The 60,948-nt window shown below is 40.2% G+C and overlaps 3 protein-coding genes across 4 annotated transcripts; 1 reads left to right on the top strand and 2 right to left on the bottom strand.

Annotated features, from left to right (window-relative positions):
• Positions 1-269: 269 nt before the first annotated feature.
• On the top strand, positions 270-8,394 carry LOC121198820 (centriolar coiled-coil protein of 110 kDa-like). Its single transcript, XM_041063154.1, is given in 14 exon segments — positions 270-308; positions 311-463; positions 1,230-1,358; positions 2,172-3,384; positions 3,585-3,706; positions 3,986-4,163; positions 4,869-4,978; positions 5,507-5,623; positions 5,762-5,863; positions 5,951-6,067; positions 6,433-6,506; positions 6,626-6,691; positions 6,806-6,865; positions 7,259-8,394. Coding segments are annotated over 14 exon segments (2,556 nt in total). The 3' UTR covers positions 7,335-8,394.
• Positions 8,395-11,619: 3,225 nt separating this feature from the next.
• LOC121198822 (nuclear GTPase SLIP-GC-like) lies at positions 11,620-19,644 on the bottom strand. Its single transcript, XM_041063157.1, has 22 exons — positions 19,568-19,644; positions 18,650-18,731; positions 18,269-18,381; positions 18,003-18,053; positions 17,861-17,890; positions 17,321-17,354; positions 17,074-17,166; positions 16,685-16,778; positions 16,091-16,307; positions 15,763-15,981; positions 14,755-14,949; positions 14,448-14,623; positions 14,076-14,169; positions 13,906-13,993; positions 13,639-13,760; positions 13,213-13,386; positions 12,949-13,106; positions 12,674-12,791; positions 12,406-12,514; positions 12,154-12,287; positions 11,900-11,981; positions 11,620-11,693 (listed from the first exon to the last, which is right to left on the bottom strand). The coding sequence occupies exons 2-22, from the start codon at positions 18,714-18,716 to the stop codon at positions 11,620-11,622; spliced, it is 2,442 nt and encodes an 813-aa protein (XP_040919091.1). The 5' UTR covers positions 18,717-18,731; positions 19,568-19,644.
• Positions 19,645-20,826: 1,182 nt separating this feature from the next.
• On the bottom strand, positions 20,827-28,803 carry LOC121198821 (nuclear GTPase SLIP-GC-like). 2 transcript variants are annotated; one of them, XM_041063155.1, is made up of 24 exons: positions 28,637-28,803; positions 27,319-27,400; positions 27,034-27,146; positions 26,789-26,839; positions 26,633-26,662; positions 26,382-26,411; positions 26,132-26,165; positions 25,914-26,006; positions 25,596-25,689; positions 25,013-25,229; positions 24,686-24,904; positions 24,248-24,442; positions 23,941-24,116; positions 23,575-23,668; positions 23,401-23,488; positions 23,134-23,255; positions 22,708-22,881; positions 22,454-22,611; positions 22,181-22,298; positions 21,881-21,989; positions 21,629-21,762; positions 21,376-21,457; positions 21,171-21,252; positions 20,827-21,082 (listed from the first exon to the last, which is right to left on the bottom strand). In XM_041063155.1, the coding sequence occupies exons 2-24, from the start codon at positions 27,383-27,385 to the stop codon at positions 21,049-21,051; spliced, it is 2,514 nt and encodes an 837-aa protein (XP_040919089.1). In that variant the 5' UTR covers positions 27,386-27,400; positions 28,637-28,803; the 3' UTR covers positions 20,827-21,048. The 2 variants fall into 2 exon arrangements, with proteins under 2 accessions (XP_040919089.1, XP_040919090.1); XM_041063156.1 differs by lacking the exon at positions 26,382-26,411.
• Positions 28,804-60,948: the final 32,145 nt, after the last annotated feature.

The following is a 60,948-nucleotide window of genomic DNA, read 5'->3' as shown; positions in this document are numbered from 1 at the left end:
TTCCATGAGACACGGAAATGGAAGTCAGTCACCGGCAAGGTCTGATAGAGAGGAATGGCAGGAATGTGATGAGTGTGATAAAAACACTAAAGGCAGACAGAGCCTCTTTTGTCAGAGGCGATTTGTCCTGCTCTTCCACTTATGATCCTAGATGGTTTCCTCTAGTGATCCACACCCAGTGCAGTCTAAGCTCTCATGTCCACTGACTTGTGGATGTCGCTCTAATTCCATACTCTCCATTTAATTTAACAGCTGGGTGACGAGGCTACATGGTGTGTGTTTCCTACTCAGAGTGTGGATGTGTGGGTGTCAAGAGATGGAAAGCTATGAGGACTTCTGCCTGCGGAGTTTGGCCATACTGCAGGAGGAGGGGAAATTCAAGAAGACGACATGTGAGCCATTGTGTTCCCTGAAGGCTCGGTCTGTCATCCGCTTTCATGGAAGAGCTGTTCTTTCGCCACTGGTAAGGAAGAAATAAACAGGCATGGAAACTTATGCTACAAAGATGGCTCTCATTTTAATGACAGAATGTTTGCTTGGTTTCCCTAGAGAGTCTGTATATCTGGCATTGTCCTGCTGTGGCTGTGTTTTTGTATCCCTAAGCTGCACAGCAACAGAAAACATTCTTTACACTTTTTAGGAATGGTATCAATAAAAAGGATGTTATCATACATATTTCAGGCATGAAACATGTTTTGCACAGATATACTGTGCATACTTGCACAATTTAAATGAAAATAAAGGTAGCATTTAGGGGAAAACTTTTTTCTTTGTGAGATCTACAAAATATATCTTAAGCATGTGGGCTGACTAGTTCCAATTAGATCAGCAGTTGGCACTGGAAAGAGAGAGGACATAATTGATGACGAGGAACATCAAGGCTGTTTGATGTTAGTCAGGAGAATCCTTCTGCTGGTGACTGCTGACAAAATTAGTTTTCAGGAATAGCCAGGTGGCAGAGAGGCCAGAGTGAGGCCAGTGGAAGATTTCTGTCACTCTCAAACAAAGGAGACATAAACATATACTGGAATAAAGTTGACTGTGTCTTTAGTAACTGAAAATAAATCACAAAAAGCCTCATTAAATACAGTTGTTGTATTGGAAACCACATCATAAAGAGTTCTTGACTAACCTTTTCTCACCTATGAGTCTGTGAAGAGGAAAATTGTGTCAATTGTAGCTCAAGAGGGATACGTTTTTGAATCAGTGTGTGTATTTTCTTTTTCCAGTTGAGTGCAGAGCAGCGTAAGGAGATGTGCGGCCACAGGCAGAGGGCCGTCCAGCAGGAGTTGGACAGGCAGAACCAGCAGAGGAACAAGCTTTTGGCCCGAGTGCAGGACATCCTGGATCAAGCTCAGGTCAGTAGCACAGCAAGGTCCCGGTCACAGGCCTGGTTGCGGTCTGATAGGGGGATCTAGTGGATCAAGTAATATTACTTGTGAATATTTGTGAAATTAATGTGACTTGTGGAGACTCACAGTTTGCATTCAGTACACTTTATAACTGTCTGTTCAGAAAAGAAAATCCTATGCCACTTTATTTGTGAGTTTTCATACACAGGCTTCATCTCAGATTTTCAAATATGAAATAGGTCTGTGTGTCAGTTTCACAATATAACACAAAAACTGAATTACAGTCTATCCCAGAATCTCTGGTGACATTTGCAGACTTGAACACAGTTTGTCTGACTCAACACTTTCTCCGGTAGGCTGTGCTATTTTTACATGACGATGGCCCTGTTTTAGCAGTGTTGTCCACTTGCAAATCTGCTCCAGCCTTTGAATAAACATGATTGGTCATTGGTCAGGTTACTATAGCCTCTGTGATGTGTATCACAGCCAAAACCCAAGCATGTGCATGTATTTTTTACTGAAAAACCAACATTAGCACTCCAGACTCTTTATTTATTAAAACAGCACAATAAGTATTAAGTATCTCAGGTGATGATAGATGTGGAAACAGCAGGCAAACATAGGCAAACATTCAGTGTCCTGACAAGTGGCTTTTTCAGTTTAGGCACCTGACATTTAGCTGAGAATCAACACTGGACTATCTGATATTTTTCTTCTTTTAATTTTTTGTTTCAGCTGGTGGTTCTTCATTGTTTATTTTGATTTTAGCAATTATTTGATGATTCATCACCACTACTTTTTTTTTTAATCTCTGCACAGACACTTAAAGTACCAAGTGGAGAAGTTGACAAGCTGTCAGTTTCTAAATCTGCAACAGTCAGTGGTTACACTCTGGTCACTGACTCACCTGGACTTCCCAGAGACCCTGGATTTGGGCTTCAGATAAATGATCAGCCTGCCACTCCATGCTCTGAGACTCCCACCCTCAATGGCTACAAGGCAGTGGAGGAAGTGAAGGTGGAGGGGGAAGAGAAGAGTGAGGAGGAGGAGGAGGAGGAAGAGGATATTAGTTTGGACAGCCTTCTTAAAAAATCAAGAGAGTATGTGAAAAGAGAGCAAAGTCAGAAGGGGTCAAAAGTTGTCCACACAGTTACGCGGACTGCTTCAGTGGAGTCTGTCTCCGACAAGGAGAATAAGAGCTGTAGTCCCGTGGGTGTTGAGTTTGGATTCAGTCTGCATCATAGCCCTGTTGGCACACCTCAGACTCAGATCCAGCATCAGACTCTATATGACCCCAGTCTGCAACAGTCTAGCTGCCTCTCACCTAGTCTGCCTGACCAGTATGCTCGTCTTCCCAGTCCAGAGTCCAACATTAGTCCCCGTGCACGGAGACGCAGACCACGTCCAGTTTCCACGGGAAACATCCATATTTCGTTTCCCATTGGCCCAGCAGACCTTATCCCCCGAAGCCCTGGAAGGACAGGGGAAGGTGCTAGCATGATGGCAGATTGGGGAGAAGCTCTAGCAGGGGCCGCAAAGTCCTCTGATCACTGGGGCTCAGTGGAGAGTGAAAGTGGAGGTGGTGTATGCAGGAGTGGCAATCGTCGATCCAGTCACTGTGGTACCAGTCCAGTGTCTGGTGCCTCTAGCCCCATTAGTGCCTCAGTGCCCAGCCCAATGGGACACCATGATCATCTGGCTGCAGGATTTCGCCGGCGCTGCCACACCTTGGACAGCCAGTTGCATACCTACCCCTCTGGAGTTGAGCAGATTGACCGCAGCCAGGAAAGGGTCCCTCGTTTCATGGCAGGAGTTACACGGTTGGCTCCAAGTTGGCGCACCCCTGCAGCTCCCTTAAACCAGTCGTATGAGGTAGAGAATCCCTCACCATCTCTGCTGAGACCCCGTGTGACTCCCGACTTGGTTCAGGTCACACTCAGGATGGACCCTAATGATCATCAGGGGCCAAACAATGGAAGGATCACACAAACAGTCCTCAGAAATGCACCTGAATTACAGGCCAGCAAGGCAGGTGAGTCTCTCTCACACTGTATTTACTAAAGTCTAGAGTTAAATTTTGTCATTGCCACTGGGATGCCTGTTTGCCCCACTGCAGCTTTTAGGTTAAATGTGTGAGGCGGGAGAGGCAGAGAAAATGAGTGAAAATGATAAAACCTTTTAAAAGATCAAAGATAAATGATTTTACATGAGTTTGTTTGTGCACATCAACAGAGGAGACCCAGAGGCGAGCGCAGGCTCTAGAGGACATGCAAAGGCGTCTGGAGGAGGAGCATGCCTTACAGATGTCACTGCTCCTGGCTGAGCAGGAGAAAGAACAACAGCGTCTCCGTCTGGTCAGTACATGGAATCGCACAGTATCTATTCTACGTAGAAGCAGATACCAAAGAGTTTGTTTGCTTTATTTGCTTATTTTAATTTTTGCCTGCTCCAGAGCAAAAGAGATGATGTTGTACTTTGTGCATATGCACTTTGTTTGTACATGAACGTGTTTGTCTTTTTTTTGGGGGGGGGCATTAATAGAAAATTGTGAACATTAATAGAATAATAGTAGTGACATGTACGTGTTGTGTGTGTGTGTGTGTGTGTGCATACCTGTACATGCATGTGTTAAGGAGCTCGAGGACACAGAGAGAACACTGAAGGAACGGGGCTGTGTGCGGCCTCTGAGTGGGGATGCTTATGGGTGGAATCGTGGGTCTGTAAGTGACAGTTATCCTGTTATGAGCCCCTCCTGCCCAGGACTGAGCCCTGTCCACACACCATCTGAGCGATCACCTGGACACAGTATAGGTACCACGTCACCGTGCTCAGTTATTACTGTGTTGAAGTGTGTAAAACAGTGGTGGCAAAAGACTACATGCTCAAAGATAGATGAGCAATGTAGCTCATTAATTAATGCAAGAGATTTTTTCCCTCATAACTTAAACATTAAACATTTAAACAAGGTGGAACTATTATTCTGTAGACATTTAACAATTACAGTTCCCATGAAACATCATTAGAACTGTAGATGTCAAACGCTTGTAAAATACTGTAATAAAACAGGAGAGTTTGAGCAGGACTTTGGCACTCTACTCTCTATCACTGCCAAGTTATGCCAAATTTAAAAAATAAAGATGGTGAATTGAAAGGTGAGTGGACTGTACTGCAGTTAAGGATGGGAGAATAATAGTTATACTGCAGTTATATGCCCTGATAAATTATATGACTAGTTTGTATCGCCATCATTACACAAGTAATTATGGCAAGAGGAAGACGCAGAAAGCAGTGTTTTTCATCTGAGACTGTAATAAAGACAATACAGTTTATCTATTTTACATTTGTTTTTACTTTACTTTTTTCCATTAACAATGTATTTTTTTATTATAGAGGTATTATTGTAATGGCATACTCTGGGGAAAAAAGGAGAAATTGCTAAAGAGCCTCTGCAGCTCATATGGTACCAGTTGTATCTGAATGCCTAACTTTAAATTATCTGTTTGCTACTCTCGCCAGGTTTTCCCAGCCCTGTCAGTCCCAGTGTGTGCTCTCCCTCTATCCAGCCTCCGGTTTACCTGTGGGGGCCCACTTGGTCAGCTAGCAAACCTCGAGCAAGGCTGAGTCTGGTGGGTATACCTTCACAGACCAGAATGAATTCATGTGTGTTTGTGTGGGGTTGCATCCAAATGTCTACTTGGCACAGTATAGTATAACAGAGACAGGATTTCTCTTAAAGTGAGCTGCTAGACTGATTAAACCCTTCACTGAGGACCACCACAATGTAGGTGAATGAAAACCAGCCTTTGCAGACTGTAAGTCAGATCCAAATTATTTAGACTAGGTTGTGTATATGCAATCAAACAATCAAACAATCAAACAATCAAACAATCAAACAATCAATCAATCAAACCTCTCTACAGAAACAAACACAATCAAAAATTTAAATACAAATGTCCTCAAAAGTAAACACTGTAATTGTTCCTAGCATTCTATAAACCATGGTTGATATTCTAAGCAAAGTTTGGTGAAGTCTGGACATTTATATTCAGTGTGTGACTGTGTGTGTTTATGCAATAGACCGACCTTTACTCCTCACACTCTCTCTATGTACTTGTGTTCACATTCCCATCTTCTTCCCATCTTGTGATTTCCAGGTTCTGACAGCAGAGCAGCAGAGGGCATTCTGTCGAATTGGCGCCATCACTCGTGGCTTCCTCACACGCCGACTGCTCAAAACAGAGAAGGTCAAACACCTGCGCCAGACCATCATGGTGAGATTACATTCACATACACACAAAAAACATACTCTAGAACTGTGTGCAACCCGTTAATTAAATTAATTGATAAGTCATGTTAGTAACAGGGAAAAGGTGTATGTTTATGAATGTGTTCTGTACATGTGTCCATAGGATACACAGGAATTCATTCGTTCATTCCAGACTGAAGCTCCACAGAACAAATGCACCCTCTCAGCACAAGATCTCTCCCTGCAGGAAAGAGTTAGAGCTCAGGTATGAATGTGTAGTTACTATCTATAGACAGCAGAGGTCCATCTTTCTTTGTGCTTACATGCATGTGTATTGCTTTTTGTCCTTCAGTTACGTGCAGCCCTTTACGACATCCATGACATCTTCTTTGAAATGCCTCTGGGGGATCGATTAGCATTGTTGCACCAGGACAGGGAGCTCCGGGCAGAGAGGAAGCTGCGAGACATGGTAACCAGAAAATACAGGCCAATAATCAATCACATATCTATATCTAAGAAGAAGGTGGTGACATTTGTTGCTTCTCTTGTAAAGAAAGGCCTAAAAAGAAAGTTCAGACACATTTTCACTCTCTCATCTCTCAGTATGAACTTGAAAACTAACTTTAGTTTGTACTGAAGCATGTTCATTTTTGCAGGGATTTGTTTCTGAGCTTGCCAGACATGTATTTGTCTGGAGAATTTGCATAATGTTTACCAAGGTATAAATGCATTCACGCTTTTGCTTTTGCATCATCTGTATATCATGTTTTGTCTTATGCCGTCACTATCAGTACTTCTAAACTTTGTTCTTTCCTCAATGTGTCCAACCTCCAGGAGAAAACCAAGTGCCCCAAAGAGAGGGTGGTTCTGTCTGCTGCCACACAGAGGTCTCTGGACAGGAAAAAGAGGTAAGATGGGAAAGAGGAACACAGCTTTCCATAGCATGTGGATCTGCTTTTAGATGTTAATGTTTTTGATGATGAGATCCGGTGATCAGTGGTGTTTCTATTGTATGTATTTCCTTCAGGGTTAGTGAATCCCCAGCACAGGCTAGGAAGATGCAGCAGAAGCCAAAGAGCCCCACTACCAACAGGTGCCAGTCACAGTTGTTGAACATTGTTTCACCTTTTTTTTGATTTTGTGCTTAATATTTTCTTATAGTGTCTTTTATATATTTTATATATTTTTCTATGTTTTCCTTTCCTAGAGTCCTGAAGACAAGCCAAGGTCAAAATTCTCCTGTCCAAGGCCAGCTGAGCCGCCAGGGGTGAGTTTATACTTCTACTTTTTTCATGCTTAACTTGTAATTACAAAGTGCCGTGTCTTGCTATCATAAAACACATAAATTGCTATATGTCATTTATTTGGAGAGACATTTCATATGAACCAGTCAGCCAAAATGTTGATTGGTTTGTTGGGTTGCTCCTGTCTTGATTATCAGTGCCAGTTCTCATGACAGAGGCAATGCATTCAAGTTTTATGCAAGTGTTTACATTTCACAAATCATATTTTGCTAACACTTCAATCAAGTTTTGTTGATTTAAATGATGAACTGCAATTCCAGCCATCACCTCTTGCTAAAGGCAACAGTACATAGATGTAGGACTTCAGCTTTAGCTGATGCCTGTAACTGAAGTCATCACTGGCTGTTTCCTCTCAGGAGCTGGTACAGAAAAACCCCAGAGGAGAGAGTGAAGCGATCAGACAGCCTGAAGAAGCAGCACTCTCTGGGTTAACAGGTGGCTCAACATCACCTTACCTGTCAACTTGAATTTTTAGTTTTTCACTACAAACCTTGCACCACTGAAACCCCACTAAGAGCTGCTATCAATATGATGATCTTTAATCTACCTTTTAGAATTCAAACGATTGTATACACTATTACAGTGCCATTGTTTTAACTGTTGTAGCTATGGTTTTTAGTGTCAACAACTGCTTATTATTCGCAAGAATCACATGTAGCTGAAGTATTTAATGACTAAGCAAGTACATTTTACATTTTTTGAAAGAAAAAATAAGTATCTGTACTTTGATGCAAGCCAGAACAAGGTCAGAGCTAAAGGGGAATAAGTTAAAACAGTAGATCTGTGCCTAAGAATTATGCCTTTGCTATATGTAATGTTTTAGCATGCCTATATTTGCCATTTGTGTTCTAGTGCTTGTAGCTGTAAGTGAATCAACAAACATCAGTTTCATGCTGACACTCTTTAATGTAGATTGTGTACTATTCATTCATTTTAAATTTTTGTTCAAGGGCTTTGAAAACCTATTTGTGCTTTGTTTCTTTATTTAATGGTGCTGAGTTTACAGTGCTCTGAGACATTTCAGTCTGATTCAACATTTGGCTTAAATCAATGCCTAAAAAAAACCCAAAATGTACAAAATGTATTTGTTTACACACTGGCAAGCTGTTACATCAATATAACTTCCCATGATAGGAGATGCACAGCAGGTATTCAGTGGTGAGTTTTGTCTAGAAGCAGGACTAAATTATGAAGACCATACAGAACGCATGCCAAATTCTCTAAAAATGTTTCTGTTATTTCCCAATAGGGAAATAAGGGTTCGACTCTGATTACAAGAACATTAATGTGGACATATTATCAAACCACATATTGATAAATTGGTAAACTTACTTGTTCACTGTGATGCCACACTGACTTTATATTTCTGTGTCATTAGTATTGAGTGTGTTGATGTTGTTTATTGCTCTCTTTTGTTGTTTTTATTTTTTGAATTTAAAATGCCAAAGGGTCATGTTTATTATGACCAAAATAAATTCTGAAATTATTTGAATTTTCTCGCCACTGATTCACAATAAAATGGCAAGATGTTTACAGCGAAACTCTTTCACTTTTTAATATGCCCTTTGAAGAATTTAGAAAATGTCCCCATATACACAAAATCATTCACATATGTTACTTAGTTTCCAGTAGAGATACAAAAACAACATATTTTATAAAAACCTGCTGAACCGAATAGATCAGAAATTGGGTCAGATGAATAATGGAAGATTCTGTTTGACCAAAATCACCAAGAAAACAAAAGCTAAAGTAAAACAGAAAGTAAAAGAAGAACAAGGAAATACTGTGAGATTATTGATCATATTTCAAAAAGTTGATGGCAAGGCAAGTGATACCTGATGTATGTACTTAGAAAACACAATTTTAAATATACTGTAGTTAAAACAGCTAAATATCATGTAAACAAAGCAAGAAGTTTAGATCCTGCTACTGCAAGCACTTTAGCTGTGCAGTGACTCGAATATCACCCGTGTGGGTTTGGTAGCAGCACAAGCCACCCATCCACATTCATACATTTACTCCTGATATCCTATAAGAAGAAAGATTTAGGCTGATCTGTCCTTTCAGCTCTTACAAAGATAATCTTTGATGTATCGTTAGGACTCATGTTACTGAACAATGTATCAGGTTTGATATCATACAGGTAAACTAAAATGACTGTAACAGCCTGGCACAGTTAGATGTGCAAACACAGCTCTCCTTAAAAAGCAAAATCAGCTGAATTTCTCCACAGCGGCCATTCTTGAGTTTAATAACACAGTCTGTTTTGTCTGACTGTTCACTGTGATAGACAGTGTTTCCATTAGTGAAGCTGTCAAAAGCTTCTACTGATTTGACAAGGTCTGGTTGAAGTTCTTCAAGTTCTTCAGAAGGAGAACTTTTGTACTTCGAGGTAAATTTAGCTTATTCTGTATTTCTACATGTATTTCTGGTTGTCAGGTGAACAATAAGATTCAGATAAGCATCAGAACCCAAATAGCTGTCATTTTGTAAAACTGATTTGGTGTCTTTAGGATGGAAAAAAAAACCCAAACATAATAAGAGTTTTGTTTTGGTTTTGGTTTTGTTCTGTTTAACTGAAGCGTGAATAAACCGGTCAGACATAGTTCATATGAAGTTAGAAATGATCTGAAACATGCAGGCTGGGAGTGTTGCAGAGAAGACAACTTCATAGATTTATCAGATCATTAGGAGGGTGTATCAGGAAGGTTTAGTTTTTGAGTGTTAAAATCATTCCTTTCGTGTGCTCACATCATTTACAATTTCCTGGTGCATGCACCAACAGGAGAGTATTCAGACATGCTTTTTTTATAACCTGTGCTGTATCAAAGAATCCTGAACTTCAAAATGTAATTCTGGTTCTCAAATAAGTAAAAAATAATCAGATTACTACTAGAGCATGTAACAGTGAACAGTGCTTCTAACTTGGATCACTTTTATGTGGATATATTGGACGTAGTGCTGCAATCACAAGATCACAAATTCCCAGAGGGTGTATTTTGCCTTTGAGTGTTAAAAATCATTCCTTTGGTGTGTTCACATCTTTTACAACCACCTGGTGCACGTACCAACAGTAGATTACTCACATTTGCATACCTTTACAAGGCTAAACAGACACAGGGAGTTTCACAATATTCAGAATTTGGTTGTGGTTGGCTGATATTATTATGCTTTCAGATGGGAATCAAATCAAGAAGCCATTTTAAACCCCTTTTCAATAAAAGTAAGTAAACTTTAACTACAGTTAATCTACTTTATTTAGAATGCACAGAAGCAAACAGCAATACCAATAAAAAACTGATTAATTGTTATGAAGATAGTAAAACCGATTTAACAGCCAAATAACTCTATCTCTTTCTGATTCTCCTTTGGCTCTCTTCAGTCTGTGGAGTTCTTCAGGACCCAGTTTGTGTCCAATCTCAGAATGAATTTCTCCAATCAGAGTGACTCAGAGCCATTTAGCAATTGATGACAAGTGTTTTACTTCTCTAAATCTAGGGTTTTTATTTTCAACAAAGACATGCTACATCAGATAATTTCTAATCAATATGTGGTTAGTCACAATCTCTAACTGTATTACTCTTACTCTATATAGACTACTTTTATAAATGAAAAATAATGAAAAAATAGTAAATAACTGGGTGAGTAAAAAGCAACCACTCATCTATATCTATTTCTCACATGAGCACACATAGAAAGTTTTTCTCTCTCGTTTTGTCCTGAAACATGAAGTAAAAAACAGGGATTCAAGATTATTACTTGGAAAGCCAACTAGTCAACTACAACCTACAATCAAACCTAAAATCAGTGGCAATCCTATCCCAATCAACAAACACTAAAGTTAACACTAAAATAAAATCATGGACAGAAATACATGTAAATGTACTGAATAGTAACTGTTATATCATTAAAAACACAAAGCCTCATGCAGCTGCTCTAGATGTTGTAGGAAGTCTATGAAGGCTGATAACTGCTCCTGCTGTCACATTGCTGAGACCTGCCAGCCTGTTAGCGTTTCTTGGTGGAATTCAGCAGCCCAGCCAGGCTACTACTGCAGTTCAGTCTCTTTGGCAGCTGAGTCTTTTCAGGTGTTGCTCAGCAGTTGAAAAATGCACCTTGCTTCTCTAAAGCCTATTGTTTCTAAATCTCTTTTGCTTTCCCTATTTGGACACACCTACATTACATAATTTTCCATTACCACAGAGATCAGGTTGAACTACAGATGGCATGGTTTGATTCACCTCAAACTGACATCTTACCTATCTGGCACGTAACCTATCCGGTAAATTCTCTTGGTAAAGTTCCATGGGTACATTCTGACATGCCCCAGTCCTGATGGGAATGAACCTACAATTCGTCTCTTTGTTATTATTATGATTCAAGTGTCTTTTATGGTTATATACTAATTTGAATTAATTACATTTCTCTTACTCGTAACTCCTCAAAACATCTTTCTCTTGTCCCTCCAGCTCCTCTTACTGTTTTTCTCTCGATGGTGTTCTTGGTCTTCTTCCCTTTTCTGGTCTTACCAGGCCTATGATGTGGCCTTCAGAATCCATTATCAAGGTCCACTTTTCTGGTCTCTCTGTCACAGTGCAGATGATGGACCGGGTTGATCAGTGCTATGGTGTAATTAAAACCAATCTTTAGTATTATTTAGAACAAAAAGAATTTAAATACATTATGCTGACATTTTCACAAACGTTTTACCAGTTAATTACATCTCTCCATCTGGGCTGAGCTTCAGTTCATCATAGTGTCTCTTCACCATGTCAAGCTCTGCTGAAAAGTCTAAACAAACAAACAAACAAACAAACAAACAAACAAACAAACAAACAAACAAACAAACAAACAAACAAACAAACAAACAAACAAACAAACAAACAAACAAGAAGTGCATTATTAATTCCACTTCAGGAAATCTGTTGATATCAGTCACATTTTTACAAAATACTCAGTAGTCTACATAAATGCTTTTATTTTGATATGTTCTCTACCTGGGATTGAGTAATCATCTGCCTTGAGTGACAGCTCAATTGATTGCTTCAGGGTTTTCTCCAGTTCCTCTAGGATACGCCTCTAATTAAATATAGAAAAATCACTCATCATTACTTATCGCTCACACAACCAAATATTGTGTTTCATGATTAATTGAATCATACATGAATTGACTGTTGGTGGATGAAGACGTGCAGCAATGACATGTTTTACTATATTATTATTCTGTTTCGTATAATGAAATGTGACAAACCTTCAGCTCATTCAGTTGGTCCAGCATGACATTTTTTGCCTCCTCCAACATGGTGTCCTTTGACTCATGTACATGCTTCTCAATAGTTTGCCTCATGTTTTTCAGACAGTTTGCTCCCCTACATTTTGCTGCTTCTACAATAAAACAGGAAACTGTAGACTTACTTCATGTTTCTGTACAATCATGATGAATGTTAATGTGTATTATTATGGTGACAGGTTGTACTGTATATATCATGATCTTCCTTATTACCATCATAGCATTCTTGCATGAGTTCCTGAATTGTCGACGACAGACTGTGGTAGATTATTTTCTTATGCTCCCGGATGATTTTGTTGACTTTTGTCTTAATTTTTTCCTCCTTAGAAAGAGAATATGAAGTATAGATCAACATATTTAAAAAAGAAAAATCGAGGTAAAACTGATTCTACCTGAAAAAGGCAAAATTATTGACATTGTTTTTCCCTGCTTTCCAACAGGTGCAAGAAATATATAGAGGGTGACAATATTCATGTTTTACCTCTGTCTTGAGAAAAATCAGTTGCAGTTCCACATCTTTGTACTTTGGAATCAGCCTCTCTGTGTCAAGTGAAAATGTTTTGATGACTCCCTTGAATGGTCCACATTTTCCTTCGTTTCTGAAAGTTGAAATAGTTCATATATTTCATTATGTAATTTTTATAAATGTATTATATTACATCATCTGGATTAGGGAGAATTTCTTAATTCTACACATTCTCCAGTCTGTAAATGAGCCGACAAAGGGTTTCATGTCCTTATTAAATAATTTCTTACGGGAAGGTGTTCCTGAATTCTTCATCAATGCTGGCAGACAGGCACGAACTCAACTTCTCATTGAGATTTATTTGTCTCCTTTTTTGTGTTTTGTAGCTGCCACTGTTCGCAACTACACACTTCAATGTCCTGTGAAAACCTCTATCTCGTGCCCTTGACTGATTCAACACAGAAAAAAACCCATCTAGAGATACATATTCATGTGAATTGAAAACTGCTGTTGAAAGTACAAAAAGTAAATTATTAATAGTGTTAAATACATACACAATACAAGACGGACTTCAAGCTGTTTTCACATGAACTTTTAGCTTTTTCAACTCCCTCGACAAGGCCTCTTTCAAAAGCTTCGCAAGCTTCTTCTATGGCTTTTCTGACTTTATCAAGTTCACGCCTCAAGTTTTCTTCGAGCTCTTCACACACATCTGCTTTTTGGCCAGCCTGAAATCAAACACACATTTATTGATGAAATTCTGTTGGTATTGAGAATGACAGAAGTGACTGAAGTGAGTTCTGTTGTAGTGACATTACTTGTGGGCCCTTTCTAGTTGACATTAAAACACAGTTACACCACAAATCGAGTTGAGTTTTCCATGAGCATAGTCTACTTATTTGCCATGAATGCTGTTTTCTGGGAATATGAATGACAATTTAAGATGACACAACAAAAGAGGTTTTATTTCCTGTTCTTACCACTTCCCTGCATCTTGCCCCTTGAATCAGAGAGAGAATCCCATGAGCTCCAGACACATAATTTAATGTCTCTGAGTGACAGTCGTTGAGATTTTGCAGAAATTCCTGAAGTCTGGGTATTTCTGTAAAAATGCAGATTGTGTTTTACATTACATTACATTACATTAAATACTTAAACTGAAATACTTAGAACTAAAGTGTTTAAAGTGAACTAAAACAAAATATTTATTTGAGCCATACATTTTCTGCCATGGAGACTTCACCTACCAGTTTCATCTGGCTGTAGACGTTTTGGTTTCAGAAACTCTTTGGAGCTCACTGTAAACACTTTGAAACAGTCACCACTGAAGTGTTTCTGAAAAAAGAAAGGTTTTTATTTAAGGCAGGCTTGCCTTTGTAGCCAAACTTTTTGTTAAAAAAAAGCCTATGTAACTCACCGTGATCTCGCTTCGTTTGTTGAATTTTCTCTGCACTTGCTCCTTGGCTTCCATGTTTCTTTTAAATATGGAAGCACGAACAGCAGCAGCTGAACTACAAGAAAAGATTTGTATCAAGCGGCACCACCTGGAAGCTATAACTCAAACTCTTTTATTTATTAAAAGGAAAATAATCTTTTGTTTAACTACAATTACAATCTACAATTTACACCAAAAAATGTAACATTTTATTCTGAAGGTCTGTGATTTCCTAGGAAGCTTCCTGTAAAGAATTTTTAGTTTAGTTTAGTTTAGTCAGTCTTGTTGAGTTAATTAAATAACTCACCGTGTCTGTTTCAAATGTTTTATTTATGTACTTTTGGTATCACTTACTCATCATCTAAGTCTGCAGCAAGATCAGACTTGGTGCAGATGAAGTGAATGCGCTGACACTCGCCACCATTTCCCATGAGGCTACTGGCGTTTTCCAGGATCTCCCAAGGTTCTGTCTCTGCTGCTGCCCGATTAATGTCGGTCACAATCCACACAGTAGAACAACTTCCAACAATCTGAAGAAGCACAACAGCAAGTGAATTCTGAACAATGAATTTAGTTGTCAGTGCTTTGTAATATCATGATACCACAGTTTCCAGATAAGACAGTATTACACAATAAACAGCACTACATGTGAATAAATGACCTCTTTCCACATTCTATCTCTGCTCCTGTTACAGTCCCCATTTCCAGGAAGGTCCACAAGTGTCACATGCTGGAGAAGATGGTTACTGGGGACCCTGACAGTCACACATTTGACTAGTGGCCAGTACCACCTCCTCGTGTCATCTCCTGAGTCACTTCTTGTGTATTTGACAAATCGCGCGGATAGCTCTGCAGCCTGCAATAAATGATAAAATAAAGGAAGGCAATGCAAGGCAGTTTGATTCTGAGGCACGTTCAAAGTGCATTACAAATTGTATTAAATAATAGAAGAGGATAAGATAAGCAAGAGGTGCAATTACGAGAACACTATCGATGAGAGCAACAACAAAAGCAAAATTTCAAATTAGATAAATAAATAGTAAACATGGAGATAAAAGTAGCATTACACATTTTTCCCCGTTTTGGTGTGTTGACCTGAGTCATGCATGTAAAACAACATGCTTGGTGCATGCAGCTTCTCAAGATCCAGTTTGGACATGAGTTCTCTTAATCTAGAAATATTTTTTTTCAAACAATAAAAGGCTAAAACTACAACTGACTTGACCACAATAGTACCCTAACATGACCTGTTCTTTGTTGAAGAGTCAAAGTGCACACTTTAGTCACCTCAGTTTGGTCTTTATTTAGCGTGAGACAATTGTGATGCTTCAAAACCATTAATTTGTTCAGTTCACCTTGTGACACTTCACATACTTTGCAGCTGACCTACTGGGAAAAAACTTTCCAACTTTTCCAACTTGAACAGTAAAGTGTGACAACGCTGTCAAAAGCAGCTTTGACATTTGATAACTAATGACAACCAATGACATTAGTAAAGCAGTTATTCAAATTTATTTAGTTGCTGGTGGAGAGATGTCTGTAGTTTTCCCGTGAAGGATAGATTTGAAGTGTGACTCTTTTTTTTATTGTACATTTTACATACTGCTTTTAGATACTTGATTTACTTATTGTTGAACTAAACTGTTGATCTGCAGCTAATCTTACTTACTGTTTCACATGTCAAAATCTTCCTCTTGGATTGGAGAAATTCTGGAATTTCTCTGAAATGTCTGCCGTCCATGAGAGTTTCAGGGGATATGTTTTTCCATTCTTCTCCATACAGCGCTGACAGCTTATCAACAGCATCATTATAATCATCATCGTTCTTTCCCTGATTTACATTGTCCTTAAGAATGTGATACAAGGACCACAGCTCATCTTTCCACTCCTAAAAACCCAAAATGAGAATTGCATTCAACTTAGACAAATTAAATAGCCTGTATTGTAACTTGCAAAAGTATTTTTGCAGCTACACTGTAACGTGTTTCAAGATTTACCTCTTTTGTAATGAACTCAATGTCTGCCTCATATTTTGAGGTCCGCATGTTAGACTCCAACTTAATCATGACTGAGGTACAGGCACTGATACTTCCAGAGGGCAAAAGATTTTTCTCTTCAATGACGGCATTTATCAAAGAGCTCTTTCCAGCCCCGGTTTTACCAAAGACACCGACCACCTCCCGCTTGTCTGTCTCCAAATCACGGATCTTAGTCCTGTTGTACAAGAGTTGACATTGGTTAATTGACTAATTTGGAAAATATAATGCTGAAAAAGTGGTTCAAAGTCAGGAAGACATCCATATATGAACAACCCGCTCAAGTATAACTTAAAGCAGCTATATTCAATATTTTTATACTAATATGTAATGGGCTACTCATAGTGATGAACCCACACAGAATTATCACCAGACCTTGTAGTTCCCCTCAGCTCTACAGAGCTTTATGCCATCTTTCTGATATTTATTTTTGGACACAGCAGGTAGCTAATGTCAGCCAAGAAAAAGTTCTTCTAAGTCATGACCATCACATGATCATAACAGGATTTTCCCTCACAGTTCACTGTATTGCAAAATTGAAAACTTAATACTTACTTCAGAAAAGCATTAAACTTTGTGTTGTCTTCATGTTGTAGTTTCACATCCACATATTTCATTATTTTGTTCACATCAGCCAGAATGAATTTTTCTGTCAGAGAAAAAATAAAGAACCCTGAACCAATGTTTCCAGTTAATGCCCAAAGAGACTGCTTGATAAACAAAACAGGAAGAAACAAAGGTGACTCAGAGTATAACATCAGGTTTATAATATGGACACATATAAAATGAAAAAAAAAGTTTACTTGGTTTAAAACATTATCCAGCGCACATAATGCTGATATGGATGCCGGCAGTGGAGACATCAGTCATTTCTGATAAGATAAAGACACTGGCCAGACAATGAGAAAGTATTTCATATGATATAGTAATGTAATTTAGAATACCTTTGTATGATGATATAGGCTTGTCACATCGTCGTTTACCAGCTGGTGACTGCTGTTCGCTGGGCTTACCCTGAAGATCCAACCTTCTCTTTCCTTAATGAATTTTTTATTAAAAATAATTAAAATATTATTTATATCATATAATATAAAGCAGCTAAAGAGAACAGTTAATACCCATTGCCTCTCACAATATTAAAACTCAGTATAGTTATGTAGTCAAAGTAAAACATTTCTGCCTTGATCTGACCTTTATCATTGGCATCACTGGGGGGTGGCAAAACCTGAGGATGGACATAAATGTTTGACCCTTAAAACAGTATTTGATCAAGAAATTACATTCACACATGCTGTGTCCTCCAACACTCATATTTACGATTCACACTCTGAAATTTGCATTTACGTTTGCGTCCAATCTGGGTAATCATGGCAAAACCCTGGGCAGCGGAGTCCAGAAAAGGCCGTACAAGTGATAACACTCATCACCCTTTTTCCTCAGTCAAAAAAACTCCAGTGAGACAATTCTTCAGTCAAAGACACTTTCGTGCCTCAGATGCATATTCATAAAGCACAGAGGAACATTCTCTGATTAGATGACTGTGAAATTCAGCATCCTCCTTACCTGAATACAGTCTGCTGCTTCTTCATCTTCCTGTGAACAATGAGACACTGTGCAACTTACATGAGCAGTCAAATCAACTATTTCCTGATTTGTTGAGTTTTTACTTCCTAGTGACAACAGAGGAATGTTTTCTGATTACATGACCATGAAATTCAGCATCCTCCTTACCTGAGTACAGTCATCTGATTCTTCGTGCTCCTGTGGACAACACCGATAAAGTATAGGAACGTGTAAAATTTTAAGCAGAAACTGAAAATATTATCTGTATAACTGCAGTAAATGGAATTTCATGAGACACTGTGCAACTTACATGAGCAGTCAAATCAACGTCAGTTTCCTGATTTGTGTAGTTTTGTTCTTCCTAGTGACAACAGGAAATATTTGCTAATACATAACAGCAACAAAGAATATTTCTTTTTAATAAAATTGTTGTAAAAGCTATGAGTCCATCTGTAGGTCATCAGAACGTTCAACAGTTCATGTTCCTGTACCTGTAATAGCATGTGTCCACAGTGAAATTCATGACATTAAATACAACACTTAAACCTAAAGTATCTTTACAGTACAGAACATTACCTTCAATAACTCAAGCATCTTCCTGAATTTTGCCCTTGGTCCCACTTTTGGGATCAAGTTATCAATATCTTGATCATTAAGGCAGTAAAGAGCTTCTGTGTCAATGCCTTCATCTGCAATTAGAAGAAAACAGATTAGGTTAAAATAGTCAGCTGATCTCAGGCATGAAAAAAATTATTGTTAATTTCAAATTATTTATCACTTCCAAAACTATATGTAAACTGTGAAGGACATGTCAGCTTTGTACTGCAGTACAACTATCATTTTATATCTGTGTTCGTAAATATTATGTAAATATATGTCATGTGGTCATATCAACATTGTATTTGCAACCCCCCCCCCCCCCCCCCCCCCCCCCAAAGAAACATGGTAATGCTTTACCTTCAAATATCTCTATCCACTGCCTGAGACCCCATTCAGTTAATTTGTTACGAACAAAATCATCCATGTCCAAGAACAGAAACTGAAAGGTAAAAAAAAAAAAAAGTATAAAATTCATCATTAATGCTTGGCATTTGTGAAACAATTATAATAACTTCTATTTAATCAAATGTCTGAAACATGTCTGAAAGCAAAACTTGAATACACACTAACCGGGCTGTTTAAACATTATCACACTATCCAAGCTACAGTGTATGAAATTGCCTGTAAATCAATAAGTAATCTAATACTTCTGTAGGAACACAGTTTGAAAAGCTTATTCCTTCTTATTTCAGTGTTTCTTAAGCAGCTGTTGAGAACAAGAATTTGAGAGAGAAATCAAGCCCTGATAACCAAATAATCTTGATAAATCACTTTCTAATTCACCACCCTGGAAAGGAAATGGCAAAGCAATATTTACAACAGGTTAAAAACAAAAAGACTTACAGAATGTAAGTATGTTACACAATGTTTTCCATTTTCATGTAGTTAAAAAAAATAATTTGATGCAAGTTTAACTATATAATTTTAATCACAACCGATAACTGTACCTTCTTGTCACTCGTCACACCCTCCTACTACTCTAAACTCTTGATTTGTCAGAAATGAACTGTGAAATATAAAGACAAAGCAATAAAATCACACTTAGCAAACAGTGCAGATTTTGAGTGTATCTGCACCTTATTTAAGTATGACTTTCAATTTTGTGTTGGTTTGACTAAGCTTTCATCAGTGTTTCACTCACCAAATCTATAGCATGATTGGGTTGTCAATAAAAAATAGTGTCTAAACAGCACTGTAGACTTCTACATATTCTCCTGCTGTTCTAGTGTCTCCACAATATCTGTGAATGCAATGCACTGAAGTTGGTGTACTTACATTTTATCTTCTCTTCTTTAACAAACAAACATGACCCCACTGGTGCTTGATCTACAAGATGCGACTATGAGACTAATGTTGGCTCAGTTTAAATGAGCCCACTCTCTTTTCTCTTTTTTGCTTTATCTAATAGCCACACCTCTTGAACTCGTTCTTTTATAGAGATAGAGTCTCCACTTCTCACCCGCATACTCTCCTCTACACCCACACCCGCAAATTCAGCAACATCAGTTTCTGGTCGCTGCTGCTGCACTGGTGACTCCTACTGGTTATCAGGGGTACCTGCACTGCCCTTTGCCATTATCATTTCAGAATTTTTGCTGCTTTAAGGATCTCAATTCTTCATCGACCACTAATACAGTGTTTGCCTTGTACAGTGAAGCCTCTGGTTGTTCTTTTTTCTTTGGAGATTACTGATTCTCTGAAGAAACCCTTTTCAATAAAAGCAAGGAAACTTTAACAACAGTTATTCTACTTTATTTAGAATGCACAAAAGCAAACAGCAATACCATTAAAAACTGATTAATTGTTATAAAGATAGTAAAACAGATTTAACAGCCAAATAACTCACTATCTCTTTCCCAAAAGTTGTTCTACTCACAACCTCTCACAACTCGCAAAACTTTGAAGGGTGGATAAAGAAACAGTCCAGAGAACTTCAAAACTGTGAGAAATCCAGAAATCTCATAAAATGGTGCGAACAAAGTTCACGGATGTTAGATAATAGAACAAAAAGTCCTCTGCAGTGTCAAATTCAGCAGCTCTGCTAAGCTTCACTTTGATGATTCTCCTTTGGCTCTCTTCAGTCTGAGGTGTTCTTCAGGACCCAGTTTGAGTCCAATCTCAGAAGGAATTTCTCCAATCAGACTCAGAGCTATTTAGCAATTGATGGCAACTGTTTTACTTCTCTAAATCTAGGGTTTTTATTTTCAACAAACATGCTACATCAGATAATTTCTAATCAATATGTGGTTAGTCACAATCTCTAACTGTAATACTCTTGCTCTATATAGAGTATTTTTATGAATGAAAAACAATGAAAAAAGTAGCATAGTAAATAACTGGGTGAGTAAAAAGCAACCACTCATCTATATCTATTTCCCACATGAGCACACATAGAAAGTTTTTCTTTGCAGTAAACAGGGATTCAAGAATATTACTTGTAATAAAAAAAGTCAACTACAACCTACAATCAAACCTAAAATCAGTAGCAATCGTATCAAAATCAACAAACACTAAAGTTAAAATTAAAATAAAATCATGGACAGAAATACATGTAAATGTACTGAATAAAACTGTTATATTATAAAAAACACAAAGCCTTATGCAAAAATTATTGTTGTTATTCTCTTGTCCCTCCAGCTGCTTTTACTGTTTTTCTCTCGATGGTGTTCTTGGACTTCTTCCCTTTTCTGGTCTTACCAGGCCTATAACATGGCCTTCAGAATCTATTATCAAGGTCCACTTTTCTGGTCTCTCTGTCACAGTGCAGATGATGGACCGGGTTGATCAGTGCTATGGTGTAATTAAAACCAATCTTTAGTATTATTTAGAACAAAAAGAATTTAAATACATTATGCTGACATTTTAACAAAAGATTTACCCAGTTAATGACATTTCTCCATCTGAGCTGAGCTTCAGTTCATCATAGTGTCTCTTCACCATGTCAAGCTCTGCTGAAAAGTCTAAACAAACAGACAGACAGACAGACAGACAGACAGACAGACAGACAGACAAACAAGAAGTGCATTGTTAATTCCACTTCTGGAAATTCTACATAAATGCTTTTATTTTGATATGTTCTCTACCTGGGATTGAGTAATCATCTGTCTTGAGTGACAGCTCAATTGATTGCTTCAGGGTTTTCTCCAGTTCCTCTAGGATACGCCCCTAATTCGATATAGAAAAATCACTCATCATTACTTACTGCTCATAAAGCCAAATATTGTGTTTCATGATTTATTGAATCATACATGAATTAACTGTTGGTAGATAAAGACATGCAGCATGACATGTTTTACTATATTATTATTCTGTTTCATATAATGAAATGTGACAAACCTTCAGCTTGTTCAGTTTGTCCAACATGACATTTTTTGCCACTTCAAACATGGTGTTCTTTGACTCATGTACATGCTTCTCAATAGTTTGCCTCATGTTTTTCAGTGTGTCTGTTCCTCTAAATTTAGCTGCTTCTACAATAAAACAGGAAACAGTAGTTAAACTTCATGTTTCTGTACAATCATGATGAATGTAAATGTGTATTATTATGGTGACAGGTTGTACTGTATATATCATGATCTTCCTTCTTACCGTCATAGCATTCTTGCATGAGTTCCTGAATTTTCGACGACAGACTGTGGTAGATTATTTTCTTACGCTCCCGGATGTTTTTGTTGACTTTTGTCTTAATTTTTTCCTCCTTAGAAAGAGAATATGAAGTATAGATCAACATATTTAAAAAAGAAAAATCAAAGTAAAACTGATTCCACCTGAAAAAGGCAAAATTATTTCCATTGTTTTTTCCTAGTAAGACCTGCTTTCCAACAGGTGCAAAAAATATATAGACTGTCACCCTCTATATTATAGAGAGTGACAATATTCACGTTTTACCTCTGTCTTGAGAAAAATCAGTTGCAGTTCCACATCTTTGTACTTTTGAATCAGCCTCTCTGTGTCAAGTGAAAATGTTTTGATGACTCCCTTGAATGGTCCACATTTTCCTTCGTTTCTGAAAGTTGAAATAGTTCATATATTTCATTATGTAATTTTTAGAAATGTATTATATTACATCATTTGGATAAGGTAGAATTTCTTAATTCTAGACATTCTCCTCTGTAAATGAACTGACAAAGGGTTTCATGTCCTTATTAAATAATTTCTTACGGGAAGGTGTTCCTGAATTCTTCATCAATGCTGGCAGACAGGCACGAACTCAACTTCTCATTGAGGTTTATTTGTCTCCTTTTTTGTGTTTTGTAGCTGCCACTGTTCGCAACTACACACTTCAATGTCCTGTGAAAACCTCTATCTCGTGCCCTTGACTGATTCAACACAGAAAAAAAAATACATATTCATGTGAAGAGAAAACTGCTGTTGAAAGTACAAAAAGTAAATTATTAATAGTGTTAAATACATACACCATACAAGACGGACTTCAAGCTGTTTTCACATGAACTTTTAGATTTTTCAACTCCCTCGACAAGGCGTCTTTCAAAAGCTTCGTAAGCTTCTTCTATGGCTTTTCTGACTTTATCAAGTTCACGCCTCAAGTTTTCTTCGAGTGCTGCGCACACATCTGCTTTTTGGCCAGCCTGAAATCAAACACACATTTATTGATGAAATTCTGTTGGTATTGAGAATGACAGAAGTGACTGAAGTGAGTTCTGTTGTAGTGACATTACTTGTGGGCCCTTTCTAGTTGACATTAAAACACAGTTACACCACAAATCGAGTTGAGTTTTCCATGAGCATAGTCTACTTATTTGCCATGAATGCTGTTTTCTGGGAATATGAATGACAATTTAAGATGACACAACAAAAGAGGTTTTATTTCCTGTTCTTACCACTTCCCTGCATCTTGCCCCTTGAATCAGAGAGAGAATCCCATGAGCTCCAGACACATAATTTAATGTCTCTGAGTGACAGTCGTTGAGATTTTGCAGAAATTCCTGAAGTCTGGGTATTTCTGTAAAAATGCAGATTGTGTTTTACATTACATTACATTACATTAAATACTTAAACTGAAATACTTAGAACTAAAGTGTTTAAAGTGAACTAAAACAAAATATTTATTTGAGCCATACATTTTCTGCCATGGAGACTTCACCTACCAGTTTCATCTGGCTGTAGACGTTTTGGTTTCAGAAACTCTTTGGAGCTCACTGTGAACACTCTGAAACAGTCACCACTGAAGTGTTTCTGAAAACAAGAAAGGTTTTTATTTAAGGCAGGTTTACCTTTGTAGCCAAGCTTTTTGTAAAAAAAAAAAAACCTATGTAACTCACCGTGATCTCGCTTCGTTTCTTGAATTCTCTGATCACTTGTTCCTTGGCGTCCATGTTTCTTTTAAAAATGGAAGCACGAACAGCAGCAGCTGAACTACAAGAAAAGATTTGTATCAAGCGGCACCACCTGGAAGCTATAACTCAAACTCTTTTATTTATTAAAAGGAAAATAATCTTTTGTTTAAGTACAATTACAATCTACAATTTCCACCAAAAAAAATAACATTTTATTCTGAAGGTCTGCGATTTCCTAGGATGCTTCCTGTAAAGAATTTTTTGTTTAGTCAATCTTGTTGAGTTAACTAAATAACTCCCCGTGTCTATTTTGAATGTTTTATTTAACTATGTACTTTTGGTATCACTTACTCATCATCTAAGTCTGCAGCAAGATCAGACTTGGTGCAGATGAAGTGAATGCGCTGACACTCGCCACCATTTCCCATGAGGCTACTGGCGTTTTGCAGGATCTCCCAAGGTTCTGTCTCTGCTGCTGCCCGATTAATGTCGGTCACAATCCACACGGTAGAACAACTTCCAACAATCTGAAGAAGCACAATAGCAAGTTAATTATGAACAATGAATTTAATTCTCAGTGCTTTGTAATATCATGATGCCACAGTTTCCAGATAAGACAGTATTACACAATAAACAGCACTACATGTGAATAAATGACCTCTTTCCACATTCTATCTCTGCTCCTGTTACAGTCCCCATTTCCAGGAAGGTCCACAAGTGTCACATGCTGGAGAAGATGGTTACTGGGGACCCTGACAGTCACACATTTGACTAGTGGCCAGTACCACCTCCTCGTGTCTTCTCTTGAGTCATTTCTTGTGTATTTGACAAATTTTGCAGATAGCTCTGCAGCCTGCAATAAATTATAAAATAAAGGAAGGCAATGAAAGGCAGTTTGATTTTGATGCATGTTCAAAGTGCATTACAAATTGCATTAAATAATAGAACAGGATAAGATAAGCAAGAGGTGCTATTAAGAAACACTCAAATTCAAGTTCAGATTAGACAAATAAATAGTAAATGTGGAGACAAAAGTAGCATAGTGTATCTTCTTATTGTTGAACTAAACTGTTGATCTGCAGCTAATCTTACTTACTGTTTCACATGTCAAAATCTTCCTCTTGGATTGGAGAAATTCTGGAATTTCTCTAAAATGTCTGTAGTCCATGAGAGTTTCAAAAGATATGTTTTTCCATTCTTCTCCATACAGCGCTGACAGCTTATCAACAGCGTCCTTATAATCATCATCGTTCTTTTCCTGATTTGCATTGTCCTTAAGAATGTGATACAAGGACCACAGCTCATCTTTCCACTCCTAAAAAACAAAATGAGAATTACGTTCAACTTAGACAAATTAAATAGTGTGTATTGTAACCTGCAACAGTATTTTTGCAGCTACACTGTAACGTGTTTCAAGATTTACCTCTTCTGTAATGAACTCAATGTCTGCCTCATATTTTGAGGTCCGCATGTTAGACTCCAACTTAATCATGACTGAGGTACAGGCACTGATACTTCCAGAGGGCAAAAGATTTTTTTCTTCAATGACGGCATTTATCAAAGAGCTCTTTCCAGCCCCGGTTTTACCAAAGACACCGACCACCTCCCGCTTGTCTGTCTCCAAATCACAGATCTTAGTCCTGTTGTACAAGAGTTGACATGGGTTAATTGACAAATTTGGAAAATATAATGCTGGAAAATGTGTCAAAATCAGGAAGACATCCATGTATGAACAACTCGCTCAAGTATAACTTAAAGCAGCTATGTTCAATATTTTTATATTAATATGTAATGGGCAACTCATAGTGATGAACCCACACAGAAAACCACATAATTTATGTTCTTCTCTCATCCTTCATACATCACAACATCTCAAATCAGCGCCTAAATGCCTAAAGACACATCCTGTTGTTGTGCAAATTACAAATAATAGTGTAATCGCATGATCATAACAGGATTTTCCCTCACAGTTCACTGTATTGGAAAATTGAAAACTTAATACTTACTTCAGAAAAGCATTAAACTTTGTGTTGTCTTCATGTTGTATTTTCACATCGACATATTTCATTATTTTGTTCACATCAGCCAAAATGAATTTTTCTGTCAGAGAAAAAGTAAAGAACCATGAACCAGTGTTTCCAGTTAATGCCCAAAGAGACTGCTTGATAAACAAAACAGGAAGAAACAAAGGTGACTCAGAGTATAACATCAGGTTTATAATATGGACACATATAAAATGGAAAAAAAAGATTTCTGATAAGATAAAGACACTGGCCAGACAAAGAGAAAGTATTTCATGTGATATAGTAATGTAATTTAGATACCTTTGTATGATGATATAGGCTTGTCACATCGTCGTTTACCAGCTGGTGACTGCTGTTTGCTGGGCTCGCCCTGAAGATCCAACCTTCTCTTTGCTTATTGAATTAAAAATAATTAAAAATATTATTTATAATATAATATAAAGAAGCTAAAAAGAACAGTTAGTACCCATTGCCTCTCTCAATATTAAAACTCAATATAGTTGTGTAGTTGATCTGACCTTTATCATTGGCATCATTCGTGGGTGGCAAAACCTGAAAATGGACATAAATGTTTGGCCCTTAAAACAGTATTTGATCAAGAAATTACATTCACACATGCTGTGTCCTCCAACACTCATATTTACGATTCATACTCTGATATTTACATTTACTTTAGTCAAAGACACTTTCGTGCCTCAAATGCATATTCATAAAGAACAGAGGAACGTTCTCTGATTAGATGCCTGTGAAATTCAGCATCCTCCTTACCTGAATACAATCTGCTGCTTCTTCATCTTCCTGTGAACAATGCAGATAAAGGTTAAAATTAATTAATAAAGAACGTGTAAAATTTTGAGCAGAATCTAAAAACATTATCTGTATAACTGCAGTAAATGGAATTTCATGAGACAGTGTGCAATGTACATGAGAAGTCAAATTAACTATTTCCTGATTTGTTGAGTTTTGTTCTTCCTAGTGACAACAGATTACATGACCATGAAATTCAGCATCCTCCTTACCTGAGTACAATCAGCTGCTTCTTCATCTTCCTGTGAACAATACAGATAAAGGTTAAAATTAATTAATAAAGAATGTGTAAACTTTTGAGCAGAATCTGAAAATATTATCTGTATAACTGCAGTAAATGGAATTTCATGAGACAATGTGCAACTTACATCAGCACTCAAATCAACTTCAGTTTCCTGATTTGTTGAGTTTTGTTCTTCCTAGTGACAACAGGAAATATTTGCTAATCCATAACAGCAACAAAGACATTTTTTATAAAATTCTTGCAAAAGCTATGAGTCCATCTGTGGGTCAGGTTCATGTTCCTGTACCTGTAGCATGTGTCCACAGTGAAATTTATGACATTATAATACAACAGTTAAACCTAAAGTATCTTTACAGTACAGAACATTACCTTCAATAACTCAAGCATCTTCCTGAGTTTTGCCCTTGGTCCCACTTTTGGGATCAAGTTATCAATATCTTGATCATTAAGACAGTAAAGAGCTTCTGTGTCAATGCCTTCATCTGCAATTAGAAGAAAATAGAAACTGTGAAGGACATGTCAGCTTTGTATTGCAGTACAAAACTGTGTCATTTTATATCTGTGTTTGTAAATATTTAGTTATTTCAGTGGTCATGTGGTCATATCAACATTGTATCTGCAACCCCCTGCCAAAGAAACATGGTAATGCTTTACCTTCAAATTTCTCTATCCACTGCCTGAGACCCCATTCAGTTAATTTCTTACGAACAAAATCATCCATGTCCAAGAACAGAAACTGAAAAGTAAAAAAAATAAGTATACAGTAAGTAAATAGACAGTTATAATAACTTCTATTTGATCAAATGTCTGAAACATTTCTGAAAGCAAAACTTGAATGCACACTAACCGGACTGTTTAAATAATACACTATCCAAACACACAGTTTATGACCATGACTGTAAATCAGTAACTAATCTAGGAATTGTGGTTTTGACATGTCTTAAACCTTATTCACTATTGAGGAAATGTAAATGCTTAGGTAAATGGGTGTGAATCCACAAACAATACAAAACATCAATCTAATAGCAGCTAATTGTAATGTAATGTAAAACACTGTGACTTAAGTCCATGGAGGACTTCAGACGTGACTCCAGACCATCAGAGTTTTCCTGTTTTTCTCTCTGTCTGTCTCTTTCTGTCCCTCTGTGCCTCAGTCCATTCATGTCATAGCAAGTCTGCTCCTCCTCTTCCTGTCCTCTCCCCCACACACATGTAACTGTTTAGCTGGAAAACGAAACTTTCATTTCCTCTGTAAAAAGTGGTTACACCAAGATCAGTTCTCTGGCTTTATATAATGTTCTTATTTTCTAATCAAATATTCAATCAAATTTTCCCTAAATCATGGTTCAGATATGATAGATTGCAGGTCTCATAGCTTTTATACTTTTGCAAGAATGTTCACAGTTTGAAAAGCTCATTCCTTCTTATTTGAGTGTTTCTTTAAAGCAGCTATTGAGAACAAGAATTTGAGAGAGAAATCAAGCCCTGATAACTAAATAATCTTGATAAATCACTTTCTAATTCACCACCCTGAAAAGTAAATGGCAAAGCAAGATTTACAACAGGTTAAAAACAAAAAGACTTACAGAATGTAAGTATGTTACACAATGTTTTCCATTTTCATGTAGTTAAAAAATAATAATTTGACTCAAGTTTAACTATATAATTTTAATCACAAACAATAACTGTACCTTCTCGTCACTCGCCACAACCTCCTACTACTCTAAACTCTTGTTTTGTCAGAAATGAAAGAGAAGGAACAGACTCTGTGACTTTAAAAGATATTCAAAACATATTCAAATTCAGATTCTGAGAACTTAATTTGTCCCCGCGGAAAAATTTAAGGCACATTGAGCAGCATGAGGTGGAATTCAACTAACCGACCGGTCGACCGCACAAGCAGCGACCCGGAATTCTGCTGTTTGTCTCCACAATATCTGTGAATGTAAGGCACTGAAGTTGTTGTACTTACATTTTATCTTCTCTTCTTTAACAAACAAACATGACCCCACTGGTGCTTGATCTACAAGATGTGACTATGAGACTAATGCTGGCTCAGTTTAAATGAGCCCACTCTCTTTTCTCTTTTATGCTTTATTTAATAGCCACACCTCTTGAACTCGTTCTTTTATGGAGTCTCCACTTCTCATCCGCATACTCTATACACCCGCAAATTGTGCAACATCAGTTTCTGGTTGCTGTTGCTGCACTGGTGGCTCCTACTGGTTATCTGGGGTGCCTGCACTGTGGGAGAGAGCACAAGCTTCCCACCTTCCCTGCTCATTACAGCTGAACAGAAGAGGCTGGCAACACCACATATCACAGATAATAAATAATGGTAATGCATTTAGTTTATACAGCATTTTCAAAACAGATTTACAAAATACTTTACAAAGTAAATCAAGATAAAAGAACCCAGAACTATACTTATATAAAGTAGGACAAAATATTGTACAGTACAAATGATGAAATAGAATAAAATACACAAGGAGTCCATAAAAAACAGATTAAAAATTGTCCAATAAACTGGCAGAACAGATAAGACATTAGATGTAGCACATATATCTGCAGTAGTGCTGCCCCCTAAAGCTTTGTAATGCTGAGGAAGGGTGCAGGTACAAAACTGCGTGCTAATCCTTTGTAGGTTCATCACTATAAGTGATCCCTTTGGCATTGTCATTTAATAAATTATTATATTGAAATATTGATTTTAACTGCTTTTTGGATCTGAATTCTTCATCCACCACTGATACAGTGTTTGCCTTTTGTACAGTGAAACCTCTGATTATTCTTTTTTCTTTGGAGATGTTGTATCCTGTATTGTAAATTTCTTCCAGGCTGCATTTTTCTTACAGGTAGTGCAGTGAAACCTAATATGAAGAAGAAGAAACTGTAATCCAAAAGCTTTTTTGTTTTACTGTGACCTGATCGTATGCGTTTTCTTTATACACTGAACTGGACAGCTCTTGAATGAACTCTTTGCTTATGTATTGTCAAGTGGGGTTTTGTTATGTTATGTCTGAGGTACTGCTAATGCAGCTTCTGCATTATGTTTTACTATGGGTATGACTGTGATATTGCTTATGCTTTAATCTTTAAAAGATGTGTTAGTTAAAACAAAAGCACACAGTCACACTTTCATGTGCAGGCCTGTGTGCAGACACTCATTTTTTCGTCTGTGCTTTTCTTGCTGTGAACACAAGAGGGCAGTAGAAGTCAATGTCTTGCTGAACAGATGTTTTGATTTATCTCCCCCAGCATGCATGTAGCATTATAACATGGAAGATACAGAAATATCTGCTCAGGATGTCATTATTTTTTAAAGGAAAACCAAAATCTCTCTATTTTTCTCTACCTTCATGAAGGTTTCAATGTTGACTATTGGTTTAAACTGTGTTAATGAGGTGTTGATTAGTGCTGTTGAACCGCATGGCGTTGTGTTTCCTATTATTTTGTCCACCACATTCAAAACAACAGAGGTAGGTTTTCCGGCTGGGTTTTGGTTCATTCTCACCATTCTCACAGCAGACAGCTGCTTCAGTGAAAAGGCTTCGACCGACTTCACATTACCAGGTACTGGTACTGGACTTATGGTAACCAGGTGACAACACGTGACGAAACAAATGTGTGGCCTAGCTCAGACAAGACACTGTAGCTCAAGGTGTTTTTTTAAATTTAGTTCACCACCGCTTGAGGTAAGTAGAGGAAGGCAATATATTAGAAACACCTTTCAGTATGCTGGAAACAGTTAAACACTGCCATAAAATAAAACCCTAAATACAGCCAAAGAATCAAATAAGCACCTCTCTGCCCCAGTGTCAATAATAAAGATCACAATTTATTTCCTAGTTGCTGTATTGGATTGCAGAGACTATAGTGTGATAAAACTCTAATAGCTCTAACAGACTCAGGCAACTCAGAGTATGTTTGAGTGAGTGTCCCTGTTCACCTGCCTCCAGTGCCAAGCCCAGCTGACCAGACCTTTCCATGACCCTGCTCAGCGGTGACAGCTGCACCCAGTCTCCATGGAACACCACACCATCCCAGAACTGGCCAAACAACGGTCCCTTCAAGACAAGGTCCCTGAAGACAGACAGACCTGGTCTTGAGCAGGACCTGACTCAGCCGCAGCCACCCAGGTGTGCCCTACTCGCCCCGGCACAACAACTCCTCTATTTACGTGTTTACCTCACTTTACCTCATTTCCCCTCATTTCCCTGGCCTATATTTGTAGTCATGCTGAGCAGTCAGGGGATTTTCCTGTTGACAGATTGACTCTCAAACATCAGAAAATCCAGAAAAACAGATTAGTGATCACCTTGACTCTGTGGATATGAGAAGTAAGAAACAACAAAAACTAAGATCTTTGTTGTGAGTAGAGTGAGGGAGCGCCACAAAGGTGAGAGGTGTAAATAGGCTGGTGCACCTGTGGACTTCAACCAGAAATAGGCAAATAGTCAACCTGCAGGACACCTGGTTTGCTCTGTCCTGAGTACTGTGTGTTTGTGTGTGTCTTTGTGGCACAAACAGCCACTTCCTCTGCCCAGAAAGGGTCATTTTTGGGGCGTGATCATTAAGAGGTACTGTAAGCTGTAAGAAATGCAACCTGGCCTTAATGCTGATTCTTATCTAGTTAAAACCACTAATTATTTTACTCTCATATGCCCCTGAACTCGCACACAACTAATAATACCGCATTTATCATCACCTATAAAGTGTACTAATCAAAGTCACACAAACAGTACTCCACAAACAGAGATATAAATACACACACCACCACTCCAAGTTTACCGAAGCATGCCTATTGTAGGATTGCTCATGGGGCCCTTGAACTGTCCCCCGCACTGCTTTAAGTCTGCACAGTGCATATGGAGTTTGTCAGTATTCTAGCAGTGGGTAAACACTACCTCAGGCCACCACCAAAAGCTGTGGTGGTAGTGATGTTGTGCCTGGTAACTGAGAAGGAAGACAGGTCTCTGCCTAATGTAAAACGGATAAACTTAGTGTGTGTAAATCCAAACAAGCCAAGTGGACTGGCACCGTCTCAGAGGGCCCGAGATCTCTTCTAAAGAAACACTGTGGAGGATGCCAGTGAGAGAACAAAGCATTTGTGGAATGATACTTCCACAAAGTTAGGGGATCAGACTGATTTAAGAGTCTCCAAGTGAGATCTTGATAACTGGGGAGGTTCAGAATATTTCCTCCTGTTAGAGTTACAAGGGTTGTTACCTGGTAACCAAACATATACTACATATATCTGAGAAAGAGAAAAAACAAGGGAGAGATAAATCTTCATAGCTCTTTTTCTTTTTCTTTCTTTCGTTCTCTCCCTCTATCTCACCTACCCTCTGTTTCAGACCATAAAAGGCTAAGGATGTTGCGTGATGGATGGCAGCAGAGCCCCTGACTGAACAGGGAGCTGTGGTGCCACTCTGAGGAGTCCCTGCTGTTTCTCCATTCAGCTCCATTCACAGATGACAGCACAAGGGGAACCCCCTCTCCTACTGAGCAGAAACACCACATTCTGCATGCCAGCCCACCTCCCCAATCCCCTCCCTCGTCCCCCGACCCAGACCTAGTAACACTGCTGTATTTTTATGGTGTTTGACAAACTGCTCCTTAGCAACCAGACCAAAGGCACCAGAAGACCCATCTCCTCAGAAGTACATCTAAAATCAGCCTCATTCTTCATGGGAGAGATAAAGCTCATCCATCGTAAGTGTGTAATTTTCTCTCTCGTGAAAACCAGGCATTTAACAACTACATTTACATACTTGTTATATGTAGAACCAAGTTCATGATATAAAACGTGAGGCCCAAAACAAGACAAAGATGACACAAAAGCCCCCTTCTAAACTATAAAATACTGTACGGTCAGATGCTTGAGGTGAGAGTTGAGGTGATTTTTCAGAACCATCTTGGGGCTACTAAAATCCTGCAAAACGCTGGTCTGAAATTAAACTGTGCCAAGTCAAAACAGGAGTAATTTTAAAAGCAAGATTTTTTTTATCTCAGCCACAATGCCTTTTCCACTTCGAGCCCAGTTACAACATGCCAGAAATATGGAGTTGAGTTCTGCCCACAGTATATAATAAAGTAGAATTAGGTGTGATATATGGAGTGCATTTTTTATAGTATTTTATACATAAAAGGAAACTTGCAGCTCCATCTTAGCCCTGTCACATTTCGATATGGAATCAACATGTCCTCACTCCAATAAATCTGACTGGGCATAACTGTATGAGCTGAGAGCTTCTCTGTTGACAGTAAGAAAAGCGGACAGTGGAAAAGCTAGCACTGAACACACAGACAATGGCATGCACACATCCGCACACACATTCAGAAATGCGAGGAGGAGCCGAGGCTGTCTCACAACTCTGCAGGATTCCAGGAAAGTTAACAACGTTCCCTTTCCTTGCAGCTCTTCTTCCATCCTCTCCATCCTCTCCCTCCTTCCCACATCCTACCACCATTGGCTCTGTATTACTGTGAATATAGAAAGTTTCCTCGCTTCTCCACATGTTGTATGTCCTAATAGAATATTCTGTCTCCAAAAAGGAGCCTTGCAGTGTGACCAGTGAATCAAAAGACCTACGTCAACACTCTTCGTGTACCTCCTGGCTATGAGAAGTTATTTCACAAGATGGTGTTGATTTAACATTTACTAATGCCATGTTACACAAAAGGTGTTGACAGTCTTCTGAGGAACCACAAAGCTCTTGATGCTGCTGCAGCTGCATCATGTGTCTGCAAGTGGCTTGAATTGAGCCTGCAGCCATGTCTCACCAGCGTGAAAACTTAGGCAGCAGGCTCATCTGCTGCCAGGCGTGGTGAGACAACTTCCTCCTCAGTCGCATGTGATGTCCTCTCTCACCAACATGGCTACTCATGCAGCTTAGCACCACCACACCTTTGGTGGCTCAACACTCACCCTGACATCAGTGATCTACAACCACACTATAGCTGGGCCTAATTGTGCCAGATCTCTCTTCTTCTTGCCCTCTATTGCCTTGCGTTCATCCTTCTGGAGAGGTTAAAAAAATCTTCTTCTCTTTGGCTTTGGGTTTTTGATTTCCCTAAATCTGTGGAGGAGGAATTTTAATTTGTAGCTGGGCTCATGAGAGTGTGACAGGGAGTAGGGAGGGAGAAACAGGTGCAGTGGGGCAGAGTTCCCGGCTATGGAAATAGACACAATTGACTGTCCTGAGTTTATCTTATTCAACACATATTTTAGTGTAGATTTTGCCCTGTAAATCCACAAACGATGCAATTTTACATCTTACATCTTCTTTGCTTTCATTTTACTTCTGATAAATTTACAGAGAGATTCTGGGATACAGTGACCCAAAACTTGAAATGAATGTGGGACAGGGGTGTGAATTGGTCCTAAAAACACCTTGGTGGTAGTTCTCACCATAGTAGGTAATTCCAGGACCACATTTTACTGTGGTGACACATGCACAAACTTGCAATATGAAAACAATACCAGCTGTGCTGCTGTGGCTGATAAAAGGCTCAATCACAAATTTCCATATTATATTTTATTATCATGAAATATAACGATAAACAGAAAACATTTGATATAAACACATTTGCACTAATTGTATTTAATAAGTTAGTGTTAATCAATTTTTTGTGTGAGTGTGATTTGTTGTATGCTTGTATGACTTAAATAATCATTAAGTGAATTTTGGGATTTTCCCTTTTTGCACTGTATAGTTTGTGTATTTAACCACTACGACTCTTTTACCCATTTTTCTTGCCATATTCAAGTTCTCTACAAATGTATGATTTTTGTGGACAAATGATAAAAAAAAGTAGGGAATGTGAAAGCTTGCATGAATTATTAGTTTTATCATTTATTCACTTTATGTGCCTTTGATTACATTTCTTATATGCCTGTTGGGATTTATGTAGCTGAAGAATGCGAAGATGTCACGTTAAGTGTAACCAGATGTTCCGTATATTCATACTAAGAGGACCGTTTTCATGGAATTCCTTTGCACGCATTAGCGTATGTTAGAACATAAACAGCTCATGGCTTTTTCCTGGATGGGCTGTATGGGTGGTGAAATTTAATTCTTGTTGAGCCAAAGAGCCAATCACATTTCACTTCTTTGTTATTTTGAATGGTGTAAGAAAGGAGTTTCACTGTTGTTTGTGTACATGAACATTCCACTATAATGTACATCATGTAATTTTATTCTCATCTACTCCAGTGTTTTGTGTGTTTATTAGTGATGTTATTTATGCAATTTCCATGACACAACACTAAGTATCTACAGCCACACTAGCAGCTGCACTTTGGTGCAGCCTCAGCAGTGCTGATTTAAATGCTACTATCAGCCTACTAACATGCTCAAAATGACAATGCTAATATGCTCAACCAATAGAACTACACTGTCTAGCTCACACACCCACTCACTCACTCTGCAACTCAAAGTAGTGTCTTTTAAAAATTAAATTATGCAGATGTAATACTGCATTTACAGGCAAAATAGGAAGAACAGGACGAACATACCTTGTTCACGCATTATTCCAAGGTGGTGCTAAACTTGTAGTCACACCAGATAAATAGCTGAAATTAGCTACTCTTAAATGACGTGAAGTGAAGGTGGCATGAGTACAAAATACCAAAATAAAACACATATCAATGTTGGTTGGTACTCACAAGTCAACAGCTGCAATCTGTACAATGGGCAAGTGAAAGATGGAGAACAGGCAAGGAGTGCTGGGGAAAAGGTGTGGATTTCAGGCTCCAACAGGCCAAAAACACTGCTCTGGCTGGCGGCAACGTTTCAGAATTAAGATGTAGGAGGCAGGAGACATCTGCTCCTCACAGGGTCCACGGAGATTTTCCATGGAGATCATGAATGCAAATGTCCATCTCCTCTCTTTAACCAACCTAGGCAAAAAGCATTAGTTTTAGCATACAACACTAACATACATAATGAGCTGTAACATAGGTTGCTAACACACAGAGAGTTGGTACACAAATGCATGTGTGTGTAAGGAGGATAATTAGTCTATAGAGAACTAAGAAGATCATTAGCTTACAGAGGGATAATTAGCCTACAGGGAGTTTTCAGTTTTGCTGCTCAAAAGCAAATAAAAATTGCAAATAAAATTTGCTAAATTTAAACCCAGACAATGATCCTTGTTGAAATATTAAGGGATTGTTTACAAATATGATGATGGGAACATGAATGTACCCAATTTGATTGAAATGAAATGTACCCACTTATATGGCAATGCAATAGTTAATGAGATATTTTACTCAGAATCACAAATTTGAACCTCATTGTGTTGCTAGAGCAAAAATCAGGGGATTACCAAAAGTCATTAGGATTCATATAAATGTATGCATAAAATTCTATGGCAATCCATCTACTGGATGTTGAAATGTTTTAGTCAGACCCACAATGCCATTTCCAGAGCTATGTTCGAGCATGGTTTAAAATAACTTAAATGATTATCATCAATATCATTGCTAATAAATACTCAATGATAAGTCAAAGGACTTATCGGTGAAGACTGTTTCAGATCTTGTACTAAGGACAAAATAACTTTTCCCTAATGCCTTCTGAGGCCTAGGTGTGGTCCCCACCATGCAGCTCATCCACCAGGCCCTCCTCCTAACAATGAAGCTTCCATGCTGCTGGCCTCCTCAGTGAGTCCTAATGAGTGATGGTTTTATTAAGTTTCTACTCTGGCACATGGATGGAGGGAAGGAATGGCAAGATAGAGAGAGAGGTAAGGAGAGAAAAGAGAGGGAGAGAGAGTGAGAGACCTTGATTTGCCTCATGAACCACCTGAATGTGACACATTATTAAGGACTATTAAAAGAGGTAAATCTACCACAGTCAAAACAGGGAATGGGAAAGGGGAAGTTTTAATATTAGGAGTGTAGCTAAGCAAAGTATTTAAGGAGCTCATTCATGCCCTGACCTTCTCTCCTCCCTCTCTCTCTTGTCATTCCCTCCCTCCTGTAGTTAACACAGAAAACAAACCCAAAATTATTCAGAGTGGGAAAACATAAATGTAGGCATATGGAACTTTACTGCTGAATGGAGCATACAAAAGACAAAGTGTTGGCTGCTACTTTCTCAGAGAAATCCTTGTTTTATAGGCGAGACTGTGTTTGTATTCATTTGGGTTTATTTAAAACTTTCCAATCTGCCCTGTAAATGTTTTAGGAAAAATTAAATCTTACAGTGAAGCTGCTAACTATTGAGTGTGGGAGTGGTGTAAAGGCCAGGAAGACCCATCATGAATGCCCTCTCTCTCTTTTATAGACAATATTGACAGACAAATGGAAAGACAAACTGAGACACATACAGTCCATACTGCCCACATTTGCACCCATTTGCAGGCAACATTGTTAATGCTACTTCACAATACTGTTCAAGTGAAAGTCTGGCATTGTGTGTGCAAAAGTTACTGAGAAATTTCTGAGAATGATCAGAAAGAAATCCTCAATGACCTACAGATGGCGCAAGATAACCAGTCATAAAATAACGTTGCTGTGAAGCCATGTGATTCTGTGCAAAGGAGAGACAAGGACTGAATATGTGATTCTTGATATTCTCACCTGTCATATAATAGCCTTTCATATACTGTCATGCACAGAGGCTTATTGATGTCAAACACACATCTCTATGGTGTGGTAGAAAAAAAAATGAATCACATTTTTAGTAGGTCAGTGGGAAGATTACCTGAAAAGCAGAACTGAAATGATTGGTCAGTCAATCAATTAGTCGACTGAAAGTTAATCTGTAACTATTTTGATAATCAATCTATCATTTAAGCCATTTTATTAATCAAAAAGTTCACAAACATGCGTATTTCATTTTTTTTTAGTCTGCAATAGTAAACTGAATACAATGTTCTATAAGATGTCACCTTGGGCTCTGGGAAATTGCACTGTATAGACCAAACTATTAATCAAATTAATCAAGAAAATAATAAGCGGAACGACTGATGATGAAAATAATCCTTATTTGCGGATCTGCTGAAAGGGCGATGAACAGAGTACTAAAGTGCATTGTAAGGTGTTTCCATTATTTTGTCTACCCCTTGACTATAATTATACACTCTGATCCCACAGTAGACTAGACTGCACAAATCTCTCTATACTTTGTAAATCAAGTACATCAGTGACTGCCAAATGATTTTTATCTTCCCTATGTAAACATATAAAAGCTATATCTGACTGTGGGAGCTCCTCTCTGACTATTTGACTATACAGCAGCAGTGTTCTGGAAGGCCTGACTGGCTTCACTGGGATCCTCCTCCTGGTTCCTCCACAAACATTAGGAAACCTCGAGGAAGACCAGCTGATTGATTCAGTTTCCACGCTTCCTTTTGCTGGAGGGAGTCCGGGGAAGTCGGGAGCTGAGTGGAAAACTAAACATGACAGCGCCAGAAGAAGGTATGGCCCAGTCAAAGGATGGAGGGTCTGGTTGAGGGACTGACAAGCTTTTCAGACTCCTCAGCAGTTGCACACATGTAGAAATCCCACAGCCTCCCTGTCCCAGGTCTCACCACTCAACGTCCAGAAAACACACCAGAACGCCCACAGGTCAGTATCAATATTTGCTGTACCAGTGCAGGCCTCCCTGTCTGTTATTGTGTGGGTGAACTGCCTCCCTGAGTGCCTGCTCACCCCAGGCCCTGCTATCTTTAAACCTTGATGGATATTGGCTAACATGTGAGGCATGAGGAGACAGGTGAGCACGTTACACAGGAATACTGACCTGCACCATGTCAAACTTTCTGGCAGGAAGACACACCAAGATTTTTATACCCTGCTCATATAATTTTTTTTACTACCTTGAAGGTTTCCATGTGCACTGTGAGAGGAAACGGTATCCTCAAATATATCATAAAGATCAGTACAGTAAAAACATATTATTTCAGACTTACTTTTTACTATGCTAACTCCTGTTATATCAGATTTGAACACAAGACTCTAACTTCTCTAGCATCTTTGCCTCTATTAGATAGCTGACAGCCTGATAGGAAACAAAGGAGAGCATGAGAGGAATGCCTTGTAATAAAGGTCACCAACAAGAGTCAACCTGGGGACATGACAATTTCACACGTCTTTGACTACTGGCCTGTCATGATGTCCTAAAGGCAAAACCCCCTCCAACCCAGGCCGGCTGACGCTTTGGGCTCTTGTCAGGTGTGTGTTTGTAGGTGGGATGCACCTGAGTCATAAAGCTTTGCTCTATAACTACCAGCCCTTTAGCTGATGGCCCATTAGATTGACTTACTGACCAAAATGCACCGCCCAAGGGATCAGAAATAACAGGGCTGAATGGAGCAGTTGTAGACGAAAGAGAAAGAGGGGAGGGTGGGTAGAAAAAGCAGGGCATGCATCAAAGTATTTATTCAGTATACCCAGCCCTACCCCCAAGTGACACCACCACATAGCCTCAGGGGGCATATCTCATATGATGTCAGCAGAAGAGGGGAATTTTCCATGTATTAAAAGTGAAGAAATGACTATGTGAGCCAGCAGTTTCCTAGCACAAGAGCACTGCAGCTCTGGTAACTCAAACATGATGAAGTGCCTGTTGGACAGATAAGATCTGAATGAAAGTCTTGAAAAGCTGGCTATTTTGCTCTCTTGTAGAGGGGGTTAAATGCCAATGCTAGATGAGCCCAGTGGCTTCATGCCAAAATCCCAAGCCTATTGAAGTTTATTCAAGCTCTAATTCAGTCCTGCCAACAAATATTTCTTTAAGAAGAAAAAAAACTGAGAAGAAAAATGGTGAAAGAAATGGTTTGCTAGTGGATAAGCACCATGTACACAGAAGTGTATTGCAGCCAGTAAGAGTAGAAGCATCAAAATGCCTGAACATTGGACAGTTCCCAAGAGGGAAATGCACACACATATCATGTTTCTTCTTGTAGTTTGTTACACAAGTGCCTGAAGTTGTCTTTAGCTCCTTTTTCCCTTCTGTCTATGAAAGTTGTCAAGGTTCAAAGAGGTCAGTATTGTGAAAAGCAAACACATCTACAGTGTAAGGCTCATTGACTGTAAAAGTGAATTTGTGCGCAACCGCATGCAACCTGTCTATGCTGTGTGTCTGTTTAAGTTTATAAGCAACTTTGCAGATACAGTTTTGGAGGAAGCCAGTACAGCAATAAGCTGAGGTTGGGTTTAGTTTTCTCGCTCCCTGTTGATGTTCTCTTCTCTGCCTCATCTTTCATGTCAGACTGTCACTGGCGTCCTGCAGGGTCGAGTTTTGGGTCACGTCAGTGTGGTGCCAAGTGTCCTGGTGTCTCCATACTAACCCACACATGTATGTACCAGGAATTTACACGGCACATACACAGGCAGGCACATACACAAATGCAGGTGGTACACATATGTATGTGACATGCATAGTGCGCATGCATACACAAATGTATGCATGCTCACACAGACTGTAGACTCTATCCTGACTCTAGTCTCTTTGCCACCTGATCAATCATCCCAACTGCCATTAGATCTACAGGAGAGGCATTCCTTCCAAACAACTGGAGAAGGGGGTAGTGTGTGTCTGTGTGTGGGGAGAAGGAGGGTGAGGGATTGAGACATGAGGGGGAAAATGTCAAGCCTTAAATCTAATAAATTTGAAAAGGGATAAATTTTCACTCAAAGGAAAAGAGTAAAGTTAGTATGCCAACATTAGCCAACAGAATCAATAGTTTATTGTTGAGATTTAGTTCACCTCTCAGTTTTCTCAGTCCTTGTCCCATCTCACTTGTCTCAGGCTCTGTGGAACACAAAAAAACAGTTGAAAAGCTAAATAGAGAGCATACAAAAAGCTACTCTAGCTCAGGTCATGTTAAAGCATGTTTTGCATCACACTAGTGTAAAAGTAGTAGAGGAGGAGTGAAGAGTAAAGCCTCTGTGGAAAAGGTACCTTATCTCCCCTGCTGTCAATATCTTTCCCCCGGTCCCTCCTTCTCCTTGCCTCTCAGCTCTTTGATTTTTCTCTTTCTTCTGTTTGCTGAAAGAGCTGACTGTGCTGCTCTCAGTGAGCGCTCCAAGTGAGCGTGTGTGCAGTGTATTGTTCCCCTCTTCCAATATGATGAGAAAAGCTTGAAATAACAATGTCTGTGGGTGGAGTGAGACCCCTCTGTTCTCTGTTTCATCTCTTCTCACTCTCTGTTCTTGCTTTTCCAGATGACAATGATGCTCTCTGCAGATCTCCTGCAGGTGTGGGCCTTTTGACCTCATCCCTGTGTGCAAGCACACATACACACTAAGATGTGCATGTAAATGCATGCACAGACATGTACATGGTCATACAATCATATATAGGCTCTGGCACGTGCATATTCTGCAAGCATGGAAATTAGCGGAAATGCAGAGCTTTCATCCTCCTCTGTCCTCCTCAATCAAAACCTGAAAACACCACTCTTAACAAACAGGTGGCAAGCTAAGTGACCATCCATGTCAACAAAAATGTGAAAACACACAGGCACGCAAACATGCACGCAACTTCAACCTCTCTGGCTTGAAGAGAGGACAAACGCATGCACACTATGCAGTTATGTGGACAGGATTATCACAGGATCTGACCTGCTGACCTTGAGGAGGTCATGTGTGAGGCGCAGGCTGCAGTCGCTGGCCCCACCAACACCAGAATGTCTGACGTCTTAGGAATTTGTGTAGCGCCGCTCTGCCTGACCATGCAGCACAGAGATCTACACAGCAGTTGGGTCCTATGTAAGGTGAGCAGGGGCCAAAGGGACATTATTTTTTTAAGGGAAAAGATGGAGAAAAAAGAAATGTGAGTTTTGTCAGCTGTGTGTCTGAATCATCTCACAGCCATTTGTGTTTTTCTAATACACACATAATACAGTGATAAGCTTTTGAATATAAATTCTGCTAATGATTTCATGCATAATGATGACTAAACCCCTATCTTAAAACTTGATCATTTTGACCTTTTGTTACAATTATTTGTAACTTCATGGTACACTGTACATCAATTAAAATGGCTGGGGAGGGCAAAGCTTATACACAGACTGGGTGGCAGGAACAACAGAGGCATGATTTATTGCAAGAGAAAAAAAAAACTCCCTCAAAAAACTTCAACTTGAGCAGCTTCTCTACCATACTGAGCTATTTAGATCCTTCGATGAACAGTTTTACATGGGCCTCTCCTTGTGTTCTCTCGTGTTCCACATAATTCGGGCCTAAGTGTAATGTGTGCAGCACATGTGTGCAATGCATAGCAGCCATATGTGAGATCTGATACGCAGTTCAGAGGACTGACGAAAGCTGAGCAGAAAAGAAGTGGAGGATTCACTCAGGAAAAGCTTAACATCAAAACCTGCTCTCCTCATTTCAAACACACTTTACCTGGGACAGGCCTGATTACCTGGCTCGAACATGCTGTGTGTATCTACTAGAGGCTACTCTCTTCTTTTTTGGCAGAAGCAGGTTGGAGAAATCTTAGCCACTTATGTGTGGCAGATGCAATCGGTAATGATCTAGCAAATCAATTGCATCTATTAGCACATTTCTGCGTCCTGCTCCACACCCACAGTTTCAAAAGGTGGCAGCGCCTGGCTTCTCATTTAGGAACCAGAGCTCACAAAAAATATCAAAGAACAGGAGATTGATTTGAGGCTGACTCTTGAGTCAGTGTTTATATTATCAGGTGACCTCACAAGTAATGTTGGCTGCATTTAAAAGCCTCATGAAGCCTCTGCAGTGGGTACGCATGGCTCCCCCAGCCTCGCTGACATACCACTCATTATCCCTCCATTGCCTTACCATCAATACCACAAATCTCCCCTGTGTGTGCGTGCGTTTAGTATGTGTTGCGAGTAAGCACGTGCTTGTGTGTATATGGGCATAATTGTGTGTATATATCTAACTGTGTTTTTGCAGGAGCTTGCACCGGCCGCAATCACTTTTGATGGATATCTACTCTGGCTTTGGTGAGCTGTACGTTTTCCAGTGGGTGAGTCATGGGGCTTCTGACGGATGCCTGTACCAATTTACTGCTACTGCCACTGCTGCTGCTGCTGCTCTTGTTCCCCACCCCAAGTGTGTGTGTGTGTAAGGCTATGAATACGTGTCCTGTGCATTGGCTGGTTGTGGTCGTAGTTTCCAATTCCTGCTTATGGACTTTCCACTCTTCTCTTAAAGAGCAGACAAGCCGAGCAGAGGGAGAGCGGGGCAACAAGAGACCTCTAATGACACTATCTACACACACACATACACCCATACACGCATTCACACATTCTGCTTAAGAATGACTCAATCAAGTTTTCCAGGTGACTCACTCCCATCTTCTTTCGTTGTCAGACTCTGACTTGTTGATCACTGATCAGCATGTCATTGTATTACACACCCTTTGGTCCGGACAAAAGTGCATGCCATTCTTTTATAAAGATTACATAACTTTATTGTTGATCCGAACAGAGCAGTGTATGGCGATAACAAGACATCTGCCACTGAATCACCAGACCAAGATGTGTCTCTGCAGGTCACCCAGTTCAGGTGTCATGCAGAACTTGAACTTTTGAACTTATAGAGCTCCCGGAGTGATAGGTTCTTTACCTGCAACACTTTACCTGCAAAAGCTTACTTGGATTGCTTCATTCATTTATCAGTTTGACAAACAAAGCACCTCAAGAGTCATTTCAACTCTTTGATATCCCTGCCCAAGACTTCAAAGGATCACACGCTTTCCAATAATCTGCGTTATGCATTTCCAAGACAAACATGAAGGTAAAGTACAAATTGTGACATTATGTGTGCTACAAATTTGTAAACTTAACACAGCAATAATGTGAAACCAATAGTCCCATCCTGCCTAAATTAACACTGGACAAGAAGGATTTGTTTGTGAAAGAAATGACAGCCTGTGCTCAATCCTGGCCAGGTGCTCCTACGCCTTATTGTATATGTGTGTATGTCTGTGTGATCAGGAGGTTATGTACAGTAGCAGAGGATACTAAATGTAATGGATAAACAGTTACAAGGGTTAGCAGAAACTGATGGATAAATGATGAAGTCCAGTGGATTTGAACAAATAAAACTGAGTCTGTGCACACATTTTAACCAAGTTTAAGTGGAGGGGAAATCCCCTCCACTGCAGGTAAAAAAGCATTTCTAATTCAGGAACTATAACACTCTAAAGGGGTCACATATCTTTGAGCTGAAGTAGTTCTTTGGATAAAGGGGTTTATTTCAACCTTAATTACTTTGGTTGGCCCCAGTCTAATCAAGCAATCCACCCTGTCTGAGGAAGGAGTGAATAGCCTCTTCTACCCAAGCAAAAAAAAAAAAAAAAGAAGAAGAAGATATAGCTCAGATCCCCAAAGATGGCATGGCTGTAATGCATCAACCATATTTAAGAACTGCATGACTAATCACTGACTGTGTCAAAGCAATCAGAAACTTCTGCTCAAGGCTGTGGCCTGCTAGGAGGACATCCCACCTGGGAATCATTCAGAGATCATGGAAATACAGGTCATCCTTTCAAACACAGCATATTCTTACATCCCCACTTTATGTCTGTCATCCCCCATTAAATATCAAGAAGAGAATGAGTAAAATCTTTTGGCTTTCATGCATGTAAGAGTGATCTGACCACCCAGTCAGTGCCCAGGCTTCCCGGTTAATTCTCTCCAGAAAAGAAATGCCAAATTCCTGACCCAGACGTGAAGCCTTTTCTTTTTTTTTTTTTTTTTGAGGATCATCCTTCGGTGGAAGGACTTAACTTCTATTCGCTCTGTTTTCATCCCTCCCATCTTCATCTGTAAGCAAAGGAGTTTAACACACCACTGTGACTCCTGTCTTCATCTCGGGCTATTCTGGGCTGAGGTTACCCAGGACACCATGTGGCTTTACCCAAATTTAGCTTCCCACAGTATGCCTGAGTTAAATCATCTGTGTTTGTTATGCAAATAATAAATATTCATTAATGGTTCTTCCACAGTTCCTCAAATTCTTCCTCATTATTTTGTGTCAGCTCTGTAATCTCTAAAGGGATTTTATCCTTCTGGACTTCTAGAAATAATCCTAAACTAATATTGACACATGCTAAAGAAGTGCGCCTGCGGTGGTTGAGTTGGACCAGAGGGCTGCGAAGAGGGTCGTGGAGCCAAGGCCAAACCGCGGGGCTACACAGAGAAGAGAGGGTGGCCAGCGGAACAACAGTGCATCAAAGACACCAAGGTCAACCACCAACCTTGTCTCCACTCCTCTCCACCTCTAACACTCACACCCTATTTTCAGAAAAACCAACATGAGGGCAAGCAGCAAAGCTTCCATTATTGTTGTTATCATTTCCAAACAGCAATTTTCCAGTCCAAAACAAATTTAGGGATGCTGTTGTATGATGTGTGTACATGGATTAGCACAGGCACTGGTGTGTGTATTTTGTCCAACAGTAAAATACACACCTCTTCTCTTCATAGATCCCTGTGTGTTTACCCATGCAGGTTTCACTCTCGCAGAGTCATATTCTGTCAGTTTTGCTATAGCCAGTGGGTCCAGAGCCCCCTGGCTGCTCTGCCCAGTGCTGTGGCTCAGCTAGGGATGGACTTGGCTGGGCATGGCAACTCTGGGCGCTGGTCCCATCACCACATTGAGGTGATGAAGGAGGACTCTGTCCCCCATACCCACTCCCCCCACCCATGGCCACAGAGGTGAGGAGGCACCCAGGGGACACGCTGGCTGGTGTCTGAGGCTACATTCACACAGCTGACAAGACTTGGCATGGCTGCTCTCAAGATGATGGTGCCAGCGTGTCTTGCCCACTGCTGCCCACGGTTGCCCTTCTCAGCTGTGAAGTGCTCCACAACCACTACAGTATAGTCAGGTCAGCATTTCCCAAATCTATCTGTTCATGTTAGAACTGACTGCAAACAGGCCCCTGCAAATGTCTCTGTCTAAACTCTATCGCACTCGACCCCCCCCCCCCCAGTCTTGCTGAGAAAGAGGGCATCTCTGTTCACTTGTTTGCTCTCTTAAACACAGTCTCTCAACCCCAATCTTCAGTCCTCTGAATAGGGTCATGCATTTGTTTTGATAACACTGCAGAAAGATTTAACTGTGCCAGCCTGCCCAGGTGCTGGTGAATAGGGAGCTTCGACAATGGGCCATCAACTGAATGGAGCATCAAAGTCGCCACTGATGATTTGATGATGGTTGAGGGTCCCTGCATAAGGGTAGGGCCTCCTGCTTCAGAGAGTTGTTTGTGAGTGAAAAGCACCATCATACAGGTTCACCCTGCCTTTGATTTGAGTCTTTCGTTAAGTGCTATAGTGGCGCTGATGTCAGCTGCATCTCACTGATCATTGGCCAGCAGGGACAAAGGGCTAGGTTAACCAGGTGTATTGTCCTGAGCTTAATGGCAAACATAGGCAGGAGCTGACTAGGAAATCTGGTTGAAATTTTACTGAAGAACACAAGAGCTATAGATAAAAGCAAAAAAGAAAATAAAGCTGTTTTCCCCCCTTTTTGTTTCAGCCAGTGAACTAAACTCTCCATCCAGCTATGACCCACATGACTAGCGTAGCTTGCCACCTGTTCGTGGGAAAGTAATGTTCAACACAAGAGCTCTCAAATCCAAGGAGGGGAAAGAAAGAAAAGAAATAAAGAAGAATGGAAAAGCATTTAGTTTGAGCATGCCGGGCGCATACCGAGGCTTAGCTCGCAGATTCCAAAGACTAGCTGATGGAAGTGAGCCAGGTCGCCTCACACGGGAGGGGAGGAGATATGAAAGAGAGGACAGAAGAAGATGGAGTAAGAGGGGAAGAGAGTATGGTGGGGGGGGGCATTAAAGAGATATTCTCTTTAATCAGGAACCTGCAGGACGCTGATGGACAAGGGACAGTGAGTGATGGTGAGAGGGAAGGCAGGGAGTGACAAAGATAAAGGAGAGTTCCTTGAGGAGCACTACAGCTGGAGTACCTCAACACCTCCCACCCCTCACCCCAGTAACCCCTGCCTGCCTTCTGTTTGCCCTCATACCCCACCCCCAGAAACTAAAATGTCACTGTCTCCCTCTGAACACCCCAAAAGGCACTGCCGGACAGAAAAAGATGAATGCTGAAAGCAGTGCAGGGAATGAGGGATACTCCGTGAATTGTTGACCTTGGCTGTTCACTGACACAGAGGCTTTGACAGAGGACAGCAGCCAAGCAAGTCCTTGCAAGGATTTATAGTTCGACCAGATGCAATGAGACAACCGTGCCACAAGTGGTTTGTCATGTTCTCTCTACAGTTTCTCTCAATGCTCCCACCATATCTTTATCACACACACACACACACACACACACACACACACACACACACACACACACACACACACACACACACACACACACACACACACACACATCACAGTCCCAATTCCAAGATCCCAGACTCCAGGTTCTCAGACCAGACTCAATGCATGTGTAGAGAACAAGTGAGCCTCTTTGTTCAGTGACACCTCCATCCTTCACTCTAGAGGTACTGACAGACTGTTCATTTGGTAGAAGAGAGATGGATGAAGACACTTTGTACCTTGAAGAGAGAGGGAGGGGAAATGGACTGATAGGACCAAGAGATAGCAGATATTATAGGAGGATATGTTCCTATCAGTTAAAGGGTAAGAGAATAGAGATAAGGGGCAACATCAGAGAGGAGAGAAGCAGAGGAGAGCTGAGAAGACCCAACATAAATTTGGATTCGTTAAGTTCAGGCCAGAGCAACAGGAGCTCCATCCTCCTGAGACACAGCGGCATCACAGGCCAGATCACTGTCTCCACTGTCTCTCAGCTGGACCTCTCTGATAACCAATCCCTATTCAGTAAGCCTTGCAACCCAGGCCATGAGAGGGTGGGGCAGGGTCAGGGGTTGGGAGTTACAGGGCTGACAGACAAGAGAGATTGATGCCCGTTGACAAAACTTGAGCCCCACTTGGTCTCAGCAGCAGCCCTGCCTGCTCCCCTGGGGCCAGGAATGGGGGGAGGGGGGATCAGGGATACAGATACAATCCCCCACCCCCCCAACTCACATACACCTAAATCCTATCCCACTTTCCTGTCCTGTCTTGTTTGATCATGTCCTAAAGTGTAAGAAGAAGCAATGAAAGGTCTCAGTAAAAGGAGAGCTCTGACATATATTTTGTTACATCCAGCCGTGAATTCCTGCAGGGTGAATGCGGCATTACTGCATGTGTGCCCATCAGCTAGAGGAGAGCACAGTGTTGCTGGGAGAAGGTAAGATGGAGTGAGTCGAGTGGGTGGAGGTGCTGTGGAGGTAAAGTAAAGCAGCATGAAGTGTCACAGATAAGGTTACATGGGGGACCAGAACAGGCTGTTAAACTCACAAATGGCCTTTCAAAGACATTGTTATGCACAGCCAAGCAGCTCAGTGAGGGAAGAGGGGCTGATGAAAAAAAAAAAAGGAAGCAGACAGGTTATGTGTTATTGTTTGTTATGACGTTAGACTGTTGTAGCACTTCCTCTTGTAGAAAAGAGTCAATAGGGGGGGGCAGAACATGTAACATGGACTCCGACTGTGAGCACAGATCATTTACTCTCCGTCTCTCTCGTCTCCCGTTACATGAAGTCATTCATGTGGAACGTGGGAGCCCTCTCCAACCCTCTGAGGGAGAGAATGTGAGATACTGGATATATACTGTTTGCAGATATGTACAAAGTTGTAAAATTTCATCTGAAGGGGCGACCAAATAAATAGTGCTCTGTGTGTTAACGTATATTTGTGTCTCTGTGTGCCCTAATACACGTGTTTGTACAGAGGTGAAGACGTGAATGGAAGCCAGTGAAGAGTCTTCAGGGCTGGCTATGCAGTCATAAAGGAAACCGTTTTATTTAACACACACACACACACACACAGTACTTCATTTACAAAAACTGACCACTGCTGTATGCAAGAAACTATTTACTTCAGTTGTTTTTCCTCACACGTCAATAATCAGTCATGATTTAGCAACAAAATTAATCTGTCATCAAACATTTTTTTCTCATTCCTCCCTTCATGAATCATATTTGTTGCAAAATGTGCCGTTATCATACAGGCTTTAATTGGTTAGTTACATACTGCATTTCGTTTGTGACAAAACAAATCAAAGCAGAAAGTTTTTTATACACAAAATGTAGAATATAATATGTAGTATATAATATATAGTGTAGTATGAGTATATATACTGTTGCGTTCAGTCTGTATGAAAGTGACAGAAAAATATGCCAAAATGCATATATTACATATAATCATACACCAAGCATATAATTGCACATTTACAGTGCATTAGATTCTTGCTTATGTTTGAATGGGATGACCAATATTAATTCTGAACATGTATAGCAAGTCAAAAAAACATTAATTCTGTCAATGAAAACACACAATTTACCTTTTTTAAAATGCAGTTATAATCTTGAAACTGAGTGCAGCCAGGCAGATTACTGCAAGATTCAATATTCAAAGACATAGTCATCACAAACACAACCGAGCACACTCGCTGTCTCCATGGACTGAGTTATAATTTTAAAAACAGAACTGACACCAAAAGACACAAAATTATGTCATATAATAAAAGAAAAAAATGCACCAAGTAAAGAAAACAATAAAGTTCAATACATGATTGAAAAGTGAAACTGAAACATGAACTATGAAATACGGAGCGAAATGCGTAACAGAAAGCAAAAGAAAAATGGACATAAATAGAGGTGGTCATTGATAAACAGAAAAAATAACTGGAAACTAAAACTGATTAATAATTTGACCCATTTTTCAAGCAATAATGTCAAATGTTCCCCAGTTCAAGCTCCTCAGTTGTGAAGATCTGCTGATTTTTAATTTTGAGCTGCAAACAAACAATTTCATGGCATCACCTTGGGCCCTTGGAAACCTTTTTTTTTTTTTTCTGTTGTTGTCATTTAATAATGTAATTAATTGAAAAAAAAAAACAATAGGTGAAACTCTTCATAATAAAAATAATCATGAGTTGCAGTCTTAACAGATCGATATACATACATAAGAAGTGTAAAAATGTATGCAATGTAGAGCAGTTCTGATTACTTTAGAGAGCAGTATACTATGCAGTTGAATAAATAGATGCTTAGATGTCAGTGCATCTGGATGTTTGCATAGCTTTACATGTTTATATATAAAGATCTGAAGGTTTTCTGGCAGTGTATTAAAAAAAAATACTTGATTTACTTAAAAAAAAAATAGAAATAAGTCAATTTGCATTGATAACAATCAAAATCATCTCAGGCAACCAGAATATATTTTTAGCGGTTATGAGGGATTAATAAGATGGATACATTTTGCAGCATCTGCCAGGTTTGAACTAGCTGACCTCCCTCCATCTTTTAGCCGATCAGAAGAACAAGGTGAAGATTAGGTGTAAACAGAGAATAACTGGCTGTTTGAAGCCCACTGGGAGGTCATGTTCACATCCCTGGCCACTTCCACTCTGTTTCCTCCATTGATTGGGAATGTTTATCACATTAGTGGGAGGTCAAGGTGTGTGGGGGAGGGGGGGTCAAGTCAGACAAGGGCTAGCGGGCTGCCACCCAACAGTCTGGATTATGATACTGTCCAGAGCCTGACCACAGACATGAAAACCTGTTGAGTAGGGTTTAGTGGATTTCACAGGTCTCAAGGGAGACCATGTTTGTGATTAACTGAGGCTGAAGAAAGACAGAAGGTTTAGAAGAAAAAGCAGGTGAAGAAAAGAAACAAGACACTTCTTTCCGATACCAAGTAATTCCGGTTTCTCTGTTTGCCCACCAAACATCTATTTACACCTACTTGTTAACATCCTCAGACCACTACCGACCTACCTACGTTCAACTCCTCCTCTGCAATTTGCAGCATCGGCCTGGTCTTAGATGAGCTGGACACACAAAGCTTTCATCTCCAGACAGAGGCCTAGTTCAGGGCCTTTCCCTGTAACCCGGGCCTTGGCTTGGCTTAGCCTGGGGCACAAAGACATCCCTCTCATGAATGACAGGGCTGGGACCTCCCCTGCCTCCCCATTTAACCCCCTTGTTGGCTTAATTGTGTGTAATGCCAGGGCCATGCCCCATCCCAACCCTAGCAGGCCTCCGGGCTGCCACGGAGAGGCCCACAGGCTACAGAGGCCAATTATTTCCTTATTGTTGACACAGACAACCTGACAGTCTCCCTCCCACATAACATGTACTCTCTCCTTCTCTTCCTATCTTTTTCAGGACCACCTAGGTGTTTGTAGGGCCAAATGCACACAGGGGCCAGGGTGTTTTTTTCATGCTGTGTTGGCAGGATCCTCTCTGTTCTGCTCACGCTCTCTGCATACCAGCAGAGAGAACCATTAACAATGATGCCCCGAGGCATGACCGTGACGGGAGGGTGTGAGGGGGTTAAAGGTCAGCTGTTGCAAAGGCAACGCCATTTATTTACTTCTTGACCCAGAAGGATTTTACAAAAAGTTGTTATTATTATTATTATTATTATTATTGATTAAAGGCACCTCTCATCAGCAGCCTTTCTTTTCTTTTTCATGTTTTTCCTTTCCTCTATCTGGTTTTCTCATCATGGGTCTCTTTGGTATAGAGAAGCTGTGGGACATATTTGGCATTGAGACCTGCATGTTACAATAACTCCCTGGTCTAGTCTGGTTCCCTTAAAGACATACTTTCTTGGCCATTTTCCTAAAGGAAACTTTTACCAGCAGTCGACAGACAAACATCTTGTCTGCATTTAGGGAATGAAAGCCTTGCTATGTTAGGCATTTATCCCCCATTTTCGGTACATGAGCAGTGTCAGTCACTGGTGATAACCAGTAGTCACTAAGCAATGCTGTTTCACACACTGTAGGCAATTTGGAGTCAAAAATAGTTGTTGTTTTTTTGTTTGTCTGTATGGGGTTTTTTTTGGTATAATTTCATATTAGAATATTTAAAGCTGTCTATTCAGCATTAATTTATTACACTGAATAAATAGCATAACTATTAATAACATACAGTTTTTTTTTTTTTTCAAAAAATCAGGACTTTATATGTGTTAGACTTAACACACTTTTACTCGTTTTACAAATTTCCCCCGTTCTTTAAAACCTGACCCAGCCTGGCCTTTCCATTCAAAGGTTTCTAAACTCGCCCTTTATAACAATAGGAGTGAGAAAAACAAGTCCTGCAGTGACGAAACATTATCATCCCTTGTGTAAACAATGAGGAGTCAAGGACAGCAAACTGTAAATTGTAGACCTTTTTCATCTCAAGCCTTGTGTGGATGCCAGCCAAAGTGTGGGGAAAAGACAATGACAAGACAGTGAGTGATTGTATTTGTGTGTGTGAGTTATGATCTGCACCTTTCTGCAAGATGTCAGGTATGGCACTGGCAAAGGGATAGAAACGAAAAAGAACTTCATGATCACACTTTGTTGAGAATGAGGGGGCTTGCCAAGGCCCAGAGGGACTTTCTGAATTTGTGTGCTTGTGCAAGTGTGTTACACAGTATGTGTAAATGCGAGTGCACACCTCTTTGAATACATGTGAATGTGTAGCTGTTTAAAACTTCACTCCCAGCGTGGGAGCAGTAAGGTCCTACCTACACAGTTAACAGCTGTGATCACACTTCAGTCTTCTCCGTCTTCACTATGTCTTCTCTACGGTTAAGTGTTGTGGCCAAAATGGATGGTATCTGAAGCACAGTGCGTCCCAACAAAGCTGCCTTTATGTGGACCCACCCACTGTGGTTTTGACCTGTAACTACCTCTGCTGTCAGACCAAGATGGAGTGTGTGTGTGCGTTCTTGGCATATGGTGTGGTATATCTGATTTGATCTGTTCTCCAGGCTAAAATGTTCACTCCACTTATCAGTGTCCAGTACAACATCCAGTATGTGACAGTTACTGTTCTTCAGGGATACAAGTCTCACCAGGTGTGTATGATGTGTGTGACAGCCTGATGATTTAGCACCGAAGGTCTGTGCTTTTTAACGAGTTAGAGGAGCCTGCGCAGACGGATGGCTAAGTTGGACCCATGGGAGCCATAGAGACTCCTATAGACAGGTCCCCGGGCCGCCCTAGAGACAGTGCTACGACTGGGGTGTTGGTCCAGGCTGGTGTAGGCTGGGGCCGGTCTGTGGTGTGACGAATGGGACACCTGAGCCAAACTGTAACACCACCAGCGTGGTGGGTCCCCCTAATCACCCTGGCTGCCCAACTTCCAGCATCGGGTTTCAGATTCCAGGGAGTGTGATGGTGGAGCTCTGGCCCAGTGGGGCTGAGGTGTCTGGTTTGCTTTAACAACAAACATTTACAGACACTTCTGTACATACCAGTCAGTGCCCCACAATACTCACACACAAACCCAAAAACAGTCAGATGAGCAAATTAACACATGCTTTGGCACACGCAAACATGCACACAACACATGCACCTCGCACTCAAGGCTCCTGGGCCTTGTAACTGTTACTGTGATGAAGTTACAGAGCCAATCACAGCCAACCTTGGGGTCAGATTGGATCTGGATCACAGTTTACAAGACTAGTTTCACCCAGCAGATGGTAGACAACTGGAATTTTCTGAAATATGATCACTTATATGCTAGATGATGCCCTTCCAATAAAGTGAAATATATGGAGAGAATATACCAGCTGTTCCTCTCCATTCAAATCTCTGGCCAGACCACTTTAAAGCCCCCATGCAATAACAAGTTTTAGGAAGTAGTATTATTAGTCCCTTACATACACAGCATTCTCATGATCAAATAAACCTTGGCAGAAAATGAAATAGCCAGTGAATAAACACTTCTCTAAATTCTTTATTGACAGTTAAAGTTGACCTACTTTGTGGTTTAAAAGCAAGGGGGGGTCGGATATAGGGGGCAAGAACTTGATGCTTGGTGATACAGTGCTCTGTTGACATGGCAAACTATCAGTTTACCATGTTAATTGAACATCTAATAGCTTGCATAGAGCAGATGGCCTGAGGTGAAACACGTCCTCCTGCCCCCTCTCTTTGGGTTTTATTTCTGGATCAGCTGGAGGAGGTGGGGTGAGAAAGGGGCAGAGGACGGTCTCTGTGCCCAGGACTAAAGCCTCCCTGTTTGGGGCACATGAGACCCACTCCTCCCCTCATCTTTGCCGACATCCACCACGGCCAAATTTAGGTGATGGGAAAACTACGCAAGGAGATATTTCAGTAAACTGTGTGTCAATAGTGATGTCTGCCAAACCAAACTCCATTTGCACTTGTTTCTCTCCTTAATCGCTCATCTAAACAAGCTTGAGGGTTGGTGGGAAAGGAGGAAGAAGGGCAAGGGGGCTGGAGGTGGAAAGGTGAGGAGGCAAGAAAGGGGGAGTGGACGGGGGTTTGCCAAAATAAATGCATGAATGCCGTCTTTGACTGACTGGCATCTTTGAAGTGAGCTATAATTGCAGGCCTCTTGTCCAGCAGTGGAGCCTGTGGCAAGCCAGGCCTTGGCCAAGCTGAGATGTCTGGCTGCAGCACTGAGGAAACGTCATGGCTTAACAATAAACAAAGTCAAGAGGCCTCAATTCAGTGTGATGCAGTGTCATGCTTTGGTGGGCAGCAGAGTGGAAACACACAAAAGAAAATCAGTTATTGCTTCATTCGTTTGTTGAAATTCTCAGAAATTCGGCTGTTTATAACCTCCAATTGCACAATCGTCACACTGACATTGAACCAGTGTAGTTCAACACTGGGTGCACTGCTGAGAAATCCCCCACACCCCCCGACTAAGAGATGACGACATGTTATACATGTTATACATACGCTACGAGTGCTAAAGAGGATCCTCACAAAGCTCCTTTCACAGCTGCCCACATCCAGCCATTAGGTAACACTTGAACCCACCCAGAACAGCACTACCTGTGTGTACTGTACTCTGCTGCTCTCAGAGAACAGACTAAATGTCTAAGCATGTGTTTATGTGCTCATGCATGTACATGTGCATGTACATGTACATGGTTCCATGTGTGCTGTGTGGGGGTGGGGGGGCCGGGGTCCTGAGACATGAGAGCCGGACGTGGTGGGGTAAAGCTCTTTCTGACCACAGTGATGTTTTTCCACTGAGGGGGAAGTGTGACAGGATTACATGGGCTGTGATTAATACACAGCCCCTTGATGTCTTATTTAGAAAATAAACCCATCTAGCCCTGTGATTATTAGACTGAGCTCCCTAAAGAATACCTTATACAATGCACCTTTCAGCTGCTCCTTTTAAACTGATTTTTTTTTTTTTTTTTTTTTTTTTTTGCTATGGGTGTGTTGTGTGGGCTTTTTTTTAATGTTCCACTGCAGCAGTTGTGAAAAGGGGAAAACCCAACTTGGTATTGCCTCACAATACCCCTCGGTGTATACATATGTAACTTTGTACTACTTTTTTAAAACTGGAAAAGTAAACGGAGGGGATCAGTTTGCCGTTGCAGGAAGCAGGGCTGTACTTGTCAGGGCAGGGCTTAAAATGGCTGCTAGGCGTTTCTTGTCCTTTGTTTCATTTTCCAATGATGAGGATCCTCGACAGCTCAGTTAGTGTGATGAGAAGATGGAGAGGCTGATCACCTTGAAGCAGCTATTTGATGTTTCAGGCACTCTGCCAAACACACATTCCAGGTCCTGCAGATGCAGTGTCCCTCTTTAACCAACAAGGTTCCCATCAAGCCTGGTTTAAGTAGTATATATAGTATATATAGTATCAACATTTTGTGTATATTGTCAGTTACATTTGTCCTTACAAACCAAACAATGGTTTGTCATTCCCTAACTCTCATTCCTTGCGGTCATCTCTACAGTAAATCCAGTCTACTCTGCAACATGCATCCTCTCTCTACTGTGTGCAGCAGGCAGATTGCCTCCTTGCATGCAAACCCCACTGCTGACTGGAGGAATCTAGGCCCAGGTGGGGGGTTGGTGGGTGAACCTGGCAACCATCCAAAGGCTAACCCCCCCCCCCCCCAGTCCCCAGTCCCCAGTCTACAAAGTCTCACACACAGCCACTTTCCTCAGAGTGCACACACCTGCGCCTGGATCTGGGCCTCTCTCAGCTGCCAGTCTGAACCCCTGGAACCCCAGAGTTGTTCTGCAGTGTGATCCAACATAATCTGAGGTTTTCTCTCACATTCAGGAGCTTCACACAAAACACACACCTGCACTAATGGTTAAACACAAATGCACACATGTAGATACATTTCCAAACATGAGTATACAGTACATTAATAAACTCACTAATACTACAGATGGCAAACTTTGTGAGTTGTGATAAAGTTGCCTAAACACTGAAAATGAACTTGATTTGAACAGTGGGTTCATGACACCATAACTGACAAAATAGCAGGGATAAATCGTATTAAGGCACCACCTTCTCTCCTCTCAATGAGAATGTGAAGAAAATTGTTAAAAAGCATTATTGTTCTCTGCATTATTGTTCTGTTTGTAAAATACTATTCACTGATCCAGCCTATTTGTATGTGCGTATTCTACCTTCACTTCTGTTCCAATCCAGAGGAGATTGGATGGGAGTGGCTTCTTTCCTTATCACAACTATGGCATTTCAGATTTTTTTTTTTATCTTAACAGACACCCTCTGCAAAAAGCAGTTTATGCAGAGCAGTTAGAAAACTGCTGGAAAACTGGTTTAAAACTATCACTCACATGTGAAAATGCCAGCATAGATCAGATGTAGTACAAACTTTGTGTGATTGGCAGTGTTATGTGTCATCAGAGAAGAGTAAAAGTTAGAATTAGGATACTAGACTAGCGAGGAGAATGTTGGAGAGTGAAAAAAAAACATTATCAGATTTCTGCAAGTTCAAGTGCTCTGATCAGACACGGGGCATGGGACAAATCATTTAACAGAAATACTGTATAATTTGTATATATTCTATAATTACTCATACACACACACTGTGGACATAAATAAACCTGATGTGCTCTGAACACTCAGTGCCCATTTTTCACCCCTTTGGGGCAAACCACATTCTGTGGGTGTTGCCGGGGTGGCTTGAAATTGGGGCTCAGGTGGTCTGTGAACAGAACAAAGAGCAGTGAACGGCCCTCCTCACCCCCATCCTTCCCGTTATCACAGAACCAGGCTCACCTTCCCTCTCGCACCAGCCGATTCTGATGGAAGGGCTGAAATTACAGCAGTGCAGGCTCCAAATCTCCCTCCATTCTCCACACATGCCAGACAGAGGGGAGGAAAGAATAACAGGCTTTACGGCCTCTGGTCTGCCTTTCTCTCCGCCTGGGCCTATGGCCCAGAGCACCAACAGATACTCATTACAGCTCATAAAGACATGAAGGAAGGAGGAAAATGTAGAGAGAAAGACAAAGCCAAGAGGGAGAGGGACAGAGAGTGATACAGCACTGTGTTGCTTAAGTATGGACGATTGAGACAAGGAAGTGTAGGCAAAAAAAAAAGTGCAAAAAAAAAAAGTGGAGCATAAAAAGAAGTAGCCATGGAAGTGAAGTTTAGAGAAAAGAGAAATACCCACAACTGATTATGACCAGAAAAAAGAAAAGAGTTAGAGAAGGAGGATGAGGAGACACAGCCGCAGAGAGAAGAAAGTAAGATATGAGAGACAGCAGAGAAGATACGGAATAAAAGTACAGGATGACTAATACAAACAAAAAATATGTATAAATAAATAAATAAAATGATGACAGAAGACAGACCTGGATCATATCCAAGTCAAATGAAAAACACCCTCCTAAGGTGCGTGCTGATCCCACACACCTTGTGCATCTCTCTAGGTCTCTTTCATCTGCAGCTCTGAAGCAACAGCCAGCACACATGAAAACTGTTCAGGTAATAAAAGTGTGGAGGGGTAGTTCCCCAAGTCATCCTCAGCCCGCAGACAGCGTGCAGACAGATATAGAGTCTGCATGCGCAGAGCAAAGATGTCATACCTGGATGGAAAGCGAGTGGAGACAGGATAAGGAGAGAATGAAAAAAAGTGAAGCAAAGGGCTCTTGACAGCAGAACATATTGGGTAAGGAAAAGCCCAGGTTTTTGTTCAAGATTAATGGGCACATCAATCTGTCCTGAATTGGAGGAAAGCAAACGGTTTAAATCTGAATAAGAAAATAAGAAATGACAGTATTTTAGATGTGGGAACGCCTAAAATTTCTTTATATGCTCCCTGTTCTAATAAAGGCATCCCTCCCTGAGCATACTGTGGGGTCCAACCTAAAAAACACAGCTGAATAATGGTGTCCTATAAAGCAGAATACACTCTGAAATACTTGTGGAAATGTGACTCAGATAAATGTTGTGCAGTAAAAAGTGTAACATTTCCTCCTGGGATTTAAGAGGACTAGAAGTACAAAGAAGCATAAAATGGAGATACTTGAGTATAAGTATGGCAACATTTTTTGATTTCTTGATCATTTTTCAAAATTCCCACACACCAGGACAAAGAGACCTTTTAGCCTCTTCTGTGCTGTCATCACAAAACAACTTCAATCTCATTTTTAAAGTATGATACACTGCCATGCATTCATCTCCAACTGGCTTATGTAATGTCTACTGCAGCACTTTTGTACTTGTGTGATGACACAGAGAGAGAGAGAGAGAGAGAGAGAGAGAGAGAGAGAGAGAGAGAGAGAGAGAGAGAGAGAGAGAGAGAGAGAGAGAGAGAGGAAGGGAGAGAGACAGTAACTATGAGTGGAGAGGTGGCTCAAGGCTGTAGCGTGAGTCCAGAGATGTGTTTTGCTGATGTTATCTGGACACCTGTAAACAATTTTAACTCAGAACAGACTGGCCGAGACACTGACACACCGAAAACAGTGACACACTGATTGTAACCTAAAACATTCTGCAACTCTGAAAATACCTGGCAGACACACACACACACTCTGTATCAGCGTTACGTTCTCATACTTGCATTTGTTTTGTTGATTTTGTCACTATTTCTCTTTTTCATCTGCCCACCTTCATCTTCTCACTGTCTTTATTTTTCTCAAATTGTTACACACTTATGGATCTTGTTTCTGCAGTGGACGTTATCGCACATATCACATTCCCTCTTCTTCTTGTCTTTCTCCTTTTTTCAGCTTGTCTTTCTTTGTTCGTCACAGCTCACTGCCACTCCATCACACGCACTCCCATCATACCTCTGTACCTGACATCTTTTTGGTGAAAAAACAAAAAGGAGCAGCTTTTGCCCCATCTCATCCACCCAAAAGATGTCAGCAAGATTGAAATGGTAGGTGCATTGAAAACTGTCCATGCTTTGTCATATACTATAGTGCATCCACAGCAGTGTCATGGCTGGCTGCATACAGAACAGCAGTGCATTTAGGAAGCTCTGCAAAGCCTATCCATCAAACCAGGCCCAAAGGTTTGGTCAAGTGAGCCTAGTGTTTCTTGGAGGACTTCTGTTTGCAAAGTTAGTTGTTATAAAGTTAGTTATGACATGAGTAGAAAAACACACTTTTCTACTCATTCTATGTTGCCTATAAAGTATCAACGTTTTTTTGTTTTTTTCTGAATGAGCTTTCAAACACATAAATAAGGGACAACACGTTTCTTCCATTAGTTAAACTCCAGACATGCAGTTCACAGTGTTTATGTCAGTTAGCAGACGACTTAACAAACAACATGTCTGCACAGGTCTGCCATTTGAATTCAGTGGGTGATTCACAATTAATATTTCCTCCTCAGACGTTTCTAATGAGTAATTTATCGAAGTGTCCTCCTCAACCCCGCGTGTTTTTCTTTGTGTGCAGGCCCATCTGTACTGTATCTGTGTACTGGCAATTGATAGGTGTTGACTAATGTCTTGGAGCAGATTAGGATATGCTAGCAGTTTTCTGCACAGTAATGACATTCCTCAGTGTGTCTGTTTTCCTCCTGTGTCTTATAGTTTTGCTCAGAGCAGGTCAGCAGGTTGCTTCTCTATAGGCCTCAGCTTTTTCCACTTCCTCTCCTTTCAAACTGGAGTGATGGACTACAAAAAACAAAGGTGGACATGAGACATAAAGAGAAATTGAGAGACTCCTGGATATTGCACACATTTCTTATTCAGAAAAGGAGGAATAAAATACTCTCATTTGTGCAACTGGAAAACAACACCTGCAATGTGGTGGATATATTATATTTATGAGAGTGCAAGCTGAACCAGCATTAGGTTTTTGTTACAGAACAGTAGTTCCTGGCTGGGACCATTACCAATATTCACAACACATGGAAATGAATGCAGAAAGGTTGTGTAAAAGCAGCATAAGGCCAAGCAACAAAGAACAAGTGAGGGAGGGAGAGAAGATCATATAATGTGACTGGTAAAGTGATAAAAGGAGGGAGTGTGGGAGGAAGCGGGGGCATGAGAAAAGAGGGGTGTAGAGGGTGTGTGTATGGTTGTTCTGCTTGTGGATGTTGTAGACGGTAATGTTATACCTCCTCTGTGTTTTGACATTTGAAGACTAATGGAATAGTTTCATACCTGCAAAAAGCCAGACGATTATAAGGCCTCTCTTCTAGACATAAATAAAGAGCGCACAGGCATCACTTTCCCACGATGACACTGATGCCTTAGTACCTGATATCTCCGGTTATTTATTAGGATCATTGCCACAACTATCTTTCTACTTTGTTTCTCCATTGCATCCTCCTTTTGGTGTGAAGGTAAGAAGATCAACTCCATGGTTCAGCAAGAGAGGCATATCTTGAGTGTTTGGTCCAAATAAGACACAGACAGATAGACAGAAATGTATTCCTCTGAGGAAATGCTGTCTGCATAATTTGGATGAGTAAGCTGAGAGTGAATGGAGAGAGAGAGCAGGCAGGAGGTTTGTGGAACGGGAATGAGAAAAACATATCCAACCGTCCACATCATCAGCAGTGTGTTCTGCTGTGAGGGTGACCTCAAGTGAACTTGAGAGGGATCAGGTAGTACCCCTATTATACAAAAGACCTGTGTCTTTGCAAGCACATGTTCAACTCATGTTTGATCCCACTTATATTTTGCTTTTGCCGCATCTCTGAGCCTCCAAGAGACTCATGTCTGCAACTCATGTCTGCAACTCAAGTTCTGCACATCGTGGCTAAACCACAGCATTACATTATATAAGTGCAAGTGAACTTAAGTTTCCGTTCAGCTTTTCTCCTCCACAGGCTTTCCTCTCTTTTATGTTCTCATACATGCTCTTGCCTCTCTCACACTATCTCTAACATTTCATAACATCACCTTTCCAACAGAGTAATGGTAAATGGACTGCATTTATATAGCGCTTTTCTAGTCTTTTCGACCAATCAAAGTGCTTTTACACTACAAGTCACACTCACATGCATACA

This window comes from Toxotes jaculatrix, chromosome 18 (assembly GCF_017976425.1).
Source record: "Toxotes jaculatrix isolate fToxJac2 chromosome 18, fToxJac2.pri, whole genome shotgun sequence".
In the NCBI taxonomy this organism is placed as follows: Eukaryota; Metazoa; Chordata; class Actinopteri; family Toxotidae; genus Toxotes; species Toxotes jaculatrix.
Note: the sequence above shows the minus strand (reverse complement) of the source record. Positions and strands in the feature narration are given on the sequence as shown.

Bases quoted from the DNA above. Each gene is read 5' to 3' on its own strand.
- LOC121198822 (XM_041063157.1), bottom strand. From the start codon at position 18,716: ATGGATGATTTTGTTCGTAACAAATTAACTGAATGGGGTCTCAGGCAG. The intron at 13,387-13,638 runs GTAAGAACAGGA...GTTTGATTTCAG, and splicing joins GGGCAAGATGCAGGGAAGTG to GCTGGCCAAAAAGCAGATGT. The intron at 12,792-12,948 runs GTAAGAAATTAT...TTCAACTTTCAG, and splicing joins GAATTCAGGAACACCTTCCC to AAACGAAGGAAAATGTGGAC.
- LOC121198821 (XM_041063155.1), bottom strand. From the start codon at position 27,385: ATGGATGATTTTGTTCGTAAGAAATTAACTGAATGGGGTCTCAGGCAG. The intron at 24,905-25,012 runs GTAAATCTTGAA...TTTGTTTTTTAG, and splicing joins TTGAGTTCATTACAGAAGAG to GAGTGGAAAGATGAGCTGTG. The intron at 24,443-24,685 runs GTAAGTAAGATT...AATTTATTGCAG, and splicing joins AGATTTTGACATGTGAAACA to GCTGCAGAGCTATCTGCAAA.